We start from the raw sequence: 72,089 nt of genomic DNA on the forward strand, positions 1-72,089 counted from the left end.
AGAACATAACATGAGGGACTAGCTGGTTATGTACAAGCGCGGCCGAGGAGTTGAACTCGGGGCAGCCGAGAAACAACTCAAGCAGGATATCGGTCAGAGCGGGACTGGAACCCGGAACCTCCGGATTACATCCGGTCTCAATCCCTAAAGTTTCGTCATAAAGTATCTGACTAGATTTCGAGATAATCGACAATGTTTCAAATGAGAGGCTATGCGCTACCGTTGCTATGGCAATAGCTGTTGCTTGGAAACCGATGGAAAAATTAGCTTTGATCATATGTTGAAATGATGATGTAGTATGAAGGAGATCGAAGGTTATCTTCTATGCGAGATTGTAATTTCAAATCTTTCACCCTAAGTCCAGAAAAACTGCTGCGAGCCTCCTTACGGCAATTTCTCAGCGTCAAGAAAATAATTAAGACGATAAAACAAGTCCAACTTTGCAATCAGTCGTTGTATCTTTGCTTCTCCTACTTCCTTACTACTACACGTTTAGTCAGTCGAAAAACATGTGAAAACTCTTGAAAATGAGTGACCCAGTTTCAAGAGCTTCCAAACATCTTTCGCCCTCCACAATCTTCTTCTGCCATATTAGGCCTTTGCTTGGGGATACACTTGTTTCGCAGCGTAGATTAAAAAGTTTGCTAACAGCAAAGTGTTCATAACGCACACGCAATTTTTATAATCTAAACGAAAGCACAACTCGATGCAATTATCCATGCATGAAAGAGAAGTGGGAGTTAGCTTTTCCCTTTCAGCAGTGCCAAAATACTCAGCTCTTGAGCCAAGACTGAAACATCGAAGCTACCTTCATTTTGTAACTTGCTAACCCAAAGAGCAAAAACACAATAGGCAGGCAAGGTGGGAAGCCTTTTACTGGCGCAATTTTCCTGCCAATCTCCAAGCATTTCTGTGCTTTTCTAAACATTTTCGTCATCATGACGAAAATGTTTGGAAAAGCAAAGAAATGCTTGATTCTATAAAGCCAAGCGAGATAGCATTTCGACAGAAATTCAGGCCGAAGCTGAAGTGAAGCGCTGGTCTGTTCAATATTCTTCTCGGCATTGTTCATCAAGTCTTCTGACCGTTCCAGCTTATTTCTCAAACCCAACGCGGCACTCTTCTAGAAGAAAATGATAATTTCACGAGCTGGATCACCATCGGCTTTAACCAAAAGTTCTTTGGCAAAACTTTTAAATTCAGCCCATCTACCATAAAATAATAGTGGATGTAAAGTAGTATACACAACAGTTGAGTATCTGCAGTGCTTCCTGAAAGTTGTAACTAAAATTCTCTAAAGAAACTTCATTCAACGTTGCGTCTCACGGTTAAATCTTCACCCGAGCTTGGTGTGGTATATCATGAGTTGCATCCATATCTCTTCCTGTGCTTCCGATCACCTCGCTTCTTCGTTAAATTGTCAGTCTGCCTCGGTACAATAATTCCTTTCACCGTGTACTCATCCGCGATTAGGTCGCTCACTTTTTCCAACCGCAAAAAACTTTCGTATCGCTGCCGACTTCTCTTCATTGGCTAACCTTTCTCAGTCTGCTGAATCATCAATAAGCAATGGAAGTGTTCCGCAAGTCAGATAAAGATTAGCATAAAACCTGTTACGAGAACTGGAGAGAGCGTGTTTTGGAGCAAAACTCCGAACGCGACAAATCACAACTAAACACGTTTGGGCAGCACAAGTAAGCTCGCGGAGCTCTCAGTACAGAAACACTCACATCCCCGATTCATTTTCTCTCCCGGCTCTCCTATTGAAATTCTCGATTGCCATAACAGCTGCCTCGATACAATTGTTTTCGTTTTCTACTGTAAGACGGGGAAGCACCTTAAATCGACGTTAAAAAGCCATGATGGTTCTATAAGTGCTTGGGTCACGCCACCACAGGAAATAAGTAAAAACTCGTGCTAAACTCCAATGCTTACGAGCAATGGTCATGAGTTCGACTCGTGTTAAGGCAGAATTTCTGGACGATACTCGGTTTGAAATCACGGAGGATAAGCCGATTTTTTTTTTTCAGGATTCATTTTCACAACTCCCCAAGTTGTTTACGTCACAAAGGTAGTCTTGCAACTACTTAAATCTTACATCCGAAGTTCAAATGTAAGATATTTCATATATTTACCCTAATTTATTTATCCTCCATGAACTCACAAAATTACCAGCTTACAATTGACCTGATAGCTCAGTTGGTAGAGCACTGCACTGCTATCACAGAGGACCTGGGTTCGATTTTCGGTCAATCTTGAATTTTTTCAGGCTCTCTTTTCGTAGCAGCTCAAGCTGTGAACGTCACTGCGATATTCCCCTATAAATTTGGATCTTATCTTCCATCCGCAGTTCCAATATATCATATGCTATTTAATATATTTACTCTCAGTCAAAAGACAGCTACATGTAAAATGTGAATGTTCATTTCTGATTCAGGAATCTTGCAGACCTTTTGTACATTGTGTGGTAGTGGTGAGAAATTCTTGGTAACTAGTGAATTTTGTGGCATGTATTCTTTACACTTCCACGAAAGTGAGACAACTCCTGGGATATTAATGATAAAAAATTACCGACTCAGAGCAAATAGTTTTTCGGAACGAAATATTTCAATGCTATCTCAACCTCTTCTTCAGTCGTTTGATCTTGTTAATCGGTCACGTGATTATCCATCACGTGACCATTGTATAGCGTCGTATACAGGTGCTAGGTCCAGGCCGCCATCCCTGTTCAATGTTGGATTTAGTTTTTTGATCAGCATTGCCCCCTGGGATATTGTCTGAAAAAAGGCTCTATCACCCAAGAAAACTGGTATTTATACTGCAGTTGAAGTCCATTGCTTAGGCTACTGCTAGCTGGTGATAACCTGCATTTTACAATTTTTACTGATTTTATTTTCATCACCTATCTAATACTATAATATGTGAAAAGCGATAGTGGAAATAGCCTGCATGTAGACGTCCCTTATTTGCACGAAGGAGCTTTAGCAACGACGACGGCCCGGCGACGGCAGCGAAAACGTTAATGAGTTCGCGTTTTCTCAAACGTCCTCGCGATTATTCGAACTCGCTAGCTATAAATGTCAAATGTAGGTGAAATTTCCTGGAGTTGAATTCTTGGAGACGGTAGCCAAGTTTAGAAAGAAAAACAAAAATTCGTCGTCTTGTGTTGACGTCCACCATAAAACGTACCATCAAGAAATTTCACGTCGTAGTCGTGCAGTGACGGTAAGGAAATGTACTAAAAAGTGTAATACACGTGCAGAGTTGTTGTTTTGGTTATTGAGCATATTGCTTTTTGATGTTCTCGTTGCTGTCGCCGTCGTTGTTGCTAGTGAAGAGCTCTCTATTGAGTGGAAAGGTGAGACGAAGTCTCTTTTTTTTCCACTCAAAGGAAATTGGAAACATCTGCACGCAGGCTATATATATTAGGAAAGAATGTCCGAATTTTACCATGTTCATCTTCCTTTGCACACTCGGTGAACATATCCCCAGAAGTCGGTCTTGAGCTGTTTCTGTCTCTGTGAAAATAATGTGACTGGAAAAACTTTGTCCAAAAGTCTTTCTCTTGCATCTGGAAAACAAACAAACAAAAATGTCGGTGACTATGAGACAGTCAAGAGGTTAGGCTCAGTCAAAAATGTCAGTTTGTGCACAGCTCCTAATACAGAGATATTTTAGCGCAGTTTATGACTTTGGGAAAAGCAGATCTTAGCAAGGGATATTAGTGAAAATTGGGGGGTAGACATGCATATTTCAGAGATAATTAAGCAACAATAATTCTGAAAAACTTTGAAATACAAAGCAATGTCTTTGTAGGCTGACAGAAGGTTACGTGACAGCTGTTCAGGGGAACTAGTTATTTTCTCGATTAATTTTCCATCCCTGTCCTTGAATGCATATGTTATGTAGCACTTATAAAATCATCAATATAGCCCGCATAGGAAGCGTTTCAGCAACCTCGTTCCCAGGGTCTCTCCTCTTAACGCTCCCTGGGACGTGAAAAGGAGAGACCCTGGAAACGAGGTTGGCGTTTGAGTGGGTTTCGTGCCTTTTTCGCTTTTTGACTGCACGGATATTAAGACGAGAGCATTTTCTCTCTCCCTTCTCAATGTCCGTGCGTTCAAACAACGCAAGACGAACAAAACCTTCCACGGAAATGCTTGTTACGCAGGCTGCCCTCAATAACATTTGCTAGTTCTCTTACCTCATGAGGTACTACCTCCTGGTGTTTTTTCTTCACTGCAAAAAAAAAAAGGGACATTATTGCATGTGATCCTGTTCAACCCAAATACCGTATTTCCTCAATTAAGCGTAGGGTGAATATTTAAAATTTTGGCCAAAAGGTGGGGGAGAGGGGAGGGGGGTACTTAATAAGTGTTTCTTTAAATGACATGGTTCAACTATATTTTGTCTAAATCTTCATGTGGAAAAAATCCACGACATTATCTTGGTAAATGCAAGCATGTGGAGATAAAAATATCTGGAAGTGAGTTAAAAAAGAAACTGTTGTCCTATGTTTACGCGGGTAAAGTTGAAGTTTAAAAAATTGTAAAAGTGACAATAGAAATCAGCCTTCCTTGTGATGTCCTTACTATTTTAGAAAGTGAGGGGGGGAGGGAAGGGGCAGGGCCATTATTAGAGTGAGGGCACTAATTCAAGGAAATATGGTAAGTTGAAAGTTCCCTTTCAGGGGATCTAAAAGAAAAAATACAAAATTAGCTACACATGCTTCTGCATAAATTTGAAGGTAAATAAAGTTGATGATGATGATGATGATGATGAACTGAATTCAGAGTCTTATTACAGTTATTACGGTATCATGTATCTACTAACTGGAAAATTACCTGCAGGATACGTCTTAAATATTGCCTCGATAGTGTCAACATTTAAATTGTACTTCACTTCATTACAGCCAGAACTTTCAGGCTGCATGTCTGCCTGCATAGAAACAAAAAAATCACACACACTGAATTTTGTGCAAAGAAAATATATTATTCACTAAATATTATTTTTAGGCACTTGGGATCTTGATAGCTGAGCAGTATATTTCTACTTTACATGTATAAACACATCAATAAAGTATGAAATTAACATACAAGTAACGCTGATGACAATCCAATAGCCTGGTCGGACTGCACAGCTTGGGTATCCTGTGTTACAAGGCCAGAAAAAGAGACAAATCAACATCATTCTACATTCCTTTGAGTTTCAAGTTCAGTCCATTTCTTAATCCAAATGTTAAAACATTCTGGTCAATTATAAATAATATTTAATCTCTTTAGAGACATGTTACACAGCTAATTAACAAATCAATGGCAGTTTTCTATGGTCTGTTCCCTCTCGACTTAGAAACCATAAAATGATGTCATAAAAAGTTCAAAAATCAAGTGGTTTAACTGCCACATTTCGAATGTTTTATGGCATCATTTTATGGTGTGTAAGAGTATAGACCATAGAACACTGCCATCAGTTTGTTTTTTATAATAACATGGAAAACGTATGAGTGGAATTGGCTTTATTCTCTGTTGAGAAAGTGACACATCTGACGTCATTTTTATTGTCTGTACTCTTATAGTCAATAGCTATGAGCCAATTAGTGCACGGGAATTTTGACAGTTATTGTAAAATGATCATTCTTCCTCTTATGTATGCTATACATGATTTCATTAAACATGAGTGCACACCTTTCCTCTATTTGCCCAGAACTCCTCAGCAGTAATAACTCCACTGACCACCAAATCTTTATACAGCTGATACAACTCTGGATTATCTTTCAGCATTCTGATAATTGAAAAGTGACAAATCAGTGTCAGTACCAGCATCAACATACAAATTGCAAAGTAAACAGCTACATGGTGTCTTTACACTCAGATCTTAAATGCATGTGTGCTAACTACAATTATAGTGTCGCTAGATTTCATTAACTATGTGTCTGGTTTTTTGTACTAACATCTTTCCATGCCTTGGGAAGCCTGAAATTGCTCCTGCACATGTGAGGATCTCACTAAAGGCTAAAAGGAATCAACTGAAAGGCTGAGGCAATGAGCAAAGAAGCCACGAGAAAAAAAACCTAACGGCCAGACTGCAACAATTTACCATTCTTATTGAACTTTGATCTTTCCTCTCATATTTAATTTAAACCAATCATAGCAGTGACATATCTCCTACAGTGATTGCAGGTCAAAAACAATCAGAGACTTGATTGGAATCAGAACCACGGAAAAGAAGCCTCTGGCATCCACCATAATCTTCGCATGGTCCCAAATCATGTACTTTGTCAGAAGTCTTTGGGGATCTTAATAAACTGTCCTTAAGGTCTTCTTGGGTTCCAGGACAAAAAATCTAACAATAATAATAATTGAGCACTGAGGTGCTAATAATATTAGGGACACTATAAATAACGGAAACAAAAAATGCAAACTTAAATTAGAATAAATATCTTTACAAATCCCAACTTCCAGGGAGGTTTACCAGTTGACTATTTACAAAGTGTGGCCGAGGATTTAAAACACTGGGGACTACTATGAAACATATCCTGCCACTGGTCAGAGAGGGAACTTGAATCTGGGACCTCCGGATTATTAGTCCCCGTCTCTGACCACACGGTCACTCTTCCTCCTTCCAAGAAGAAAAAAACAATGTAATTGACCTGGAAAAGTTGAAGTCAAAAAAGGAGTAGGTTGGAATAAGATGGCCTGAACGTAATGTTTGGTACCTGTTTTTTTCTTCCAGTTCTTTGTTTGCTTTTTTCCTGTGTGCAGGAATAAGTTGTGCCAGGAGATCCTTCACATTATCTCTCTCCTTCTTAGCATTTGCCTGTGGCTCACTCGTGAACTGAAAAGTGAGCGAGTTTCCATCATGAAGAACAAGCTGAATCTGTATTTTGGAACTTCCTTCAGGACTTATCCGCTGAACTGTCAATACAAATTAATAATATTCAAAGAGATCAATCCCCAACTCTTCATTTGTTGCAGACCATAATATTATTTTGCTCTCTTTCAAAGTCTTGGTAAAGAGTTATGGTGTCAAGTTACATGAGATTGTAAGTTGTCCTACGGAAGAGGGATTTCAAGTTTTCCTTACATGTAGTCAGACTTTTGGGACCTCCCTTCCCTTATTTTAAAAGCCTTTTACTGGATGCACAAGGATATCTTTTAGAACAGCACATCACCCCTCTCAACTTTCTTATAGTACACTGTAGTACGTGGCATAACAGGAATAGTAGGCAAAAATAGCTGAAACCAGAGGGGTCTTGGGGAAGAATTAGTTAAACGGTAAATCATTGTTTACTGGCAGCAAAATCACCAGCTGTTGGTATTTTGTTGAGAGGAGCTGGCACATTGCTGCCTTTGGAGGGTCTTTACTTTTGGAAGGTCTCATGTTTATATGTTGCTACTTTCGAAGATAATTTCGTTTTTACTTGGAACTCTTTGTTCCCTTTCAGACTGAATGTTAATGTTCTTTATACTTCAATATGTGCTTATTTAATATTATTTTACTTATTTGATATTCTTAACACTCCCCAGTAGCTGCCTGGGCCCAGATGTTCAAAGTATGATTAAGCTAACCCAGGGTTAGTGTGAATTTTGCACGGGGGAGGGGGGGGAGTACTCCCCGGAATTCTCAGTAGGGGTGTGCCGCCCGGTTCTCCAAATCCTGACCCTAATTCAGACCAAAACATGCCATTTGCCACACCTGTTTTCAGACCTAGCTTATGGCGTAATTAAGCTTCGCATCAGTGCTGAAGTCAAGAATTGGTAAAATTCAGCACGAATGATATATTTTGGATACTTCTCTTTGTATACTATTAATTTGGAGTTGAAAAGACAAAATTGATATGTTTATACAGTTGAACCTCCCGTAAGCGACCACCTATAATGTCAAGGATATGTGGTCGCTTATGAGAGGTGGTCGCTTACCAGAGGTCAGACCACAGGGGGTCTAAATTTCGGGTAATATACATATGGTAATTGCGGAGACCTAACCCTTTCGCCAGTGCTTTTCGAAACCCATAGTAATAACTTTTCTTTGCTACAAGTATATTAAGACTGGTTCAAAATTATTCTAGGCAAAAAATGTTAGGGTCTATGGTGATTATAGTTTGTATCTCACAAATTACTTAATACAGCGATTGAGACAATATTATTGTGCAAGAAACTTGACTCTTTTATTACTTTAGGTCTAGGTGGCGCTGTCTAAATTTTTCAGGGAACGGAACATAAGCAAAAAGATAAGAAAGATAAAAGATAAGAGAATTTTTTCCTACAAGGGATTCAAATCTGATTAAATTTTATTTCAGTGTGAAGTATACACTTCCAGTAGCTCCGACTGTGAGATTTACGACATCCGCTGTAATGATGTAGCCAATGTGTTACAGCGATACATTTTTCAATTTCAATTTGAGAGATACAGCCGATTGTATGTCAAATGGTCGCCTAAGGGAGGTTAAAAACAATCATTAAACAATCATCTCTAAAAGTGGTGGCTTACGAGAGGTGGTCGCCTACGAGAGGTTCCATCTATAGTGATTTGACTTGAAAACTTTTGGTATTTTGGAAAAGTGGTCGCTAATGAGAGGTGGTCGCTTATGAGAGGTGGTCGCAAAGAGAGGTTTGACTATAGGTTCTAGTGGTTCCCTTGAAAACCAAACCCGATTGAAGACCATAATGGTCAAACCCTATACCCGTTTTCAGACCAAAACGGCTCAAAAACAATACCCTTTGGGGCGGCACATACACGTACAGGTCTATATAGCTTATATAGGCGTGTACCCCCCTTCCCCCTTGGAATTTTGATTCCAGCTTACTTACAAATCAATACAGTGTACACTGAACTTTTCCTTAAAGATTTTTACCCTTCAATTTTGAATGAGACTTTTCTTTACCTTTAGCTTAGAAATAAATTATTAGCTTTTTTGAAACATTTTCAACGAGGGAGAGCAAAACGTCAGTCGACTTTCAATCGTGGATTTGCGTTAATTGGCTTTCGAACAACCGCGACCTGAGCTGTTAAAAATTAGAAGTATCCAAGACCCAGCTGAACCTATCCTTAGACCTCGGTGATCTCAAAGATTTGTACTCGTCTACTTGATAATGTTAAGGAGGATAATCGATTGCGAGAAGATGCAGGCTTATCCTCATTATTATTATTATTACTTTTAATCCGTTTGACACCTAAGTATCCTTGCGTCTTCAATATTTATCTAAGTTCAGTCTTTATTTTCCGTAATCTTATGCATGCATGGAAGATCATAAGAAGGCCGGTCACACGTGATAAAATATTAACTGACAATGTAAGAGAATTTTACCTTTGATTTCAGAGTACGCGCACGATAGCTTCGGATTATCTGAACCATGAGGAATCCAAAACAAACTGTTCGAGAGGAGGCGCAAAACTCCAGTATTCTTTTTGTGCTTTGTGTTAATCACTTCGAGAAGAACTGACTCCCGGTCCGCCATCTTGGATGGCAAGTGGGAATTACCGCTGACCCAGCCTCGTTCCCAGGGTCTTCAGCACCCAATCTCGTACCCAGAGTCTTCAGGCTTTTTGGTCAGCGGGGCAACGCCGGGAAGACTCTGGGGACATCGAATTTTATTATACCGCAGGATTTCTGCGGTAAAACAATGGAAACCGTTACGGAACAGCCAATCAAAAAAATTGAATTTTTTCGATATCCCCAGAGTCTCCCCGGCGTTGCCCCGCTGAACAAAAAGCCTGAAGACTCTGGGTACGAGATTGTTCAGCACCGAAAAGTTCATGTGTTGCGTGTCGAGCTGTGTGGCACTTGTACAAACAAAACCGAGTATCTCTAGGTGATAGAAAATCCCCGGGGGGGGGGGGGGTGTACTCCAAAAAAAATTGAGTAGGGGTGTGCGGCCCGCTTCCCAAAACCCTTACCCTATTTATGACCAAAATCTGCGATTTTCCCTACCCTGTTATGACCTGGAGTAGCTTCTTCTAAAAAAAAATCGAACCCAGGACGGGAGTGCAAAAATCTATACCCTATTTATTACCAAAATGGCGGCAAAATGGCTAAAAGCGATAAAAAAATATATTACGTTGTGTCAGCTTTGCAGTAGTCTTTGGACTTCTCATCGTCTAAAAGCGATACCCTATTTATGACCAAAACAGCCGAAAAATCATACCCTTTGGCGCTGCACATACCTATATAGCCCATATAAGGGAGTACCCCCCCCCCCGGGAGAAAATCAAAGTGTCAATTGCAAATAATGCATCAACACAAGTTAGTTCCACTAAAGAAGGGCTAGACACGAAACGTATGGATTTTTCTTCAATCATTATTTGGCACTTTGATTTTCTATCACCTAGAGATACTGCTTTCTTTAGCACTAATTTCATTGACAGGATTTGACTGAGCTTATTGGCAACTTAAATTTTTATTGACAGCCGGTTGTTTGAAAGCCGGTTAACCGAGGTCTTCAATTCTGTCGTTAAAAATGTTTTTAAAAGCTAATTTTAAGCTAGTGGTACGCCAAAACCGAGGGACAATTCTCTTTCGGAAAAAATCTTTATTGATTAGCCTGAGCGATTAAAGTTGAATCAAGGTTGACGTTAACCCAGAATCTTCTTCTTCCAAATGAATAAATAAATAAATAAATAAATAAATAAATAAATAAATTGGCTTACAATATGCAAATTACAAATAGATAAACAAGTAAATAAATAAATATATAAATAGATAACTAACACACACAAACGGATGCGGTCATGAAACTAGTGCTTTTTTGAAAGAGTCCAAGTTCGGCAGGGTGGCAATATCTTCGGGTAACGAGCTCCATTCCCTTATTGTGCGTGGGGAAAACGAGTGCTTGTGATAGTTAGCTCAAGTTAATCGGGCTTTGAACAACTGGACCACCTGATAGATAACTCGAGGCAGAGCTAGCATGCGTATGCAACTCTTTAGAAACCTGTATATCACACAGTTAAAACTACGAGCGCTCATTCGTCAATTTCTTTCACCTCATTATCGGCTAATCAAAGGATTCGCTCTGACAAAGGGCTAACACTCGAAACTTCAGCACTCGAATCTCTTTACGATGGCCAAATTACTGACCTTATCAACTCTTTTGATAAAACCAAACATTCGTGACCAAACTATTTAGTTTGCTAAACAAATTAAAATTGGCTATGCGCCATAACTATACGCTCAAACCACTGGCAGTTAAAACGCTGCCACCCTCGGGGACCGAGCCTTCGCTACTGCGGCTCCTCGATTGTGGAATGGACTACCTCTAGAACTCAGGAAGGAACACAGTCTTAACATTTTTAAACGGAAACTTAAGACTCTCCTTTTTAAAAGAGCATATCTCGATTAGTCCTTTAGAATAACTTTTATACGATTTTTAATTTTTAACAGAATTAGTTAGCATGATGTTTATGATCTAATTTTTATGCTTTTACAGTTTACTTTTTAACACTATATATATTGTTTAATTAATACCATTTGTAAAGCGCATTTGAAAACTTCAGTTGAATTTGCGCTTAGGAAATGATTATTATTATTATTATTATTATTATTATTATTATTATTATTATTATTGTTAGCTACACTAGCTAACCCCCTTGGATATTCCACGCAGCCAGTACTCTAGCTATAATTCTAATTAGCTATTTAAATACTACAAAGACGTTTCGGTCATTGACCTTCATCAGTTGCAGTTGTGTGCTGAGAAAATCAGTTATTGTAAGACAAGAGTGCAAATAAATTAAAGTTGTTGTTCTCGTTGTTGCCACGTTAGTTTAACGGGTCTGACCTAAGTGCAAGCCGACTAAGCGGAATCGATTTGCAAATGTCAGTTTGCAGGTCCGCAAGGCAGTGGAAACTCTCGTCCTTAGAGCGCTGGAGCCCGCTTTCCTTTTGGTCAACGACCACAAACACGTCTTTGGTGCTGAGCACAAGAAAAAAAAAGCGGGCTCTAGGGCGAGAGTACAGTTTCAATAATGGAGGAGCATGGTCACTAGTCTTACCATTTCAGTAGCATAAATTCAGCATATGCCATATAAGATCGCTAAATTTGAAGGCACAATTTCCAGGGCCTGATTTTCCTGTTTCAGTTTCTTTTTATTTTGTTGGTGTTTTTTGTTTTGGAGGGGCTACGTGCCTCGGGCTTCACTACTTATCCCAAATTAAGGAGGTTTTCGGAGCCGCTTAACCCAGGCTCACAATATATGTTTCCTCAAAGGCAAAATATACGGATTTTATTGTGATACAATTCGACGATTATCAGGGTCAGTTGTATTAATGTTGATATACGAGACTAGGGAAATAGAATTTTGCCGTGCATGTAAAATGGTGAAATTACAAATATAATAAACTAACCCGTGTGGATGAATTCAGGTAACGAGGGTGGAGGGGAAGGTAAAGTAACATGACAGCGTTATATCAGGTGGACGTAGATGGCAAAATTATTTTAAAATCAGCCAATCAATTCCAGCAGTGCCACACTCCTCCCTTCCCCCGCCTCCACCCCCTCCCTCGTAGTTAGCTTGGCGGTTTTCAACATTGTCCGTCCCATCCGTCCCAGTGGTCGGGATTTTTCACAATACTGTCGCTTCGTTTCATCGAAAAGTTCATGACCATTAGTGCGAATAAAGCTTATTCATTCATACCAACAGCACATGTTTAATTAAGCCAGATTTAACAAAATGAAAATTGGTAACAGAAAGTTCAACCATTGGCTTTTACATCAGGGGATGCAGTTATGCTTTCATTTGTGCTAAATCTGTAAGACCTCCTGTAGTCGCCGACTGAAAACTCCGGAAGCAGCTTTTATGAAAGAAACAATTTTAAACTGCGTTTAACTAAACAGCTTTTAAACGTGTTTAGGCCTCGGTGAACGTGGGTTATTTTTTACGCTGTCAATTTTTCAGAGGCTGATGTTACAAACTAAGCCATTCCTTACAGAATAAGGGAATTGCTTCCGAGTTAACTATATGCAAATTTTCAGGCGAAAGACGGTGAGCTTATTCGAGGAGACCAAAGAAGACGGTCATGTAGTTCAGTGGGGTAACTTTGAAGCTAGATATTTTCTCTTTTTCATCCTAGCTAAACGTATAAAATATTTCCGGCCACGAGAATATGCTGTGTCACTGACTAAAAACAATCACATCATTTATTCATCAGGCCTTGAAACATCACAATTTTTTCACATATACCACTCATCGACATTCAAAACCTAACAATATGTGGGATGTTTTTCGGCATGAACCTTAATGGCCTTGTCTCACGACGGTCCTGCAGCTAACTAACAGTGCCGGGTACAGTATGCGAACTAGTTGTCTGAAAGTCTTAGGTTCGACTCCTGTTGTCGGATTTTCCGAGTATGCCTGTGTCACTAACTGAATAATACTATTCATCAGCGAGAATAGCATATTTTCAGTAAAAAAAACTTATAAAAGGACCATTAATTTCAGGTTTCCGTGGGTGCAAATGTTTTCTTTGTTGGTTTTTAAAAGTCTGAAAGAATGGCTAATTGCCATCATTAAGAATAATACCCCTAAAAGCCGCCCGAGGGCGGGTTTCTACGAGAGCAGTTTTCAGCAAAATGACGACTCTACTAAAGAAGCAATGTAGCCCCCTTAAAGTAGAGTGACAAAAATTTGACAGTTGCTAGAAAAGTATTGTCCACAGATCAAACCTGACCGCAGCATCCAAGAGGTGGTAGGAGAGGGAAAATGCTGTGTATAGTTTGTACTCACGGTAAACTGATAGAAACGGACTGTCTTAGCAGCCTATAAATTGGACGCACACGACCCCTAGAAGCTGGGATTTAGATCATAGATAGATTTCAAAGCAGTTGTTTTTCCTCTCTCTCTCTCTCTATTAAAGCTCACGGAAGAAGAAGCGAATTATCATTAGGCACGAAATCGCGAGGGGCCGGATTTGGTCAAACATGTCCTCACTCGCTCCAGACCCTTCAAGACCGCGCGATTCCGATTTACATACGCTTGTACGCAGTTAGGACAGCAAAACGAACTGTTTTATGTACCGTGAATTCCTAAGATAATTTCCACGAAAATAAGCCACCTAATTTTCTGGCGCTAAACTCCTTCCAAAAAATAGACCGCCCTCCAATATAAACCTACGGACTCTCACATCTTAACATATTAGAATTGCAACTTTTCCTCAAACAATAATTCCTCCTCGCAAAATGAGCTCAAGTTTGCCGGTTCGAGTTGCCGTAAAATGCCCGAATTGACCTTATAAAAATGTATAGTTATACCTCAGAAAAAAAACGATTAAAAATTAAAACGACTTTGTAATATCTTGGTCTAGATTTTTTATTTGTAGTTGTCGCCTTTTTTATTCGTAAATCCATTATATCAGGCTATAGAGAACCATACGCAAGGGCCGTTTTCATGACAGATGAAAATGGTACGAGCCCCTTGCATTGAAAAGTGGTACGGTACTCATAAATTTTGTAAAGAAATACCCGTGCTGTTTTGGGTCCATAGGGAGATTGACTCCTGAATGTCTACTGCGTTTGGTAAAAAAAAAAAAAGAATTGTTTCTCGCTTTTGCAAGCAATTGTTGACCATTATGTTGGCTGACTGTGAGCTGATACTCATACTAACGGGATTTCTTCTTGTTTAAATAATAAAACCGATGACTGATAGGTATTTAAATATCCCGAAAAACATTGCAAAAAACACATTTACAATGTAAGGCATTCTTGTTTTTTAATTCTCGATTAGTACGTGACGCGTGCGTGCGTTTTGTCGTCAGTTTATAAAATTTGTGGCGATAATTACCCGGCAATAGGCTTATTGAAAACCAAACGACTTTCGTGCCAAACAATTTCGTTGTGAAAATAGAGTCCATATCGACGAATTTAGATTTCCTTCAATATTGTAACAGCAATTAAAACGCTCTTGAGTTGGTTTAACCGGTGTCACTAAAGTAAAGCGAGACATCTGCCTCCAGTTTACCCAAAGGGGTTTCAATTTGCTTCAGTTGGCGAAAGACACATAACATTTTGATTAAGGAAACACCATCCAATTCTTCATATGTAAACAATAAGTTAAATGTCTTTAGCTTTTCCGTATTGGTGGGTTTGAACTGGGAGGAAATACAAGGCGCGATCGATTATCTTCCGCGAAAAAAACATTGATCGTTGTTTGTTTCTCAAAATAGCCGCGAACCAATCAAAATCGATTGGAAGACAATGAAACGTGATTGACATATCCCGGATAATGAGGCTTACCACGAGCTAAAGTTTAAGATTTGTCCTGAAGTTCGCGCCGTTGAGAAAGGATGCCCGAATTCCGAGCAGTTTGGCAGGATTTTAGTTTTTGTGGACCATACTGGTAGCAGAGGTGTTAAAAATTTTATTTGGCCATGGCTGGTTGTGAGATTCGATCTGTGGGACCTTATATTCTCGAACAAACTCTTGGACGAGGGCAGACCGGTACGACTTGATCGATAATTTTCTATCTGTATATTCACCATTCAGAATAAAATTATGAATTTCGTTTCGTTTCTACAGGGCTGGTGAAGCTTGGAGTGAACTGTGTCACGAAGAAGAAAGTTGCAGTTAAAATAATCGACCGGACGAAGCTGAGCGAGCAAGTTTTGAGCAAGGTAAATTTCTCCCAAATAGTTAGTTCGTTTACGAAAACTTCTGCACTGAAATAGAAAGATTCTCGAATATTCCGAACATGTAAACATGCAATTTGCATCTGATTTAGCGATGAAAATAACAAACGGCTGCCAGTACAGCATTCACCTTCAATTTGTCCTTAAACGGCCTTGTCTTAGTGCGACATAAGTCAATATCCTCGAACAACAAAGGATTTAAATTTTGTTTTCGATCCAAGCAGTGCGCTGTATTTATCTACGTTTAGCTGAATCGTCCTGCTTGTAAACACTTGATTTCTGCTAAATTTTTTGTCATAACTTCCCCGTTTGAAATATTTATGAGTTTCAGGCTTGCTTTGTTTCCCTTAGATATATTGCACGTAGTTTTCTGTTGGTGTCTGTTTATTGATGTTAAGAGCCGAAAAAATCAACGATGCATTCAGGACACGGTTCGCGCCTTGTCTTTCGTGACAGATTTAGTTTCCGCCAAGTACATGACGGATGACGGTAATTTTGATGTAAAGCAAAATTCAAAACAAACATTCGCCTTTTTATTTTATTTAAAGAAAAAAAAAAACGTTTCTATTTGAAGAAAAACGTAAAGCCTGTACAAGATTTCAGCGTTATCAGTTTCACTGGAAAAATTTTTGGGTCGAAAGTACACAGTAAAATTGAAGTCGCAGTTTACGTTCTCAAAAATTTTGAGAAATTACTTCCGTTAATTTTCGTGCCGAGTTTTCGTTCTATTACATTTTTTTCTGGCAATAGACCGATTTTCATAGGTAGTTAGCTTATAAGGTAATTCACTATGTGGGTGTAAGCTTAACTTACGCTTATTATAAACTGTATAAGGTTACATTTTTTGCTTGTCAATTCCGTATATTGAACATTTCCTGCGGCAGACTTTTCTAAATGAGCTTTCGCTCTCCACAAGTAGTATAAAGAACCATCCTGAATGAGTTTGACCCGTACAACACGCAATTGTTTTCCCCCGAAAGCTGAGGTTAATACAATTCACCTTTTTCGTTCAAGAGTACAAATTTACTAAATATGTTGATGTAAGCTTATGTTTTATTTAAAAAAAAAAAAGGTTATAAATAGATCGGAATTAAGCTTACATCGGATAGATATAGATTTAGTTAAAAAAAAATGTGCTTTGAACTTATGGATCTTAAATCCCCGCGCACCTTGCAAAAGTTTGTAGTTATCTTTTCGTCAGATGTTAATTTCTTGTCGATTTCATTACTAACAAATTAGTCGGTCACACAACTGCAGGATTATGTGATATTTGTACGCTATTACATTGCGCATGTAAAAAATTGTGCCCCAATGAACAGCTTTTTAGCGTAAGATAGGTGAATAGTCTACCAGTTCTCTCTTCTGAATATAATAGAAGACGTTTGTTAAGAGAAGGGAGTATACATTTTCATCTGACTGGAAATAGAAGCTGTTTCCACGCTGTTTTTACAACTGCTGTGATTGTTTCTCTGTGTTGCATGCATCCCACTGTTCTGCTTTTAGAGATCATAATTCATAATTTTCTGGAAACAGACTTGTGTTATTATGATTTGACTGCAACATTTTTTTTTCACACTAAAAATTTGACGGCTATAACAATATTGTGAAAATATGCGGCAGCTTATCTAGTGTGGACTTTGTGGTTGCAACAGAGAGAATTCTGTTCAATAAACTTTGGGACTAGTTTTTAAATTAATTCTTTTATCACTGCTATCAAGTTCAGCTTTAATTTCTGTGATATGCTGTATAATGGTGGCAGTCAAAACCATTTTGTCTCAAGACATGCATATTTAAAGGAAGTCACTAGGGCCAAATGTAGTTGTTGTATTTATAAAGGTTTGCAAGAAGCCAGCACATAAACAAAAGAAAGTTAGCGGGTATACAGGTGCTGTGTTTTAGTCATTTTCAAACTCTAAGTAGCTAATTTTCTTTAAACTAATTGTAAAGGTCAAGAAACCAACTTCATATAGGTCTTTAGCTGTATTTGCTCTACGTTTTGGCCGTCGCGGCCTTCCTCAGGAGCGTACACTAGTTTGACAACAACGGTAAGGGTTAGTTTTCTTTACTGTTAGTAGTTCCCAGCCACGATAGCCGGCTGCCAGCTATTTAGGAGAGCCGTATTAAAAAGTCAAGTGATGTGTAAAATGCACACTGGTTACTGTCAAGGTTTCTTAGATGACCAATGTTTCACAGATTTTTGTGGATCAAAATGGGTACATGTTTATGATTTCAGCCTGTAAGCCTTAAAATATTGCAAGAAGTGACTTGATCTTTCCTTGCTAAAATCTTGAAATCTAAAGGAAAGTAAGATGGAATACCTGCACACAGAAAGAATATTAGTTATGCATGTATATTACATTCTGTTTGGTTGCAATAGTGCCAAGCTTTGAATTAATTTAAATTTATACTTTACTTTTTTACACCTCGAATGATAAAGAACCTTTCTTTTCAGAAGCAATAAAAACATCAAATCTTAAAGATAAATATATGTGCATTTTGTATTCTGGAAGCTATATACATGAACATGTTTATATAAAATATATGTACCACTGCGTGCAATTGGCTGTTGTCCTGACAACAAGGGTTCCAAATATCTCAGAATATATAAGAATATATTAAAAATTGTTTCATTCAAAAATTGTATAAAACAATGTTATTTTCCTTGCTTTATCTTTTGTCTTTGGGTAAAGAGAGTCTTAACTGTATTGTAACTTAAGGTATTTCCTAAGATTTTGATTTCTTTGAAATTGCATGACTTTTAGGACAGATGCTGATATAAACATGGAAACCACTGATTTTTAATTTCCTGTACGATAATAAAAACATTTTGAAAATTTCATCTTTTTTTACAGTACATTATGAAGTGGTTTTCTTGTCTATTCATTTTCATGTTGTTGGTACTAAGGAAATAGATCATTATTTTAGGGATGAAATATTTTTTTTAAAGAATAATACACCAGGAAATGGAAAAAGGAGATTGTAATTTCATGACTAACGCTGATTTTTTTTTAATGCCAGTGATTTGCATTAAATGAAGTGAGAGATTTTGATTGTCCAGTGTCAAATAAGTTTTGGAAAGTGTTGATTAATTAAAATGTTTTAGAGGTTTTGATGCAAACCACGGCGTGGATCTGATAGGCTTTACAGATGAATTTCAGTGTAGATTTATTTTTCTAACTTGTAAAATGTTGCTTAATATTCTTGCTGTTTGAAACCAAAATTTTGTAGGCCAAATTTAATTATGTACTTACCCACTGGAATGCAACTTTTGATTTGAAAATGAAATGTAGAGTGTGACCATTCATTTGTGAGCTTTGTTTTTTTAACTTGGCAGTGTACACGTACATACTTTTCTGCGGTGCTTTTTGTTGTGCTTATTGTTGGAATCGGATCTATGGAGCTGAGCATTTATGATTCTGTTTATTGTACAATTAACAGTTTTCTAATACTTTGAATCTGTGATTTACATCTCTACGCATAACCATTCAATTGAAATCTATTAAGCAGCAGTTTCCAACAGTGCTGTTTAATCAAAGAAATGTTTTGTAGAAATACTCTATATCCCTACCAAGTGTTAAATGGTTTGAGATGTGCATGCCAAGAGTCTGTCTCCTGCAGTGTTAATTTTTGTTTTATATTTGGTTTGAAATAGGAATTGGTGTTGTTTTTAGTGGCAAATGCATATTTCAATTTTGGTTTATTTAGCCAAGAAAGAGCTGCACTGAGAAACCAGTAATCTGTGTTCTTGAAAATGCATGATGACACATTAACATTAGGCTGCAAAAATCTGTATTTTTCGCATTGGTTCATAACACAAATGTGTGCAACCTTCAAACCGAGTAAGAGAAGGAGATGTGAGACTAGAGAGGGCATGGGTGAGAATTGAAGCTTTTGGCACTTTGTGCCCCACAAGCTCATGCTTTTTACCTCTGTGAATTTTGAGAGAAAAACAATTACTATCTTGTTGTCTACACAAACACCTCTCTCGTTTTAGTTTATGTGTATATGTTGCGGTTCAACTTTATCCTTGGTGTAAATTTTATTTTCCATTGTTTCAAACTCATTATGATACATTACCATATCCAAGAACAATAGAAAAACAAATTTAATGAACCAAGGATAAATTTGAACTGTAACAAACATGTATGCCGTGCAGTCATGTTTGCAATAGACTTCTTTTGTGGTGTACAGTACATTTTATTTTGAAAGAAATTAATTAGCCTGTGGTTTCTTATGCTTAAATTTAGAGGGTAAGGAAATTGTTCAAGGAAAAAGTAAATAAAATATAATTCCAATTTTGAATTAGACTATTATCATTAACGTATTTTGTCAACATAACATGTTACAAAGCACGGAAGGGCAGTTCTCTTTCTGTAACAGCTTTCGTGGAGCCCAATTTAGCAGCAGTCCTATTTCCTTTAAAGTGTTTGTTTGGTTGCTTGCCCAAAAATCTATTTTTTTGGTTTTGTGTTCCCTGCGGGAGTGGTTTACCTGAGCAAAATGAAAATAAAGCCTGATCGCAGGTTTTATCATTCACCTGAAGTTAGTTCCCCTGATATCTGTTGTGTTTTTTTTTTTTAATTTTAACTTTAGTGGCTGGGCCTGTTTACTTGAGGGAGCTTAAGGGTACTTCCTACTTTTGAGGAACAAAAATTCGAAAACAAAAATTCTTCAACCAAAATAAAGTTTGGTATTTTAATCTCAAATTTTGGCATTGTTAAACTGTTAATTTGGGCATTGTTAATATTAAACATGTGAATCATGTACAGCAGTGACCTGGAATTGTACTGGAATGACCCAAGAGAGTACTGACAGACGTGACCTGGAATAGCTGTACCAGAAACAAACAGAGTAGCACCAGTTTGACCAAGAATAACCTTGGAGTATCTGTTTCATTCAAGTGTCATTGCAGTTCATTCTGATAATACAGTGTACTACGTATTTGGTTTTGTGTTCCCTGCGGGAATGGTTTACCTGAGCGAAATGAAAATAAAGCCTGCTCGCAGGTTACTATCATCTACCTGAAGTTAGTTGTATTTGGGGAAAAATATTAGGATTTCCAAACATGAGAAAAGAACTGAGAAAATTGTACATGTAGTTGGGTATTTCATGACTTTGTAGCAAATAGTATTAGAGGAATGTCCTGCACTAACAGAGCTGTTGGTGTGCTTATTTAAACTACTGTTCTGTGACATTCTCACTGCCGTCACCACTGTGCATGGTTGCTGAAGGTCCCTATTGGTTGGCTGAGCTGCCCAAATTTTACTATACTATGATTACAAAACATGTGACACAGTGCTGTTACTGCATTGTCATTGGCAGCAGGTGGCTGCCTGTGAGAGCTTGAAAATGACTAAAAGTAAACTCGTCTGACATTCAGGCGTGGGAGGTTTGCTTTTGTTTACTGGCTGCTTCCTAGTGGAGCTGGCTTCTCCAAACTTCTGGTAACAATTTTCTTTTTTCTTTTTTTCAGGTTGAAAGAGAAATTGCTATCATGAAGCTTATTGATCATCCACATGTGCTGGGACTCTATGACGTGTATGAAAGCAAGAAGCACCTGTGAGTATTGATGGTGCTGGCCAGCCAAGCATTATTAATAACTAGTTACAGTAAGCAATCATTGTTTTAGGGCTCTTAATTACATAACACATCTTTGTGATGAAGGTCTGTTCCACTTGCTACTTAGTTGGTGACTATGATGTCAGGAGCTTATCTACCACAGACCTGTTTATGGTTTCTGATGCCTTCTTAGTCGGTGGGCAAACATGGCTAAATCACAGTAAATGGATGGGATTTTGCCTTACTTTGACCCTTAGTAACTCCGCGACAAAAATGGCAGACTTTAATCCTTAATCTAGACTGGGGAGGGGGGGGGGGGAGGTTCTGCCTGCAGTGACTTTGAACCTGAATAACTTGTTTAATATTTGAGAACTTCCCAGAAACTTCAGGACTTTTTCAGAGATTTATCTGGGAAAAATTTAATGTGGTTGGGTAGTGTGTTTTGGGAAAATCCAGAAATCCAAGATGGTGCATCCAACATGATGCACCATTTGGCAATCATGATCTAATTACCACGTCATATGATGTCATCACTTTGCAATGCAGACCTCAAAGGAGACATCTTTGGTCACGTACTACTTGTACATGTATATATGCTGCAAGTCTCACTATCATAGCCTTTATACTTGCGATGTAATGGAGGTGGGTGGGGGGGGAGGTGGAATTTGGAAATTAGTCAACAACTTGCTTTTATTTGATACATCAAAATTTGTGACACTCCCAGATGGATTTGCTGTATAAGATTATTAAATAACCATTTCAAGAATTTTTTTCTTGTTTGTTTTTCAGCTTTCTAGTATTGGAACATGTGTCTGGTGGAGAGCTTTTTGATTACCTTGTAAAAAGAGGAAGGCTTCCACTGGGAGAGGTAATTACATGTACATTGTCTGTAAGAACTGGAGTGTCATTAAGGATTGGGCAGTGCGAAAGTTGAGTGGATGTCAATGTCATTTTGCCTGGAATTGTTGGGCATTGTTACAAAATACAATGTAATATTAAACAGGTGAATCATGTACTGCAGTGACTTGGAATTGTTCTGGAATGACCCAGGAAAGTACTGAATGATTAGAAATGATCTGGAATGGCTGTACCAGAAAGGAACAGAGTAGCACCAGTTTGACCAAGGATGACTTTGGAATATCTGTTTCATTCTAGTGTCACTCCAGTTCATTGTGATAATACAGTATTCCTCATGTACATGTATGTATTCTTTTTCATGTACATGTATTCCAATCTGTTCACAATGCCTGGCTGCTTTGTCAAGCAAATCAACACGTGATGGAACATGTAGATCTAGATGCATTTTTTCATGTTGTCGCTGTTGTAAAATGTGTATAATAATTAATTATGTGTGGTTCAAAATTTTTTGTGTTTTAAAAATTTGCAAATCAGCTTGATTTTTATTTCCCTTTGTCTCAGATTATGGTAATAAATACCGCACAAAGGAAAATTACAATTAACTGGTTTGAAAAATTTTAAACCAAAAAAAATTAACTATTAAATAAAAATAAGCCACAGGTCCACAGGATATATGACTCAATTTAGAATGATTTTTTTTTTGTTCCACCTCTTGAAGGCAAGAAGATTTTTTGCACAGATGATCTCTGCTGTTGATTTCTGTCACAAGCACTGTGTGTGGTGAGCCCAAAGTCTCTTTTCAATATAATCATTCATCTGTTTTCTTGTATATAACAAGAGAGGGAGGAATGGCTTGCTCTTGTTACTTGCTGTCTTCAATTAAATTATATGTATGATAATTATTGTCTGAGGTGCATAAACTGTTAATGAAATTCAATGAAATTGGGAACCATTTTGATTGTAAAGCATCACTGTGTTTTTGGAAGTGTCATTTTTTAAATCTCCTATCATTATTTTCATATATTTGAAACAAACTGCAATTTAAGTTGTGAGAAAAACAAACAATACAGAACAAAACAAAACAAAACAGGTGTTCTTCACCATATTTTAACCTATGTATGCAAGCCATGATCAACAGTAAAATGCTGCCAATCGAATAATTGCTGAAAGGCATGCATTAAAGCCCATGCAAGTGGGAAGATGGCATTCATTTTTCTTGTATTCTGCCATTAATAATTAAAATATGTATTTACAAAAAAGCCTAGCTCAAATGGTTGATTGTTCTTCCTGAAGTGACAATTAATCTTCCAGATAGTGGTAAATACATGTTGCAAAATAACATAAAATGTATGTCCGTTTTATGTCAGTGAATGCTTAAAATGAGATCATTATTTATGTACCTTACATACATGTACAGTACATAAGCCACCAAAGTTCCCTTTGCAAATTGCATATTCCGTTATTGTAATATGTTATTTAACAGGCACATGCAATATTCTGTGTTGACTTTGTTGTTTGTTTCTTTTTGTTATAAGCCACCGAGACTTAAAACCAGAAAATCTGCTTCTTGACAAAAAGATGAACATTAAAGTTGCTGATTTTGGAATGGCCTCCTTACAGGTGATTTGTAACCCTGATTAATAATCAATTATTAATAATAAAAAACTATGTAATGAGCTACAGTGTAGTAACTATAAAATTGTCATTTTTGATAACAATTTAATAAATAATAATTTAGTAAGAATCTAGTAAACTGTTAAAACCTGGACCACTGAATGATGCAATTCCAGATTTTTGTTATAGACTGAACTTTGATTACTTCACAAATCTTAAAATCTTTAATTTTGTTTTGTCTAGGTTGGAGATAATGCTATGCTTGAAACAAGCTGTGGGTATGAACTGCAATGTTTATATTTTTGATAAATATAATAAATATGCCTAAGGCTGACCAATATTTACCAGCAATCCAGTTAAAAAGCCTTCACTGAAATGTTTCTGCTTTGTGAGCATACTGCTCATTACAATTTTATTTATTTATTGCTGTGTTTTGACACATAAAACTTGTTGTGTCTTTAACAGCAAACCGTTATCTGCAAAGAAGCTGGTCAAATAAAAATATAACTAGATAGTTTAATATTCTTACCAAATTACACTTTTACATTTAGCAGTGAGAGTAGTTTTTTAAAGTTTATACTTATTGTTCAGTATAACAATTTATTGTTTCATCTGATGGTGTGTAGAGAAGCGTGTTTTCACATGGCTCCTTATGTTTGATATAATTTATTACATCAAATTTTGATGTAATTTATATCAAACACAAGGAAGATTGTTTCATCCAATTCCCAAACACAGAGGAGCGGTTTGAAAAACAAGGTGCAGCTGAGTTTTTAAACAAACTTTGAGGTGCTTGTAAATTGGATTAACACTCTTTCTAGTGTTTGATGTAGTTTCTCAGACCATAAAATACTTTTTAGAGAAATTCAAAGCAAAATTCACCAAATCTTACGATACATGTGATTTTAAGGACGGTGCCTACTATTGTTACTGCGCATACGTTCTGCGCATCTCGAGATACTCGGGTTTCCTATGAGTGGTGCCTACTTGTACAGGAATATTTTTGCGCAGTTTAAAACTATACGGAGAAAGCAGAATTTAGCAAATGCTTTTGGTATCTCATAAGAAAATTGGGGGTAGCCATGCATTTTTCAGAGATAATTTAGCTTCGATTTAGGAAAAAATCCCATGCATTTCTTTATATTTTGGCGGTTTTTAGAGATATTATTGCTTAGTTATTTCTGAAAAATGCATGGTTACCCCCAATTTTCCTTTTGGATTTCAATAGCCCTTGCTAAGATCTGCTTTACCCGCATAGTCGTAAACCACACAAAAATACTTCGGTATTAGTAGGCACCGTCCTTAAGATCTCTTTTCCAACCTCCTTCACTGCAGTGATTTCCTTTCAGGCTTTCTCTTCATGGATTATTTAAGAGTTTGAGCAGTAACTGTACAACTTTGTGTATAAAGATTATAATGTATGAACATGCTGCTTTGCTTTTATTTCCTAGGTCACCGCATTATGCTTGTCCAGAAGTTATAAGGGTATGTTCTATTTTTAGCTCAAAAATTGTTAATTGTTAACTTACACATAAATGAAAACCATGAACACTAGAAATATTTTTGGCATGTTTATTGTGATCAGAAAGAAAACCAATCAGATAGAAGAGGGAAAACCCACAAGCTGTAATGGTAAATAATTATTATTTTTTGAGGTTTGTGGTTTTATCTTGTGGTTTGACTCTCCCTCTGACTGGTCACAGAATAAGAAACATTCCAGTTACAATTCTTTGTGTTCCCAGTTTTCTTCATTTACAGTAATACTTTTATATTCTTGAAATTCCAAGTACATGTATATTTTCAATTTGTGAGCTCTTTGAACCAACGTAACTTTGGCTTTTACGTCATTTTCTCAATTTTCCTTTTACAGGGAGAAAAATATGATGGCCGGAAAGCAGATGTTTGGAGCTGTGGTGTTATTCTGTATGCGCTATTAGTGGTACGTTGTATATACACTTTGCTATTATTGTATCTACCATTAATTTTATTGAACAATAGCAGCCACAATACACTGTATGTGGATAGTTGTTGTAGTAAACATGATATTTGACTGGTGTATTATTGCATGAAAGAAGTTAATGCTGAAATACTGTTGTCTTTATTTGTCTTGATAGGGCGCTCTTCCCTTTGATGATGAAAATCTAAGAAATCTGTTGGAAAAAGTAAGTTCTTTTCATATGCACCTATGCACTGGAATTGTATCCTAGCCATGTTGTAGGCGGCTGCCCTGTGGCCTCATGTCCCACCTAGGACACAGAAAATTGATCTCAGATTTAGGCAACAGCTTTGTACGGTGTATATTGCCCAGTCTGTGCTATATTCACATGCTGTGTTCAGAATGCTTTTTTTAACTTTCAGGTGAAGAGGGGACATTTCATCATCCCAGTCTTCATTCCAACAGATGTTCAAGAAATGATTAGAGGCATGATCACTGTGGATCCTGAAAAGAGAATTACAGTTGAGTAGCTACATGTATGTTCAGCTGTACCATCAAACAAGTTGCTGGTTTGTTCAGTTTAAGATGAGACTGCATGTATCAGTCTATAAGCTATGGACGATGGATCAGAGAAGTAACTCTTCAGTGTATATTGAAGTGCTAAAATGACCCAATGAATTTCCCACTGAGCGTTAGCCCTAGTAAGGAAATTGGAGATCGCACCAGGCCAAAAAAAAAAAAAATCTTGTACCTCAGTGGGAATTGAACCCATGACCTCCAGATTTGATTGTTTGCTGCTCTACCGACTGAGCTACAGTGTACGAGGCCAGATGGGAGCAATCTTGTGTGATTATGGTGGTTATTGAGGCAATGTGACTGGAATGGTACAAGTGTATAAAGCTTGTGCAGTCTCCCATTTCCTTACTAGGGCTAATGATGAGATGGAAATTCATGCATTCACTCATTAGGCACTTTAACATACACTGTAGAGTTTATTCTCTGATCTATCATTTTTGTCCGGAGTGCTAGCGGCACAACATTCATTTATAAGCTACAGGCCCCAGGGGATACTCGGTGATGTGTGAAGCATAAAAATTTTATGAAAGTGGCACATACTCATTGATGATTTGAAAGGAACCCCTATTAAATGCTACCAGTATCTTGGTTTCTGGGTGTGGCTAAATACATTTTCATTCCTATAAAGAGATGCTAATTTCTGACAAAGTAGTAAAATGCCCCTTCAAACCATGATTATGATCCCACAGCCATTACTTGTACACATTACAAGTATGATTGGCTTTAAATCTCTTCAAAGTCAGTGAACATGTTCAGAATAAATGGATGCCAGTACCTTGGTTCTGGGTTCTATAAAACCTCTGCCCATCTTCCTCACCTCACCCCGCCTTCCTTTTTCCTTCTTTTTGCATACGCATATACTGTTGTGATTGATCATGGAAATGTTTTTTATGTTGCAGATGGAAGAAGTGAAAAAGCATTCTTTTCTTAACAGGTAGGAATTGAACTTACAAACATTTTACTCATGGCTAGGTACATTGTACATTGTACATTGTACATTTACAAAGCTTTGCCGACAGGATACTGACACTTATCACGACACACAGGCCGTTTGAACCTGTGAAAGAAAGAAAAATTCTGTTTCTTGAGTTGTTTTTCTTGATATCATTGACTGCAGTAGAGTGTGGAACTGGCTTTTTCTACAAGTACTGGTCAGGAGTATAATGCACAACTTATTTCCTTTGTTTGTACAGTTTGGAATTTTGATAAAAGGATTGGAGAGTTTGTTCTAGTCTCTGAGATTGTTCGTCTGTGAAAGCAGATCAACACCTTTTCCGGATTTTGAAAATGGACTCTGCTCTTCCAGGCTACTGGCATCTTGGAGGAGGAGTTTGCATTAAAGATGCAGTAAAATTATCTTACTCTTGATCTGTATTAATTTCAGTTTCAAAGACGAACTTGCCCCTGAGCCTCATGTTGTTGACCTTGTGAAGGTACAATTGAAATGTAATTTTACAATCTACTTTGAATTCATACATCTCAATATTTTGATAATTCCCAAACAGGAATAGCCAGTTAAATGGATGTACACTTTGTTGTTGTTGTTATTTTGGAGTACTGGTATTTTAGGCAGGTTTACAATACTTTCATAAATGCAAAAACGTGTGTCTTTATTACAAAGCTCTTTATGTCCAAGGGAGGAACAAGGAGAAGTTTCTGCAGTGAAGTTAATTACGATTGTTTTTCCTGGCAGACAGAAGTTATCCCAAATAAAGATGAGATTGATCCTGATGTGTTGAACAGCATGTCATCCTTGGGTTGCTTCAAGAACCGGGAAAAGCTTATACGTAATCTCCTAAAACAGGAGTAAGTCTATCTTAGCCAAAGGATTGGGTACATCTTTACCCTGGGGCATTTTACAGACTTGTGATTTTGACGTCGCTTTAAAGTGATTTTTGCAGTGATAATTTGTTTAACAAAGACAAAAACTCTGTGGCAGGCATTATCAGATAACACATCTAGAGGAGGATAGTCTTACTAGAAAAATAATGAGAAGTATTAGTAGAGCCAGACGTAATGTTATGGGACCATATCAGCTATTTTTAGTTACACCCTTTGTAAAGCCAAAAGTCACGCTTACGTTGATGGAAAACTAAATATTATTGTCCCATTCGGGCGACCTGCACCGTTTACAACGTCTTACATAGTTGGTCGAGAGGACAAAAAGAATGAACAACAGAACAATGCTCCCAAGCGTAGAAAAACAATGCAGCTGCAGGTGACCAGGGTCCAGTGAAAATAGAGCTTTTGAAAGGTGCAGGTCTACTGTCCCATTCTACAAACGGTTACTTTACTAGTACACTGAAACTACTTGTAAGTATCGTTATTTTTCTAATTGGCCAAGGATGGCGAGGATGGAAATGCAACTTGAGAAAGTTCGCCAATTTCTTCAAGTACTCTCCTCGTGTTTTGGAAAAATCCAAAAAACTGACTATGGTTTACTCTGCCATTTTTCCCCTTCAGAAAGACGATCGAGAAAGTTATCTACTTCATGCTGTTGGAGAGAAAAGAGCGATCGCCCACACATGAAGACAAAGCAGTGGCAACCATAAAGAACATTAAAGATATCCGTACGGTTTTGTTTTTGAATATTGTGCAAATAGTAATCTAAAGGGTTCGCATGTCTTGAAGATCCTGGGATTTCTGGGAATTTTGCTATGGCATTTTCCAGGGCTGGAATCTCTTGAAAAATTTAGTGGTTATGTAGCAGGTCTTGTAGAGTGCTGGAAATCTGGCATACACTTTACACTCGTGCAAGTGATTAAATCCCCGTCCGCAGTAATCCTGATAAATTTGAAAACGAATCTTTTTCTCTGGTTTGGCTTATTTTCGACGCAAACGGAGCTTTTTGTCACAACGGTAATGTGCGCTTGTGCGGTCCTGGGGGAACGTGTAAGTATAGGCGACAAATACGATACATTTTCGGGACGAAAACGTCGTTTTCAAATTTGTCTGGAATCTAAAGTTATTCCGTGCGTCAGAGAGTCCAGTTGTTTGTGGGAGTCTCGGAGCTTTTACGTAATTATGTGAGGGCACTTTCCCGGTTAGTCAAAAGACCATTGGATAACACCTTGCTTTGTTTGTTCTCTTATTTTAGTGGAGGATGCCCCGAGAAAACGAGTAGACTCTTGTGGATCCCCAAGACTGCAAAGACCAAGGTAGAGTTTTCTGTCTTTACTGTCGTAACACAGACAGAATTGAATCCAACCAAGTTCAAGTTCAAGTTTATTAAGTTTTCCAAAAAGTTGCTTACAATGAACAACGCCTGCAAATAGCGAGCTGATCTAGGCAGGCAGGCAACCTAAATTTCGTTTCATGTTTCGTGGCCTATTGGGCAGTCATAATCCAATTTCTAGAATAAACCTTGGATGAACTTCATCTCTATACCCGCAGTGAGTTTGATGATAAACAAAACTCAATTAATGGCGTGATCTTAGAAGTTTTCTGTGTGTGTAGTCACGTCATTTATGCGTCATTTGGTTTTGTAGGAAAACGTCTCTGACGGCATCACCACCGGCTACGCCACGAACAAGGGCAGAAACGTACTCTGGAGCTGGAACAAGGTATTGCGGCAAGTTATTAGTGTCGTGAAGCTTGGTTAGATAAATAAGGTTAAAAAATGGTTCACAGCTAACCAGTTAGCTATAAGGAGTGGCAGATTAACCGTGGAGCATCTGTGGTACATGCCCCAGCGCCCCTAGCTCCTAAGGGCCCTAGTCAAGCTTTGAAATGCAAAAATATTAGACTGAAATTTGAACGGTGGATTGAATGAGAAGGTTAAACGAAAATCTGTGGCATGGAAAAATGTCAATCTTTTGATATGCAAGAGTTGTAGCCAAGTTTAATACCTTGTAGACATGTACTAAGACTTGCCACAAGTCGACTTCTTTAAGCGGAGAAGTCGAGAAAGGGAGCGACGAATTCGCGACAGCGAGCGACGAACCGAGAAGTCGACCTTTCCAGCGAGGAACCAAAACCAACTTAACATAAAGAGTGAAGGAAAATGAAAGAGCTTTTAGAAAGTCTAACATGCACTGATTTGAAGAAAGACTGACTGCACTGTTAGTCTCCAGCTTTTCACTGTCAATGTTTCAAGTTGTTAGTACTTGTAAAGGTGCGCATTCACATTAGGAGGACAACTTGCATTATGTCAAGACTTTCATAATTCAATATGGCATCAATGAAGGGAAGCAGTGATGGTATAAAAGCTAGGATTTCTTAGAGGGGCAGATTCTTACCAACACGGAACTCTGTCTGCTATTTTCTCACTGCTTTGTATTTCAATGTTTGCAGTCCTCTGGTACCTGCGAGTCCGAAACATCAGCCTTGCCTCAATACACAACAAGAAAGTCCCTTGTCTAGCCCCCCTGAGTCACCTTCGCACCACGCTACGACACCCCCAGGGAGCCCCTGGCGATCAAGGCTTGCCACCTTCAAGCAAGCTATCGTTGGCTCGCCGAGATTCCACAGGAAGAAGTTAACAACGAGTAGGTTTTGAGATCGATTGTTGTTTTTATGAGGGTTTGTTTCGGTGTAAGAACCTGAGAGGTTTTTTCTTTGTGTTGTATGTTATTGTTTTCCTTCCCTGTACTGTTTTGACGTTTTTGTTTCCGTTGTTTCACATCAGCTCTGAGTTTTACAGGTTCTTACACCGAAGTAACGCCTGTTATTAAATTCTCAGCCTCGGATATTGCATTTCTAGCGTTCTGATTGGTTCACTAAATCCCGGTTATCAGCTCATATACCGTAGTTTGACCTTATATGGAAAACGAATGCCCCAGGTGTCGCTAAGCTAAATTTTTTCGGAGGGAAGCGAAAGTTTCTTCGGAAATATGTAGAAAAAAAAGAAAAGGAAGAAATACCAAACAATGCAATCTCAATATAACGACAATAAAAGCCACAAAGTTTGGTACGACAATATTTAATGGTACGTATCTCTGAAGTTTCCTTTAAAATCAGAAAAATTGCACGATTTTACGACTTAGATCACATAAACTTAACAACAACAACAATAACAACCGGTTACCTTCAAAAATTTCAGGATGGCTTGCAAATCCTGGCGGTAAGAGGTTAAAACCGATCGAAGAAATTTCTCAAGAAGAGCTTAATGCCTGCCTTTATGTTTCTACGCATTTACGAGGACTCCAGTTACAAAACTAATCGTCTATGAAATCCGTAGGAGCGGCGGCCATAATGTTCGTTTTCGTCGCTTGGCACTACTCAGCAAAACATTTGCACAAACGTGCACAGCTCTTACGCTTCTCGATAAGCTTGAAGTTTAAAAACTTGCACTGAATGCTTGTCTCAGTGAGGTTGTACCTCGTTCACTTGGACTTGCCTCAAGTGTTTTAAAACGTCTGCGAGGAATTCAGTTCAGCGTAAAAAAAAGCCGTCCTTGATCCCTTCCTTCGCTCGGCACCACACAGCAAAACATTTGCTCAAATGTGCAGAACTATTACGCTTCTCGATGAGCTGGAACTTCAAAAGCACTTGAATGCTTGTCTCATGATCAGAAAGGTGGTAACTCGTACATTTAAACGTTTCTTGAATTGAGATGCCCGACTGTGTCCGATCTTCCTCGGCTAGATTTTTCATTCATCTCCGTTTGCAAAGAGCTGCGTGTGTCATGTGATCATTAAGTTTCGCGCGCTTTGGTCGGAAGTTGCCTCAACATCTGGTCGTTTTAATTTGAAAGAAATTTTTACTTAAAATAAAATTCAGTAAACTTCAAAAGCAATACCCAAACGCGGAGAATTTCATAAAACAATTATCCCATTCGCGCTTGTTGGATATGAGATTGGTTATAGCCAACTCGGCGCTTCGCGCCTCGTTGGCTATTTGCCATCTCATATCCAACGCGCGCTCATGGAATAATTGTTAATTATGAACTTAGAAAGAGTAACCTTCGAGCTTTATTCTTCTCGAGGGAAGGAGAGAAACGTTTTTCTCCGAGTAAAAGCTTTGTTTTTCTACCGTGTAAGCTGGCTCGTTTTGTTAGGTTTTCGCAGGAGTCTCTTGCCGGTAGACCTGCTATATACGGGGGACGGGGGGGGGGGGGGGGGAGCGGGGAGAACAGGGATTTGTGCAGTGGCCTTCCATCAGTGCGATATCCAGGTCGATTCCCGGAGTTCACGCCATATGTGGGTTGAGTTTGTTGTTGGTTCTCGTCCCTGCTCCGAGGGTTTCCTTCGGGTTCTCTCTTCTTCCACCCTCCACAAAAACCAACCGACTTCCAAATTCTTATTCGACAAGATAACAGTCTCTCCGATTAGTAGGACAGTCGTGCCCAACATTCAGATACGAGACTCAATTTATTTGTTTTAATTTAATTTAATTTTATTTTATGTATTTGTGTACTACCATTGTAGATATCGATCTACAAAATCTTCATGTCTTCACTCCTGACGTCGAGTATTATTTTTCCTTCAGATTTTTCGGAAAACAGTACAGTCTCCGCCTCGCCTGATTCATCACCTGAGTGAGTTTTAGTCTTTTTGTTTTCTGTTAATGTAAAGCTTGTGTTACACCACATGTAAGTACGTTCCTTCAACTTATCTCGCCGTTTTGTTGCGATAGAAGTTGCACCAAATGTTGCGTGAAAATGAACAAATCTTGCATCGTTTTTGTTGCAGCCAGTGTTGCTCGAAATAGAACTTTATTCTACTTCGTACAACATTGTCCGTCTTTGTTCAAGCGTCTCAGTGTAAAATTTTCAGACTTAACGAAACTATATCTTCGCTGTTTTAAAAAACAAGACTGTCAAACTTGGCCATTTAACTAATATTACGATGCTCCTTCCGGCGGTGCCAATGGTTTTTCGTTCCTTGGTGTTCATCAAAATTCTAAAATACCACGATAAAGGTGAATACTTTGATTAGATTAGAAGGCTCCCCGAATTAATTTAACCTTTTCTTTTTATGCAGCGTCGCAAAGCGGTCGTGGTTCGGCCACCTGATGTTAGGACACAACTCACACTCTAAACACGAGGTAGGATAGAGATTATCACAGTGTTGCACGCCACAATCTTTTCACATGATAAACTATGTCATGTAATATCCCGGGTTGGCACTGTCAGGGAAAAGTCACGGAAAAACAGTTTTTTCAAGGTCAGGAAAAAGTCAGGGAATTTAATTTTTGGCTAGCTGCTCGGTTTGCAGAAAGTGTTTCCTAGTCGGCAAAGGTAATGTCCTATTTGCAAGGAGTTGATTCATGAGGCTTCATCTATCGATGGATTTTTTGCCAAAGGATTTGTCAGTCAAAAGCCAGGGAAAAGTCAATGAATAATGAATGTTTGGTTTTATCAACAGTTTATAAGGTAATTTGGCCACTGTGAAGATATTTGAATGCTGACTTCTCGAGCGCTAGCCCTTCTGGATTCGCTCTGATGAAGGGGCAACGCTCAAAACGTCAGTACTCGAATCTCTTTACAGTGGTCAAATTTACCCCATCAAGTCTGTTGATAAACTAAGTATTCGCTTCTGCTCCCCAGCGATACAACATCACAGTTTCTTTGCAAACTAACCACCTTATCTATACTGTAATAACATTTAGTCAAGGTTCACGTTTGCTTGAAGGGACTAATACAGACTATGTCGGCTATTTTAGTAACACTTTTAAAAACAAAAAGTCACACTTAGACCAGTGGAGACCTGAAAATAACAGTCGAGTTTTGTTAAACGGTCTTGTACTGATGCAGTGAAACTATTTATAAGTGTCTTTGGCCACGGATGGTGAGGATGGACATGACTTGAACAAAATGAGCCACCAACGAGTTCATTTGAACCGCGTTATGAAAGCGAGGCTTCGTGCAAAGCCTTTGATTCGAAAAACAGTTTTGTTGGCATATGAATGCAATCTCTGTACTTGGTGGAAAAATTGTACGTGGATATTTCTAGTCAAGGTAACTTTTCTTCTAATCCTCTTTCTAGCCATTCTTCATCATCACGAGAGAGAAACCCTTCAGCACTGTCAAGGCAGACGTCGTTCATGCATTTTTATCAGTAAGTGATTAGATCAGAATTCCGACGTAGATTTGGTATTTACTTTTGGAGTCAAATAGCCGAGAACACTAATTTAACTTCGATGTGTCAGTTTTCTTGCTAAGCATTGAATAAGAGTCCCTCTCTCTATTTTCTCTTGGAAAGTTTAATGATACTTTTCATGTTTTTTTTTTTTTGTGTGTGTAAAAAGATGTGACGAGGAACAAGTAGGTCGAACTTCGCATATAGGCCACACCGCTGAACGGAGCAAGCTAGTCGCCGAAGTGAAAATCCACACTTACCTTCTTTAAACGTAATTACCGTATTTAAACATGTCTCAGGAATCCTCTGCACGGACTGTTGATGGTGAACATTTTTTATAAAACATAATATTATCTGAAAAATTGTTAATTATTTTGCCGACATCGTTGCAAGAAACCACGAAAAGTTTTCTTTCCCTGCTACCTGGCAGTCGCGAGGAAGTGATCATTAAAAAAACAACCGCACATATACTTTTGCAGGTTAGTCACTTAACGCATTCAGTCCTGTCACAAAACGGCTTCAAAGCAGAATACAAAAAACCCGGAGGTAGGATATTTTAACGTTGATTTAAAAAACCTCTTGATTATAATCAGTACCTGTACGATATCCAAGAAATTTGGGGCGCTCTCCATTTGTTGTCAGAATGGTCAGCTTGTTATTCCTTTTCTTCTGAATTCTTGGTACGGTACATCCGGCTGAAAGTTGTTTTGCGCCATTATGAAGTGGCTTCAAGCAATGGAGACAAACCAGTCCTTCAAACTGATGCGTTTGTCCCGCCAGTTCTGAAAGAATGGAAATCGCCCTTCGGACTTTCGATGTGGCGGTCGGAAGATCAGAGGATCGGTGGTTCGTTTGTTGATCTCTACATTGCTGTATTGTTTCTTTAGACAAGAAACTTTTCTCTACATTGTCTCTCTTCACCCAGGTGTATACATGGGTACCAGCGACATACTGCTGGGGGTAACCCTGCGATGGACTAGCATCCCATCCAGGGGGGAGTAGTAATACTCCTATTTGCTTCATGCTGGGTATCCTATGATGGACCAGCATCTCATCGGGGGGGGGGGGGGAGGGGTAGTAATACTCCTATTTGCTTCCTATCTTGTCCCCATTCTTTTCTTATATAAGTACTGGGGAGAAGTTTTTACAATATCAAGAAAATTCACCGTAGGTGATGATATCCTTAATTCTCATGACCTTAGGGGTTGAATGAACATTAATATTACAAAGAGAAATTTGATGCTGATCACATTATTGGTTAAGGACTTCAAGGGTTAACTCTAGTCGTGTTGTAATATTACTGCCCTCTGTAATTAGCTGAAGTTCATCAGTTTTTATTTCAATAATCGTATTAATCACTGCTGATTCCTACGTCTCAAACAAATACACGGATAATCTTGCATATCTCAGACAGTTATTGTGATTGTCATCTTTTCAGGAAAGACAATGTTCAAGAAAGCTGTCCGCATTTCAGTGGATATTTCCCCAACTGACCAAAGCAAGCAAGAACAAAATTCAGTCCACACTATATCCATTGTTCTTGAGTCAGGTAGGTGCTAGTTTGCTTTTGGTTTGCAGTTATCCAAGTTATGCATTGGGCCATTGCGATTGTTCATCTTATCTCTCGGTTACAGCTGTCTACTTGAAGGCCGATGGAGTGTCCTTCAGTTCTCGTGCACAAAACATTTTACATTCAAAAGTCTAAAAATGTATGTTCATATTCACCTTTGCTGCCTAAATTGGTGCGAGATGTTACTCTGTTAATGAAATTTTAAAAAGTATAGGGGGAAACGAGTGACTCAGGCATGCATTGTAGTTACGCTATACGTGAAAAAATATGCAAGGTTGCTCAAGGAGCGTTCGTGTTTCAGGGCCTGTGCATCGCTTCAAGAAGCTCTGTGAGAAGCTTCAGCTTATTCTTCTGTCCAACCAGAGACGAAGCACAAGCAGTTGTCGAGCAGACGAAGAAACCAACGAGAAACAATGCGCGGATGACGAGAAAAAATCCGCTTCTCAGAACTCTAAACTACGGCTTGCTCACCTGTCCGATACAGAGAGTGAAGGGGAAGTGTTGGCCGATAGCCCCAAGGTACCCAAGAAACCTTTGGCTTCTCAGATGAATGGAAAGGAAGCTGTGAATCACTCATGAAAAGAAAACAACGTGAGGAAGCAGGGATGATTTCTATAAACAGTGACCAGAGCAGAATCAGATCCCAGTGAAAAAATAACGCTTTGGAAAGAATTATCCAGAACAAAGTGATCATGGCTTCAGAAGAGGAAGAGATCTGTCAACCAACCAATACATCTGATGACGTCTTGGTATTCCTTACTGAATTCCTTTCCTTCAACTTCCCTCTGGAATGCTGAGTTTTAGTTGCTGCTGTCGTCGACAAAGTAATACAACTTAAATAGTGTGATGACAGGTAGGGAACTGGTCATAACAAGTTTGTTCGAAGAGGTCCCACCTTGTTTGGGGTGGGGTGGGGGGGGGGTTATCGAAGACATCGCCTATCTCATGAACATTACCGACAAATGGTCATTGGCTTTAAAATTTGAGTTGACACAGAAATATTCAGCTAACAAGAGTCAGCGTTGCTAGATAAACAAGAAAAGTGAGGTTTGAATCTCGTTGTCATATTTTACTGCTAGATAGAGGGGGAGGGGGAGGGGATGTGCGATAAAGACACCAGCATCTTTTGAGGTTGAGGATGGCGGCTGCAGGCAGAGTCCACCATCTATTTTGTAGTTTGGTGGGTCCTTTTCGAGTATAGAAGTTTTGACCACTTCCCTTAAACGTAATATTTATTATCCTTAATTCCTGTTGAACGCCAAAATCCAAAGCGCAGTATTTATTAAAAGTCGAATCAGAAATTGATACAACAGTTCTCTAAACGAGAACTAATGAAATGGAAATTGTTCAAAATCTTTGAATTGTTTGAATAAATCAGACAGGAATTTGGAAGCTGAGAAAGTAGCTTCGATCGTCCCTGTGGGATGAATATATTACATAAATTACAGTTGGTAGGTTAACGGCCTGATAAGGAGACGCTGGTAGTTGTTATCATTGTTGTGACATGATTGGTTTCGAGATGATTAAACAGGGACTCGCACAATAAAAGGAATAGGTTTTCCCAGTTTTGTCACACAGTCACCGCTTCAACGTCACATTAGGGATGGCGAACATAGCGAGCTAGTAGGAAGTAAGGCTTAACGTTGTGAAATCGGTATTTCAAGAAATAAAGCCGAACGCGTCTTGAAACAGTAACCTAAGCTGTTAAAAGAATGTTTTGCACAAACTATATTGTAATTGAGCTGCAAAAACAAATAAGCAAATCTCTTTAGCTTAATTCACGTTGCAAATACGCATACGAATTTCAAATTTATTCTGTCAATATTCTATTGTATCTTGCCGCACGGAGTCTGCGATGTTCACAGCTCAGTGTCTACAATGAAATGACTGGCGGCTCGGCCAGGGCAAGGTTCCTTTTATAGTGCGGGTCCGTGTTTAAGCTTGGTGATTTGTGAGGAAATGATGGATACGATTGGTGGTGATGGGAGGTGAGAGGTAGTGATGGCGACCACGACGATGATGACATTGATTATGATGATGGTGACGAAAAAGATGGCGATGATTATGACGACGAGGAGAATATATTTCGTGACCAATTCTGCATTTGAAGAAAATGTTGATTTTAATGATGATGATAACGATGATTTTTATGATCTGACAATTATACAATCTGATTATAAGTCGATGACTTGTGAGAACAGTGTTAAGGACAGATCTGATGATGATGATTTTAATGATGACGGCGATGACAATAAGGATCTCAAGCAGCGATGACGACTTAGGCAACGAGAACGTCATAAAAAAAAAATAATTTTAATTAGGAAACATTGGTTCTACACGTCCATTATACACTTTAGTACATTTCTTTGCGATCCTCTGCAAACAAGAACGTGAAATGACCAAATTCAAGGTTTTATGGAGAACGCGAACACGTGATGATTAATTTTCCTTTTTCGTTCTTAACTTTAAAGCCGCCCCTAAGACGTTAGCTTCCGGATGGTTCGGCCACATTACACAAACTGAATGAGAACAAATTATGGCAAAAATTTATTCAGAAAACGCGAATGTAATTTTTAAGTTCCGTTTTCGTTGGCGTTGTCGTGGTCATTGCTTAAGGTTCCTAATAACAATAACGATGATGACGATGATGTAATGTAACACTGGCGACAGTGGTACCGTAAATGTTCGTTACGATTGTGATTGCAAAACAGCAGGAATGCTTTTAAGAGCAACTGTTTTTGACAATCAATTATTTTCCTGGCGACAAAAAATAGCATTTATTTTCCACTGATTGTGACGATCATGAAGATATTTATGACATGAATATAGAAAGTGCATGGAGTGATCGTAGGCGAATCCCTTGTATTTTACCCTCTAAGCCCCACATTCCTTACTGTTCTATATACATTTCTCATGGCACTAGTTGGGACATCTCATCTCTGGTGATCGTTTTCTTTATTTTCATGAACTGTAGGTTTGATCAAGTAGAGTTAGTATAAATTATACCAAGTCAGTGGCTAGTGCTTTTCGCGTGCTCCGATTTGCGGCTTCTCAACCTTCAGATAATATTTGCCGTTCACCTTCCGGCAATAGAAAGATTTAGAATCGCGTTTACGGCAAGCGACAAACGGGAGATTCGCGTTTTTGTTTTCTCGACAAAATGAGTACATAGATGAAAGTAGTGCACGACATTTCTGGCTTTTGATGCTAACGCAAAAGTACTACAATTTTACTGAGAAACTGAAAACAGCAAGCGGCAGATGTAGGGTAAACATGGTCACGTAGTCATTTTTGTCGGTTGCCGTTAACGTAATTCTAAATCTCTTTAATGATTCAGTGTTCAAACTGTTTGAGCTTGCTTGAGTGTTCGTGTTGGTGTATGACTGTTTTCAAACGAGATTGTGAGCGAACCATCGTGATTGATGAGATGCACAAAAATCTGAAAGCACTCAAAGTTGGACTCAAAGTTGGACCTCGGTCCAGAAAAGTGAAACGTTTTTACTCTCTTAACTCTCGTTAACTTTGACCTTAGGTTTCCAGCTGGTAATTAGCCACGATTAATAATACTCCCATACATTTGTGTACATTAGAAACGAATATTCCAAACTTCTTTTTAAAGCGGAAGAGTTAGATGAAGGTCTGCCACAGTAGTGATAGCACTCATCTCCCACCAGTGTGTCCTGTGTTCGAATACTGGACTCGGCGTCAACTCTGGATTGACTTTAGAACTGGTTATTGACTCGAGCTTCAATTTCCAAATAAACCTCACAGTTGCTGAGCCATTGTGCGAAGACTGACTTTTTCAATTCGTAAAATTCCTCACATTGGACACTGACCTAATCCTTGCGACACTTTTCCGATCTCCTTTCTACTGTTTATAAAGTCACATTTTCGTTTAATTAACACCTTTGACTGAAAACTCAGTACTAACTGACTTGACAGAAATGAGGTCATACTTTTTATAATCTTCCTCTTTAACGCCCACAGTCCTGAAATATTTTCTACAGTTTCGTGTTTGTTTTCAGAGAATACAGTATCACTGGCATACTTTCCTGACGCTCTATTCTTACCTACAAAGGTTATCTAGACTAACTAATCGAATAGTGATTTTGTACTAATCGCTTGTCACTGTAGCACTTACGTAGATTTCCGGGGTTCTCTTGGCTCCTGGCTTTTTTTCAAGGGCGTTTTCTATTCAACCAAAAACTTTTCCCATATATCTTGGATGAGGAATCGAATGGAACTGAATTTTTTCGGAAAAAAAAACTGGGCATACTTCGCGAGATTATCCCAACTTTCCGGAAAATTTCGTTCCATTTGCCCATTCCTTTGGGGGTCCAGATTTTCCGGCGTAAATCGATTACGTTTTATTTCGGTTTGGACAGGAAATTTGGAAATGGAGTTGGTTTGCATTTGTCCCAAATCTCAAACTGGGACGTTTGACCGAATGGAAAGCGCCTCTGGAAGGGGGGAGGGGGGTTAAAAGCTACACAGTTTAGTCTACAGTTTGACTCCAGGTTCAAAGTCTAAAGGGTACTATAGGTGGTTCGCATTGCCGTCATGTTGGTGGACAAAACAAAAGAAAATTTGTTCACAAAGTTTGCATAAGAATGGCAGTGAACTCCCAGAGGAGAAAAATCTTATTGTTCCTGTCCACCAACATGGCCGCCATGACGTTACATGAAAACCATCAATTAAAGAACGTTACTGACTAGTAATTTCCTGTGGTACTTTTCGATTGAAATGAAATTTGTAACTATTTAATAAAGGATGATTTCCAACGAAAACTTGATTGAGGAAATTTTTGTCACGTTTGAAATGACACTACAGAGCGATTTAGAATCGCGTTTACGGCAAACGGCAGAAATGATCACGTGACCATGTATCCTATATTTGCCGCTCGCTGTTTTCAGTTTCTTGCTAAAATTGAGTAGTTTTGGGTTAGCATCAAATACCAAAATTATTTTGCGATATTATCATGTCCGTACTCATTTTTTCAAGTAAACATAAACGCGAGTTTGCCGTAAACGCGATTCTAAATCTCTCTTACGGGGCTATGAATCGTAGGTGTGTGTATGTGTTTTTTTAAGCCAATTGAAAGTCCGGCGGCCTGATCTCCGGCCTAGTTCCCAGTAGGCTTTGGCGCGGGGCCGAATGTACGTCACCCGTTGAGATGATCGGAAAGGTCGTGCTCGGTTCCAAGCCTCAGACATTCAGCTCGGCTCGCTCAGTAAGCGCGTTTACTCCTGGGAACGAGGCTGAGTTTCATCAAGTCAGGCCTATACTCACCATGTCAATCAAAACTCAAAATCAGATTCGTGCTCCAATACTGTGGGGCAGACGAATCGGGGGTGTAGACTGGCATAGATGGGTTCACATTAAAGATTCAAATGCACTTGAGGGTCAGGTGTACTTGAAATGCACTTAGGTTTTCGTCAAAAACAAGGGATTCACACTTGGCAGTTCAAGTGCACTTGCGGCAGCATCCGAGTGGTGAGGTTGAAAGGAATAAACTGCACTTGCCGCAAGGCAAAAAGTGCTGCGAAGGAGTATTTCTTTGAGGAATCCACAAGGTATCACCAAGCTCCTCAGAGCGTCCGAACTAGTAATCGTAAGATCATAGGTTCAACTCCCTTTGGGAGAACTTGGATTTCTTTTTACCGAGTCTGCTGGTGTCAGTGACAGAATACATCACTATCAAATATGTTTAAATATCAAACTCTCTAATAGCTATACACCGCTAATTGTGGGCACTGTAACAAAATAGAATTAAAGAAAATATGAGTGCAATAGTCTTTGAATTTCATTTTGAAAGTTTTGCACGAAGCCTCACTGTCAAGCAACGTTAGCAAGCGGTGCAAACAAACAAAAAAGTCCATTTTTAATTTTACCAATTTTATTACGTACGATACTCGGAGGATACCAGCTGGGTCTAGCCGTTTAAGTCTGGTTGAATTTCTGGACTGCAAAACGGCCATTTTTCTGTTGAATATCCTGGAGGGAGTCGCGAATCGCCGAAAGGGTGAATTCTTCACGCTTCAAGGGTCACTGCACGCTGTTCGCTCAAGGCTTTTCGTTACGCGAAGAACACAGTTTCCGATCGACGGGTACTCCAGATTTCAAGTGACGGGGATGATCGAATGGGGGCAAAAATCAAAACCCCCCCAAAACAACAAAACCAAAAAATATCCCTGGACCAGCAAACAGGTGAAAAACAAGTTTGGTTGTACTTTATTCGCAGAACTACACGGCCGGGATACGTAAGCACTACCACGAATCTTCAGATTGTTTTGAATGCCCAAAAATATCCCTTCTTAAATCAAGCCACCCAAAAAATACTTGCCAAATTTTCCTACCCAAAAAATCCCGGAATCGAAAATTTCAAACCCAAAACAATCCTTCGATCATCCCCGCCATTTGAAATCTGGAGTACACTGTACTCTCAGTATACATGGTTTATACAACCGACTACTTACTTTGAACAATAAATGGGCAAACATTTTTTTCGGCGAGGCTCAATTTTGGTTATTATTTTAGTTTTCATGACATTGAGGGGAGGTGGACTTCCGCTGTACTGGTCTGTACAAATCGAGAATACTGGAAAGCGTTATGCGTTATACTGTTGCGTGACTTCTTGTTGCGGTTTTTATCAGCAATTTGAAAATGGCCGACAGAGCACCACAGTTTCAGCGCGCTCGACGCTATGTGCAATTTTTGACGTTAGTAACAGTCTTAACTTACAATGTATTAACGAGACAGCTACGTTCGCCAGCAAGAGGTTATTTGTCTTGCCGTGAACTAGGAAGAAATGTGGATTCCATGGTGAAAGAGCGAACGATGTAAAAATGTCATTTGAAGGTAGAGGTTAACCTTCACTGGTGAGAAGGAAATCGTAGCAGTACATTGTTCAGATGGAAGGAATACGAGGGTTTCCCTGTTCAGAGTTCATCAAATTATCCCAGGTTGGTAGTCGTAAGTAATCAGCTAGCCTATTTTTGTTATTTGCGTGGTAAAATGACATATTGATCAGCATTTCCACGAAGAAACTAGCCTGCAATGCAGGCGTATTTTTGGAGCGGGAGCGCTGAATAATCCTTCGTTGCTGTCACCTTGGGCGAGGAAGCGCGAGAGGGCTGGAGCGAGTCAAAAGTGACCCTAAGGGAGAGGACCCCCCTCCCCCTCCCCCTCCCCCCCCTCCCCCTCAGCCTCCTTCAAATACGCGAACTAAATTTATTACTCAGCGCTCGCCCATGAAAAACGCCTGCACTGCAGGCTACGAAGAAACACGTTACTCGTGTTGGAGTATAGAAATTCGCCCTTGGGCAGTTGGGCGTACTCAATTTATTCCAAACACTCCATTTTACGTAGAAAAATCATTGGCCCAGTTGGGATTTACATTTAGATGGATATCGCTTAAAGAATGACAAGCAATCGCGATGCCATCGCCCTGAAAGCCCTGAAATAGAACACTTAGAGGCCAAATCGAAGAAGGCTGTTATAAACACTCGCTCGGCGCGCGAGATTTGGCGGAAGTGGATCCCTTTCCCCTCCCCGCTAAGTGGAGCGGGAGGCCGTGGAGGGGGTAGGGGTAGGAAACCTAAATAGCGGAAGTGAATGCATGCATGTTTCGTTTCATGTAAGGTACTCTAGAATGTATACATATGTTTTTCACCGGCCGGGAGGTCCGTATAGGGAACAACTGTGCCTCGGTCTTGAGTACGGCCCTCAACCGCTGAATTTTTCGTTTGTTTAACGACGTTTAGTGAGTGAAACATTTCACTTCAAGAGGAAAAATCCAACGTTTCGTCGCGCCGGATCGGAGTAAGATGATTTCACTTCAAGATTCTACTAAGATTTCACTAAGCGATCGTCAACAAAAGTGCGTAGTTAATGGTGAGCTGTCTGGTGCGCGTGCTGTTACCTGTGGTGTCCCACAGGGAAGCCTCATTGGTCCCCTTCTTTTCCTGATCTATATTAACGACTTGCCGAACTGTCTAAGTAAGGCGTTACCACGAATGTACGCCGACGATACAAGTATAAGCATTGCCGCCAGCAGCTTACCAGAGCTTGAATCAGTACTTAACACTGAACTAGCTAACCTTCATGAATGGCTCAATGTAAATAAGCTCAGCCTGAATATTGCCAAAACTGAATTAACGTTAATAGGCTCACGGCAGAGACTTGCTACTACAATTGGCCATTCACTTACTGTACAAATTGAAGGTCACGAAATTGATAGAGTGCCCCACACCAAATCCATAGGAGTTTACATCGATCAAAATCTTTCGTGGTCCAAACATGTTAATGAGACTGCCAAGATTATCTCCTCTGGCATAGGTGCACTTAAAAGATTGAGGCCGTTCATTTGCAAAGATACAGCAATATTACTATATAGAGCCCTTATTGAACCATATTTTGATTATTGCTGTCCTGTGTGGGACGGTCTCAGCAACGAGTTAGCTGACAAATTTCAAAAACTACAAAATCGCGCAATTCGGGTCATAACAAAGTCTGATTACTATTCTAGCGCTACCGCCCTCCGCGGTAAGCTGGGATTGGATAATCTCTGTACCAGAAGGAAAAAGCAAAAATTGAAATTGATGTTTAAAACTTTTAAGTGATTCCGGAGTACCTGAAAGGCCTATTTAAGCCCTTCAGCACGGACTATGGACTTGGGAATAGTGATAATAAATTGGCTCTGCCTAAGCCTCGTACTGATTTTTTGAAACGTAGTTTCTGCTACAGTGGGGCACATTTGTGGAACAGCCTTCCATCTAACGTCAGAGCCATTAGATCTTTTACTAATTTTAGAAATGAGATAGATCGCCAATTGCCCTCCTCGTACTCCCACACGGCAAACATGTAAATCAGTTTTAATTTTAAATTTTTATCTTGTAACTGATGTTTTTACCGTGTCTAAATAAAGTGTATGTACGGATTCCTGTTACCGTGACCGTAGTCGGAGATAAGAAAATTCTACCCGCTCCGGGAGCCAATCAGATTGTAGGATTTTCAGGATACCGCCCCCTCACGAACAGGGAAAAAATAAATTCCGTTATCAAGTTCTTGTATGCTGCCGCATTGCACTCGGAAAGACGCCGTCCTAAGGTACTCAATCTTTGGTATATTTATTATTAGCCTAAACAGTGTTTCTATTATGTAAGTTAAAGCCTTGTTCACTCAACTTTATTGAACGTTATTGAACTTTATTGAACTGTGAAGGTTAAAGTATTTACCATTTCATTAGCATTATTTAGGTAATGCTTTAACAAAGGATAACTTAAAGAACTGAGCTGGAATTCGTACTAGACTCATTCTCAGTGTTAATGTCCAAAGGGCCAGGTTATCGGTGAACGCTTTTGGTTGCTAAAGGCGACTTTATCATACTTTATTCTTTCTTGACTCAGGCCAGAACTAATTTGTACATCGACAGACTTATTTGTCAGAGCCGTTTCATTCCAACAGTAATACGTTTGTAACTAGAGTTCATAGATGTGTTTCTGATTTTCTTGAACAATTGCTTTTGAGTCTAAAGAGTGACCCGCCGTGCCGTTCCGTGATTAGGGAACTTAAGCACAGACGTTTTTGAGCCTCAGACGGCAACCGAAAATTGAATTTTTCCCTTCTTGAAGCGCTTTCACGCCATCGCGTTTGTAACGTCAAGCCACAGTCAACAACAATAGCTTTTCCTGTCCATTGTAAGGAGCAAAACCACGCCAAAAAAGGAAACATTCGACTTCCGGTTGCCGTCCGTGGTTCAGGAACGTCTGTGCTTAAAGGGGCAGCATCATGGGAGATCGATGGGAGATATCATGATATTTGGCCAAAATTCACTAAATTTAAACTTTGAACACTGTGTTGATTAATTAGCAATCGCTAGTTTAAAGAAATATTAACAGTGATTCTAAGACGAAGGGTTGAACCAAAATATAGTACATCCGGCGATTTTTAGTTCGTTACAACACAGCTCACCAAAGCGTATGTGACACAGATTACCATGCAAAGCGTAATTTAAGAGTTTGTATGGAGTTAACATTAAATCGAAATTTAGACAACAATTTCCCCTAAAAAACCCACAAAAAATATACTTAAGTCTGAAAAAGCTAACCCGGTGTGTTTTGCTGTGTTTTCGATGCTCTTCAGTGCTTCCAAACGCTGTTTTGAGCGGTTTATCTCTCAGCAGCTGGTCCACGTGCACCACTGTATTATGTTAATGGAAGGTAGGAAACTTCAAGTCGAATTTCAATGAAATTTGGCCCGTCATTTAAGGAGAGCACTTCGTAAACCTCGCTAAAAATTGCTCGAAACTTAAGCTCTCGCTTACCTGCCTCACCATATGGCAAGAAAGATGATGTGCGGTCCCTCCTGGGTAGCTCATTTACGGAGGAGTTCATTTATTTAGACACAGGCCTTCGTTGAAAACAAAGTTCATTTCAAATTGGGTGCCATTTTTGCCGCCGACCGAGCCGTGCCCCTGGAATGTTGGAACAAACTCACGGTCAAACCTAGGCACGAGTACTAAAATGTGCCCAGCCGGGGAAATCCAGGGGAAACCTTTGGCACGTAACAAACCACACACTCCCCCTCCCGGCTAAGTGCAGTTCTGTACCAGGCAGCCGTGCTTGGCGTGACAGCAAGAAACGTCTCTTGAGAATATGAATTGACTTTTTGTATTATTATTATTTTTTTTATTATAAATTGACTTCGCATTTTTCCAACTCGTTAACTTACGAGTTGGCTTTTATTGAATAAAATCTGACTGAAAGAAACTGAAAATTTGTCTTTGTATACACGCTCTCCAAAAATCCTTGAATTTCGCAACAAAGTTGTTGTTTTGCCGAGAACGGCAACACTTTTTAAAAAACGTGTAAGGCCAATGTTTTGTAAACCTTTTGTATTTCGAAGTTCTCATTACCGGTTTATTCCTTGCGAGCAGGAGGGCAGGAAGAAAAAATAATCTAAGTCGTTTGACAAGATCTGGCGATGAGTGTTTAGTCGTTTTCGGTAGGTCACAGTCAATACAACCAAATTTTGGTACGAAGTTACATCCGCTGCAAGATGTAGTCACTTTCGTGGATGAGCAAATATGTCGAGGTAATTCAGTATAAGTTGTATATTTCTTTATATTCTCTTGTCACGTTAATGCATCAGTCAATTCCAGCAGTGCCCATCCCCCCCGGGCAACCCCGGGACATTTTCTCACGTTGTCAGTCCCGGCGGTGGGGCATTCGTAATTTTATCGCGGCCCGGGGGCTGGGCATTTGCGTACCCCGGGGCGACCCCCGGGCATTTGACACACGTGTTTTCGAAAGTGCCATGGAGGAATTGTTGAAGATTGGCTAGTCCGTCAGGGACTAGACAAACTTGTGGATGTTTTTAAAGGTATGTTTTCTCAATTTTAGATATTTCTTCATTAATTGTAAGCATATAAATATAAAAAGCATCAACGTGAACTATATTTTGTTTACCACATATCGAGAGATCGGAAACAATCAACGTGAATACGACTGCAGCTGTATGTCGCATTCAAAACTAGTTAAATTCACGAAAGTCAACCTGGAGTGCACTTTAAGGTTTGCGAATGATGCGATCTTCAAGACAGATCTTGCGAGCTTAAAATGCAATGCATCATAAAACGTAGCCTGCGAATACAGGCCCCTATCATCGCTCGTGAAAATTTTCCAAAAAGCTCCCTAACATGTCCTGTTGTCCGTGAAGTCTTAATACCGTTGCATTATTTTAGAACACTGAAAAGTAGAACGTTTTATTCACTGATTAATGAAAAAACTGTAGTGGTGTTGGAAGGCGACGATCCCGGTGGCGGGGCATTTGGCCTTTTCCTTCGTCCCCACCCCGGGGCATTTAGACAGCTTATGTGTCCCCACCCCGGGGAATTTGCCCATTTTAGTTTTTAAAAAAATGCTAATGCCCGGGGGTTAGCCCGGGGGGGGGATGGGCACTGCTGGAATTGACTGATGCATATTGCGAACCTAGCTCAGTTATACCATCTTACAGGCTAACTGATGAACAAAAAAATGTTATACACGTTACTGAAAAAGGCCTCAACAAGGTCGGCTGGTACAGAACTGCACCTAGCCGGGAGAGGGTGTGTGTGGTTTGTTACATGCCAAAGGCTTTCCATGGATTTCCCCGGCTGGGCACATTTTAGTACTCGTGCCTAGGTTTGACCGTGAGTTTGTTCCAACATTCCAGGGGCACGGCTCGGTCGGCGGCAAAAATGGCACCCAATTTGAAATGAACTTTGTTTTCAACGAAGGCCTGTGTCTAAATAAATGAACTCCTCCGTAAATGAGCTACCCAGGAGGGACCGCACATCATCTTTCTTGCCATATGGTGAGGCAGGTAAGCGAGAGCTTAAGTTTCGAGCAATTTTTAGCGAGGTTTACGAAGTGCTCTCCTTAAATGACGGGCCAAATTTCATTGAAATTCGACTTGAAGTTTCCTACCTTCCATTAACATAATACAGTGGTGCACGTGGACCAGCTGCTGAGAGATAAACCGCTCAAAACAGCGTTTGGAAGCACTGAAGAGCATTGAAAACACGGCAAAACACACCGGGTAAGCTTTTTTAGACTTAAGTATATTTTTTGTGGGATTTTTAGGGAAAATTGTTGTCTAAATTTCGATTTAATGTTAACTCCATACAAACTCTTAAATTACGCTTTGCATGGTAACCTGTGTCACATACGCTTTGGTGACCTGTGGTGATAAGAACGAACGCACGCACGAACGAACGAGCGAAAGAACGAACGAATGAAAGAACGAAAGAACGAACGAAAGAACGAACGAATGAATGAAAACTTTATTGTGTGGTAGCATCTAGCGTACTAGAATGTACGCTTATTGGGGACACCTAACTACTTTACATTATAAAGTATACATAATGATCGACCAATACTAATTACAAAAACTTCTAAAAACGAGTAAACACGGAATTAGTTGTTGCAGAGAAAACAGTCTCTACAAGTATTGTCAATCGGTTGAGATAAATCAGTGTTTCTTGAAGATGCGTACAGATTCAGAAGATTTGATGAAGTGATTAAGTTTTGACCAAATAAAACGACCTAAGTAGCTTATGCTGTGTTTGCCATATGCAACTGTTCGAAACCTTGGTAAGACAAATTCTGAATTTCTGAGAGTATACCGAGCTCTCGTGTAGTCGCGCTTGGGGCGTCATGTCAAAGTCATGGTGTTCCTTGGATCCCAGTCAGCCATAACTTGTTATTGTTTATACTTTATATGCCAGAATTAATGTGTGATTAGTTTGAAATCAATTAATCAAGTTACGCGTGATGCGCACGTGTAAAAAAGTCCAAACTATTATTTAACAAATAGATTCCATTTTTCGTTACTCTGATAACGCACAGATGACGTCAAAGTGCGGTAAGAACAAAGAAGTACGCCACGAGCCGCAGGCGAGTAGCGTGACTGATGTTCTTACCACGTTTTGACGTCCTTTGTGCGTTATCAGAGTACAGACCCACGGGGAAATGGAACTATTTGTTTTATACAATAACTAAGACATTTGACCATATTTCGTGAGCGAGCTGAGTCAAAAACTAGGCTTTCAAGGAAACTTCAAGACTACTACTACACACTAACAATAATAATAATAATAATAATAATAATAATAATAATAATAATAATAATAATAATAATAATAATAATAATAATAATAATAATAATTAATATTTGTAGGGAGCAAATTAGCATGTGCATATGATCAAATGCGCCTAACAAATTGTATATGTAAAAAATAAAAAAAAGCAATCACACGCAATTGTGATGCTCTAAATTAGAGCATAATCCGAAAAAATTTCACCAACAATGTTTTCAAAGCGAACCTTTATTCCAGAAGGAATTTCTGACTCCAAACTATTATAGCATGTCAGTCGCTTCACCGCCACTTGTGATCGATTACTCGCCATTAACGGATTTCTATCGGCGACATATTTGGACACATATTTCCTTCCTTTTAACATCACAACAAAGTTGTTTTTTTAATCTGGTTGAGGTCAGTTGCAACTGCTGTCCACTGTTTCATCGGACAATTTTCTGCGAAAATTTGCCTATGTTTGTCCGTTACTCGCCAAAACAGTTTGCAAACCTTGTTAACCAGTCAAAACTCTGGCTGGACTCTAGACTCACCACCAGCCGATCACACCACTCGATAACGTCATTCGTGCATCTATACTGTAATCACAAACTCCGCTACACCAATCAAAACGCAAGTTTTACACTGTTCATTTGTGTCTACAGCCTCCTCTGCAATCTCGTACGTACCCAGAGTCCTTTGGCCAGTAGGTGGACGCTGGAAGGGACTCTGGGGGACTGGCATTTTATTACCGCAGGATCTCTGCGGTAAAAAAAAATGCAAGCCATTACGGAGCAGCCAATCAAAAAATTCAATTTGTTTCGATTTCCCCAGAGTCTCTCCTGGCGACCAACCGCTGGCCAAAGAGCCTGCGACTCTGGGTACGAGATTGCTTCCTCTGCATAAAGAGAAAACCGGAGCGTTTAAAAGTTCATTCGGGCCATTGTTTTTCTTTTGACACGAAAGGTAGCGAGCTGACAAGGAAGTTTAAAATTTGGCGTAAAACTACTATATACACAACCAGCGCAAACACATTCCTCGAAATTTTAGATTGAATATTTGTCAGAAAGTTGCGCATAGTTTAGCCTATGTGTGCATTGCACAGCAGCAATTGGGGAAAAGGGTTAGAAAGTAGTTGTAGACTTTTTAAAAATAGAAATAAAAATAAAAAATGAGGTAATTTGGGTTTTTGAATAGATTTGGTCTCCTGCCACCAAATGACGCACGGCCCTAATAAAGAAGAAGACTGCTCTTTTTTTAATTATACCCAATCTGATAATCTAAACATTTGAAGCATTAAAGACGAAATTTGCTTCTAATTGCAGCAATTAATCACGTTAAACTGTATCCATTCCAGCAGAATAAGATTAGTGAGAGATTAGACAGAGTCAAAAATTAGCAAACAGCTAACTCAGTATCATGGGAGATCGATGGGAGATATCATGATTTTGGGCCAAAATTCACTAAATTTAAACTTTGAACACTGTGTTAATTAATTTTTCAATCGCTACTTTAAAGACTGAAATATTAATAGTGATTCTATGACGAAAGGTTGAACCAAAATATAGTACAACCGGCGATTTTTAGTGCGTTACAACAACGAAATTTAAACCCTCTCTACCTTGGTCATCTGCCGGCGAAAATATCCGTGGATAGTTTCTTTGCATTCTGATAGTCTTTTAATGGACTTTTGGCATTATATCTTGGCTGCTATCAACCGAGTAGCGTCTTTCCGATTTCCAATGAGTTACTAAAAATAGCGTGATACTGTCCCTTTAAGGTCGGTGCCTCCTAATACGTTTTTTTTTTTTTTGAGCAGTTTATGACTTTGCGGGAAAAGTAAATCTTAGTAAGGGCTATTGAAATCCAAGAAGAGAATTTGGGGGTAACCACGCATTCTTCAGAGATAACAAAGGAACAATAATTCTAAAAAGCACCACAGTACGAAACAATGTATTGCATTTTTCCCCAATTGGAGCTTAATTATCTCGTTACCCCCAATTTTCTGTTTGGATTCCAATAACCCTTGGCAAGATCTGCTTTTCCCGCGTAGTTATAAAGCGCGCAAAAATATCTCTTTTAGCAGGCACAACTTTCTCGGGTCATCCCGAGATGCGTAGAACGTATGCGCAGTGGCAAAAGAGAGCATAGTGCTTACAATACCCTTAAAGCAAATGCCAATAATTTCGTGCCGGTTTGTGACACTTCAGAATCCCACTAGTATTTTTGAAGAACGTCTCGTACCTTCGACTCTGTTTGTTAGCCCTGTAGGCATAATCACTGAAGCAAGAAAACTTTACAATTCAACGATGGCGTGTAAACGCTTTAACAATGAAATATACAGGCAAGATGAGTCGAACACCAATATCTATTTCTTTTGGGGGTGGTGGGTAGATGGAGAGTAGATGGGGATTTTGAAAAATGACAAAAACGAGTAAATGTATAAATAAATTTAGTTTTGAAAATTCCGACAAAGTTTATCTTCGTAAAAAATGATTCATGACTCATTAATGATCAGCACCTAAGGTTAAACATTTCGAATTAACTTTTGTGTCACCCACGCAATAAAATGTGTGGAATAAAAGAGCAGCAAGTTCTGGAAATAGTTTTTGTTTTCGAACCATGGGAACCTCTCAAATATTGCTTGAACTGCATCGGCGATTGATGTAAATCAATGAACCAAACCAAGTAGCTAAGGTTACTAGATATATATACATTTTTTTTATTTTTAAGCTGACCAATTCTGCAGTGGGTTATTAATGCGCCAGCTGAACATTTTGGCTCGTCACTAGGTAAGTAGTTTTTCACGATTTTATCAGTTTTGCCTCGTGAGTTATCTAAAAGGAACATTTTAACTAGCGAAAAGTGCGTTTAAGAAAGATTCATGGATTAGTGACTCAGAGTTGCCTTGCAGCTACTAGCAAATAAAAAGCGGTTACTGTTCGGTACACCACCTTTTTTCTCGACCGTCAGAGGCAACAAGCTATTACTTAAGAAAGTGTCGTAAGTTGTTTAAATCTTCAACGTTAATTCTTCTACTTCCCAAAATATGAAGTTTGGTTCTAAATTTTGCGTCGGTAGATGAAATCTTCCGTGCTGCGGACGTTTGCTCGGTGCTGTTCGTTTCCTGACATTTCTTGCCTTGATCTTTGGCTCTCTTGCTTTAATTTTTAGTGCTTCTTCTAGTAACAGAATTAGTTTGTCAAACAACAACACCACAACACCTTGCAATTGATGATAAATGACGCTGTCGATCTGACGTTGGTATGGGAGGGGTGGGATGGCGTCTCCCTATGCGCTCCTGCAAAGGGGAAGCTTTCGAGCTATTTTACTTTGCCAAAAGGTTAAAGACAATCGCGAATTTATTTTGACACTTGTTATTTGTTAGTAGGTCCATATCAGCCTTTGCATTGGCTTCCATTTAAATGTCTTTAACCTACCTATCAAATAAAGAATGTATGCATGTACTGTTTTATTTTATTTATTTTTTTTGCCAAGTTTAAGGTCGCGAATATTACATGTTTGTCATATTTTATCAGATTCTCTGCACCGTATTTATCAAATGTTTCCTAAACTGTGTGTACCTTTTACTAACTTAAACTGCAGTATGTGGTTTGGTGTGATGGCAAACTGTCAAAACTGGCCGTGGAACAAATTGTATTGATCTATCTCGGTGATTCCGGTTTTTGAAGGAGCAATAGCACGGAATGCGGAGGATTCTTTAAAAAATAATAGTATTCAGCGCTCAAGAAAATTTTTGTTTTCGATTATTTGACCATAACTCTCCACCAAATTTTATTTTCCAAACCTCCGAATCCTCTCGAAGAGTAGCAAGTCTCTAACTATGCCAGTTTATCACGACAGCCGTTAGCCGAGTGCAGACCTCGATGGATGACGTAAAGTCCAAGATATGCAGCCAATTACGCCTACACAAAGTTTAGTCCTCGAAAGATTTAAAACTGAAAACCAGCTTACTTGCTTAGTTCAATACTTTACTGATGGGTAGTTTATGTTATAGGATGAGGCATGTCGTGAAAACAATTCTCGAAACGGCCTCTTTCTCCTCTTTTCTCTCCTGTTTCTCGATGTAATTTAAATTACTTTTCTTCAATGAACTAGATATTTTGCCTTTAGGCCATTACGGCTCCCCTATTAAAAGCATTCTATTCCTTGGAGAGAAGTTTTATTTTTAAATTCTGCTCTTACAATGAACTACAACAGATCTTTTGTCCGTTTGTTTGTTTCCACGCCCGGCGGATCATGCAATTAACAGATCATTGTCAGTATCAATGCCGTAACTATAGTTTAGTTGGTTTCTCTTTTCTTCTACATCCTTCAAAATCTAAGGGCCGGTTACTTGATACTAAGGCATATAGCTACACTACAGTGAATAAACGTAAAAAGAAAACATACAATTCACGCTTTCGGGACGACCCGCTTATATTATGCTATTGATTTTCGTAAATTAGACTTCGTAAACATGAGCAAAAACGGGCCCTAACTTTCGACATATTCTTTTTCAAACAGTCATTTCTTTCGAGGTTGAATATCATTTCTGCACTATCTCAGCGAGCTAAAGAAATACTGTAAAATAAGAAGGACAAGGACAGTACCAGTAAAGGTCGTTAATAACAAGATGCCTGCTACACTGGCATTACGCGTGATGCTGGGGCTGATTCATTTATTCCAACTGTATGCTTCGCCGATTGATAAAACTATCCTTGCTAATGGAATAGTTTGAGTCACGACGATCGCGTTACGTTGTTTACCTTGTGTTACGCGACTCAGACTATTACCGGAAATGTGTGAAATTCCATTACGATAATGTAAGCTTTTCAATGACCTCTCTTTAGTCTCGCGTCGTGGTCTAAGACTGTCAAACAAAGCACGATTCCTTCGCCAGGAACTCACCAATTTCCACCGTTTTAAATGTCGGGTGCTTCTTAGAAGTTATTCTTTCGATTCACCGCTTCAAAATGGTGAAATTTCCGTTTGAAAACGGCACACTTGAGTCCAGAACATGTTAACAATATGGCGCGACAATTTAATCCGTCCTTAATAAATATATCAAATGATGCGTTGACGTCACACCGGTAGGGTTGAGTGGGTCCCCTCCCTCGCGATTAAAGCGACAAGAATGGATGTTGATTGGCCTGCCGTTGTTGAAGACAATCAGAATATTACATCCCGAGTAGGAGAGGGGTGAGTTTAATGAATAAATTAATGTACCGATTTGTAGCTACGAGGAAGAAAAAAAAAAAAAAACAAGATGCCTGCTATACTGGCATTACGCGTGATGCTGGGGCTGATTCATTTATTCCAACTGTATGCCTCGCCGATTGATAAAACTATCCTTGCTAATGGAATAGTTTGAGTCACGACGATCGCGTTACGTTGTTTTCCGTGTGTTACGCGACTCAGACTATCAGCGGAAATTTGTCAAATTCCATTACGATAACGTAAGGTTCTCAATGACCTCTTTTCTGTCTCGCGTCGTGGCCTAAGACTGTCAAACAAAGCACGATTCCTTCACTAAGAAGTCACCAATTTCCACCGTTTTACGTGTCGGGTGCTTCTTAGAAGTTATTCTTTCGATTTACCGCTTCAAAATGGTGAAATTTCCCTTTGAAAACGGAACACTTGAGTCCAGAACATGTTAAAACAATATGGCGCGACTTAATCCGTCTTTAATAAATATATCAAATGATGCATTGACGTCACACAGGTAGGGGTGAGTGGGTCCCCTCCCTCGCAATATAAGCGACCAGAATGGATTTTGATTGGCCTGCTGTTGTTGAAGACAATCAGAACAATACATCTCGAGTAGGAGAGGGGAGAGTTTAATGAATAAATTAATGTACCGATTTGTAGCTACGAGGAAGAAAAAAAAAAACAAGATGCCTGCTACACTGGCATTACGCGTGATGCTGGGGCTGATTCATTTATTCCAACTGTATGCCTCGCCGATTGATAAAACTATCCTTGCTAATGGAATAGTTTGATCACGACGATCGCGTTACGTTGTTTTCCGTGTGTTACGCGACCCAGACTTTCACTGGAAATTTTTGAAATTCCATTACGATAACATAAGCTTCTCAATGACCTCTTTTCAGTCTCGCGTCGTGGCCTAAGACTGTCAAACAAAGCACGATTCCTTCGCCAGGAACTCACCAATTTCCACCGTTTTAAATGTCGGGTGCTTCTCAGAAGTTATTCTTTCGATTCACCGCTTCAAAATGGTGAAATTTCCGTTTGAAAACGGCACACTTGAGTCCAGAACATGTTAACAATATGGCGCGACAATTTAATCCGTCCTTAATAAATATATCAAATGATGCGTTGACGTCACACCGGTAGGGTTGAGTGGGTCCCCTCCCTCGCGATTAAAGCGACAAGAATGGATGTTGATTGGCCTGCCGTTGTTGAAGACAATCAGAATATTACATCCCGAGTAGGAGAGGGGTGAGTTTAATGAATAAATTAATGTACCGATTTGTAGCTACGAGGAAGAAAAAAAAAAAAAGAAAAAAAAAAAAAAAGAAATCGACCCGTTTTTAGACACGGTATGCCCCCTAAGGGCATCCCGCGTAAAAAAAAAAAGAAATCGACCCGTTTTTAGACACGGTATGCCCCTTCAGGGCATCCCGCGTAAAAAGCCTAGTGGCGAAGAAATCCTTTTAGGTGCGGTTAATTGTACGAAGAGCGTGAATGACGCAAGCGACTAATTTCTAGAATCGCCGTTAAGCATCAATAGCGTCAATGGCAAGTAGGGTTTCATTTTTATTGTGTTATGTCACTAGAGTGCATGACGAGTTTTTAGTAACTCTTTTTTCTTTTTGGCCTTTTTATTTTATATTTTTCCATATAGGAGGAAAGTAGTGTCTAACTGATACATATTAAATATTGTCTACAGAACTTAAGCTGTGTAATTATTTGATATTATTTGCCTTATATGTTTGCATAGTTATTTGTCTGCTTGTTTATCTTTTATTACGTGCTTAAAGCCTTTAAGTCTTTACAAGTGTCCTTTAGAAAGGATAATAGAATAAAAACAGTCCTCCAATAAAACAACTTGGTGAGACCCAAACGAACATGACGTCATCTCTGTCTTTATAGAGGGGACATTGGCGTTTTAGGTTTTGCGATTTCCGACAGCCATTTTTAAGTTGTAGCGGGTGATAGGTTTTTCGCTTCTTGCTCTTGCAATTTTAGGTTTTCGGTCTTGGTATTCTTAGCGGTTTTCGGGTTTTTCGTTTATGAACATTCAGTTTGCGGTTTTTGTGGAAAAGAAAACCGAGTTTTTCGGGTTCGTAACAGAGGCCCATCCTTTGAGACGAAGACAGTGGTAGAAGTACGTTCCTTCGTTAGGGATTGTAACAATGTCATTCAAGATAACGAATTGATTATCACATACCAAAATTAGCTGCCTTATCAGAGCCATCTACAACTTGGTGAAAAGTTTGCCAACCATCGAATTTTCCCGATTTTTCCTTAAAAGGTGCAATTTGAAAGTCTCAAATTAGCAACGTGACTGAACGTCCATAAATTATTTTAATGAGTCGGATTTGATCGTTAACGTCTGCGGTTTTTTGGTTTTTATCCCTTGTTATTGCGGTTTTAGTCGAATTCTTGTGGTTGTGTGGTTTCCAATAGCCCCCAACCACCCCCCCCCCCCCTTCCTTCCACCCCCCACCTTCAGAGCGGAAAAATGTTCTGCGCAATTTTTCTGCTTTTATCCCTTAGCGAGCTCAAGTGATCCGTGAATGAGCTGAAATTAAATCGATGCCGTTCGAATCTTGGGCCCGTTTCTCGAAAGTCCCGGTAACTTATTGGGCCCGATAAGTGTCTTTGTTGATAAATGTTTCTTAACAGAAGTCAATTTTTGTTAGCTTTGAATACTAAATTTTAAAGTCTTATAATTCTATGAAAACATTAGCCAAGTACCAAGTCTGTAATCACTGTGTAATCGGCGAAAAAACATTTCAAAATATATTTATTGAGCCCGGTAAGTTACCGGGACTTTCGAGAAACGGGCCCCTGCTGACGTTGTTATCAAGTCGGATCGGGTATTTTACCAACACCATGTAAGGATAAGAACGAAGATACAGGTTCCGGTGCATGACTAACACAGCAAAGGGGCCCTTCTGATATCTGCGCTAGGCAACACTGCTGCACAGAGCACCTTTAAATTAGTTGTGACTTTTGTATGCAAGTTGTATCTTCGCATTTATTTTCTAGATATTTTGTTATTTTACTTGTTATGACTGCGGTGCTAATGATGTGCTTAATGGTTTTATATCTGCTATCTTACCGTCGGATGAAAACCTCCCCCACCACCCTTCCCACAGTGATTAAAATCCCAAAACAATTAAAAACACACTGTGATACCATGAGATGTCGTCCGCGATTGACCCAGATTTTGCCGTTCTTAAGGAAAACGATAGCCAGCCAGCCAGTTCGCGCTATTCAGTTTTAGTAGAAGTAAAGTAAAAGTATTTTTTTTCCTGTCAATAACACGAGGAGTGCTTGCGCAATCTCCCGTGTCAGATGCTCATGATAAAGAACTTGACAATAATCCAGATCGAAATTAAAATTTGAAAACGTTGGTTTTTGAGGAGAGGGGAAACCGGAGTACCCGGAGAAAAACATGTCGGAGCAAGGACGAGTACCAACCAACCGAGACGATATATATATCGTTGGCTTTTTACAAGCTCGTATCACTGACTTGTGAACAGCGATAGTTTTGTTATTGATTTTTGTTTTGTGATAACAATTACATTCCCCGACGATATTTAATTAGTGTTCCTCTATGTTTCAGACTCTAGCTCTCCTTTCTATTAAAGCTAAGTTATTTTACTTCGACTTCGAACCCTACACGATGATTAACGAAGAAAACGGGCGAATGGCGTCAGCGTTTTAACAGAAACTTGCTAAAATCGTTAAAATGAACTGATAGTAGCCTAAAGGGTTATTTGTTTCCTCTGAATGTTTTTCTTCACTTGATAAATTAACTACCTTTTTATTTCTTTGTTTTTGCAGTAAAGTCAAGCGTTCGGCAAGGATTATATTGACTCTTATGAAGACATCATCGACTCAAAGGAATCTCAGGTATTTTTTTCATTTTTAAACGAAATTTTTTTTTCTTGTTCAATGAAGATTATTGGCTCAAGTGCCATTAGTCTTTAAGTCCATAATTGGAATCTACAATATTAGTACACTGAGTCGATGAGTAACTCAGTAGTGTTGAGGATTTTAATTTAAGCTACAATGAAACAGATATCGTGCCATGACAAATTCGGTTAAGAAAGCATGTAATGCTGCGAAGCGAAATCACATCAATGATCTGGCTGACAATGAACTTGTGGCAAATAATAATCCCAAGCCGTTTTGGAATTTCGTGAAATCTATGCCGCGCAAAGGTCTAACAACCTCGTTCCTCTTAATGTTGTTGGTGTCACTATATCGAACGATCTAAGCATTGTTGAAAGTATGAATGACTTTTTCTTGTCTGTGTTTACATCGGAGGACTTAAAAAATTTTCCCGAATTCAATCACGATACTCGTCATAAACTTTCTAATATCCTTTGTAGTGCAATGAAGTAGAAAAGCATTCAAAAATTAAATGCGCATTAAAGAATTAAAATGCGTACAAGTCGCCCTGACCTGACGGCCTATCACCACGTATTCTGAAGGAATGTGCGTCTGTTTTGTCAGAGCCTTTGTGCTTTTTTTTATCAACAAATCATTATCAACAGGTAAACTACCGCATGCATGGAAACTTGCTAACCTGCCGGTAGTGTTTCATGCAAAAATAACTTCAGGGCTGTTTACGAAGAGGGAGGAAGATCCTAGAAGGCGGCTGACTTTAGCGCCATATGTTTTGACGCTAGGAACTTTCTAGCGATAGGATCTTCCTAGCTGAGAGATAGGAAGATCCTAGCACCATGTAAACAACCTTCGCTCTGACGTTCCTACTACTAGAGACAAAAAAAGTAATAAATAAATAAATAAAAATAACAAACATGGTGGCGACCGGGCGTTCAGCTGTTAAAGGCCGACAATTTTTCGTCTTTTCCTTCTCCACTTGGTAAACACACCCACTCAGCATGTATGCCAAACGAAAAGTTGTTTCGCCTTCTAGGATCTTCCTATTGCTAGGATCTAAACAGGCCATTCGAAAGGTTTGCCTATGGAATAGGCCGTTTTTGAGGAATAAACTCTCCCATATTGATCGTTTTGTTGGCATTTGAATACAGCTCTCTGTCCGCAATCTTTTTCATGCACTTATTACAGTTACATCACGTGCATTAATGTTTCACTAAATTTTAGCTGTTTTTTGTTTGCCGTTATAAAAATGTGTGGAAAACAAATCAAAATTGCATTCCAGAAATTGAAAGAAAGCGAAGAAAAGACGACAGGTTTTAAGAATTCATTTAACTGAAGTTTTCACTAACATATCATCGTTCTAATTCACAACTGACACTGAGATACCTGGCAAAACAGAATTTAATTCTTTCAAGCGACTTTTTCAGCCATATGTTACCCCTAGATTAACGAATAGCCCGCTGGCTCTTTCGGCTTCTCAATTTTGGCTAGGGGTTTCCCATGCACCAAAACCTTGGGAAACCCTGGGGCTCCGGAGAGATGTAGACTTCAAATCTACGACGGCGTTTTTTAATTTGCTTTTTAGAAAATGACACCACGTAGCGATTATTTTCTAAAAACAGAGAAGTTTTAATTTTTGTGTCTACTTAATTTCTACGTGATCAAAAATAGAGATGTCAACATTTGAAGCAATTTTCACAGCTGGAAGAGGAACATGAAACAAAATATCCATGAGTGATAACCACCAAATTTCTTGAGTACCATCCACACTAACGCGTTTTCAAAAGTCTCCGTTTACATCTCGTCCACATAAGCGTTTGTTATTCACCTGTACTGTCCACATTAAAATGCACGAAAACGATTCAAACGTCAGCTAATGCCAATACCCACGGCACGTAATGGAGGCTGATTTTTCCGAATCAATTCTTGTTTATTGCATATCTATTATTTAGCATGATAGATGTCATATTAGCAAACATTATGGAACTCCATACTGCAAACATATTAGAAAACATTATGGAACTCCACACTGACTGGCTCATTGATGTACTTCCTTTTCCAGTTTTTGCGTGTGCACTTCCCCTTGTTTATTGTTATTTTTGTGTGTGCGTGTGTGTGCGAATGGTAAATCGTGTCCTTAGTTCTATGTTAATGTAGGGTATTTGCAAATTTTTCCGCCGCTTGGCCCAGCCACTTAGCTCGATTAGCTTGCTATTTCTAAGTGGCTGTGCTCTCTTCCTTAGTAATTTTTCTTTTTTGCATTTATGTTAACACTATATAATTTCTGGGCACGAATAAAGATTGTTGTTGTTGTTGTTGCTCCATAATGTTATTTATCTCGCGACATGATGCCCGCGTGATAACCCGTTGAGGTTATCGTTGCTAGGTACCAAGATTACGTTAAGTCCAACCAATGAGGTGTTAGAGCGGTTCCGACTAGGTTTATAGTCAAGATTCCTTGTTAATTGCGGCGTCCTTCCTTCCCTTCCCATCAGAGTGTTCATGATCTTATTTATACTCTGCGCTCCTCGGTTGCGTGTCCATGGGACCTACCATGTAATTTACTACAGAGGTCACGTTTGACATTAGGCTGGTCTAACAGGCAGATGTCGCGATATAAAAGACTCTTATCCAGAAGTTGTTTGTTGAGACCTTGCAACCTATCCATGGACCTTTTTTTTATTAGATTAATGCAAAAATCAACATAAACTTCCTGTCGTGGGCGCCTTCTTCTCAGCATAAATTTATTTCACCACAGTTTTGACTGAGTATTCGTGAATTTTGAATCTTCCTCCAGTCCTAACAAACTGGTAAGTTGATGTTATTTTTTGCGTTTTGTCTATTACATTTGTAAAATAACATGCCTTGCATTTCTCCTGCTTTGAGTGTTTAATTCTGAGATACGATTGCAAATATGAATCGAAGTCTGACTGCAAAAATCGAAGAACGGCAAAAATTAAGTGTCGAAAGTTCTACAAGCGAAGTGCAAGCCAGGGTATGTTGTGCTCTATTGTTTTCCAGCTGTGATCTTTCGTTTAGAGCTAGTACCTATGGCTGCAAACGTTTTGTTCTATCAAAGAATTTTCGAGATTTCTTTGAAAACGTGTACGGCTCGGCCAGGTGATGGACGGAATCTTATTGTTAATCGATGCTTCATGCATGTGTAATATATACATATTATTGCCGATAACTGTTAACACTGGTGTTCAATTGAAGTCTTAACATTTGCGTTCTTGAAGGAATTTGATGAATACGTGGTTATGACTCATTCTTTCTTATAATAAAGGCTGAAGCTGCGAAAGGCAAGAGAAATGCCCGGGGCTTTTATTTAGTTCTACTTATTTAGAAACTTAGACGTATCAAAACAAAACTAAAAATTAGCGATTTATATCTTTACGACTAAAGAAGTTCAGATCATTAACGTTTTATCGACAACAATTTAGAGATTTGGACACCAGAGGCATTCAGTTTGATTTAAAACGCCTCGCTTTCAAAGTTAGGAAAAGTATAAGATTGTTTATTGAAAAAAATTCAAATCAAAATGAAAGTCAAATATATGAAATGATGTCATATATTAGGACTTGAGTACTGTTTTACCCAAACGGTAAAGTGCCAGTTATACTTTAATGCCTTACAATCTACTCTAATAAAGGTTTATTCCGCGTACATAAAAACATATACCTGATCTCGCCAGTCCTGAGTCACATTTCCGACGCATCTAGCGCATTTCTATTACATGCATAAGCTCTAATTTCCGACGCATCTGGCGCATTTTTATTCCATGCATAAGATATAATTACTCAAAAGCGCGCCGTATGTCGGACCGTTGAGCCTAACCTATGACGTGCGGTCCAATGTTTGAATCAGACATTTTATTTATTACCCAATATAAAAATTAAATGTGCAAAACCTTGGTGTAAAAGCTAGAGTAAAGTTGATATTGAGCGTGACTTTTAAGTTACCACACTTAGCTTCTCATCAGGGAGACTCCTCGATAATGACAGAAACAATAAAAGACCTGCAGTTGTTAAAATTATGTACACAGTAGAACCCCGCAAACTCGAAGTCCCAGGGGAAACCAAAATAGTTCATTTTATTTTATTTTGCTGCGCCTACAGGCATAGGAAAATGTTCAAGTTAGCGAGGGTTTGAATTTTGTATTGAATTTTAAGTATCCTGTTAAAAAATATCGTAGTTTTATCGTTCTTTTACAATTACGAGTCACTTTGGTGCAATAAGTTTTATGGAATTTAAGCCAATATTTTTAAAAACGTATTAAGGACAATAACAAGGCTGAGATCGCCATTTCCATACATGACTTTCGTCATCAGAAAAGATTTAAGATTTCAACAAGTCGATCACTAGACAGCTGTGTTCTGGCATTTTTAGGTTTACTGACCGATGTTTTTAAAATTGAGTTCTAGTTAACCATGTTGAAGTTAGGTGATAGTAAATGACTGAAAAAAGGGGCTCAATCCAGGGAAAATTGGACTTTGTTCGACTTAGCGGGAACTTTGAGTTAACCGAGTTGAAGTTAGCTGATAGTAAATAACTGAAAAAATAGGCTCAAATGCAGGGAAAATTGGACTTTGTTCGACGTAGCGGGGACTTCAAGTTAACCGAGTTCGAGTTAGCGGGCGTCTACTGAAAGCGGAACATCAAAGCAGTATGAGGAAAGTAATAAGTTCTACTCCTATCGGGGGATCAAAATGTTTATTTGATATGAATCCCACCCTTGATTACTTATGTTCTCTAACCGGTCATTTCCTATGTGGAACATTTATTATACAGTCTGCTTCACGACCAACTTACATGATTCGCCGACATCAAACATGGTCCAAACCCTACTCTAAATACTGAAAGAAGGCAATTCTTTCTCTCTAAGGTATTCATGGTCAGTTTGAATTAAAAAGAGAACAATGTAGTCTTCTATTGATGGAAAGACACTGTGTTTTGTTCACGCAAATCTTGTGGAGAATGGAAGCTTTAACTGACCGCTGGTTAGATTTATTGTTAATGTTTAACAAGAAACGTTTCCCCAAGCGTCGCTTTCACTGTGTTGTTTTTTCCTTGACAATTGACACTCTCAAGTGTTCTTGATTCCTTTCAAGAGGTTATTCAGTTGCTGCTCTTTAATTCCAGGGCCGGTTTTTCATCGTTTGCTTCATTCTGTATGAGTTCAAAAAATGAATTATTAGAAAATGAATATTAATTAACTAAAGGACATATTATCTAGCTTCCAACTTTATTTTCAGAAACAACCAAATGTGGTTTTTCCTGTGTTCTCCTTTTCTTAACGTTCATTAAGAGACTAAAATTACTTCTGATGGAGCAATATTCACAGAGTTAAGAATTTTCAAAGTTTTATTCATTCGAGCCGTCAAATCGCACGCATGAAAGAAATGGTTATTTATAGCAAATGGAGCGAAGTCGCAAGTGTTTTTTCAAAGAAAGGTATTATCGTAAGAAAGGATCAATATTTTTTTCTTATCAGTTCTACGTGTCTCTAGCTTTACACAGATTTATCGTTTCCGTAACATAAATATTGGTGGAGAAAATAATTTTTGAAAGTTTTATTTCCGAGCGGCGAAATTATTCCTACCGCACGGTTTTGAACGTTCAAATATTTTCCGGAACAACCAAATGTTATTTTTCCTGTATTCTCGTCGTCCCAGTAACGTATTTTGAGAGGTTAGAATTATTTCTGTAGCAGCAATATTCACAGAGTTAGAAATTGTTCTGTCAAATTACAAGCAGATAGTCCCATTGAACTGACCTCCGAGATCTGAACTTGGATTGTACTCGTAAGCAGTGTAATTTCAAGAATTCCGACAAAACCTTCACCTCTTTTCTTCAGCCTTTCTCCTGTGCCCAATCTCGTACCCAAAGTCCTCAGGCTCTTTGGCCAGCTGGTGGCAAAACCGCCACTACATCTTTCCGCCGTTTACAAGGTTACAACGTTCTCGTATTTTCTTTCACTGACACGTACAGCCTCCTCGGTCAAGCAACGCGACCACTTATTATGTCGGGAATCTTCTTTCCGTTCTCTCAGAGAACGAAAAAAAAAAAAAAAAAAAAAACCCGTGTCCCCCTCCCTCGCGCGCCTCGCTCTTTCTAGCGCCCAAGATTTTCCATGCGACAGCTTCGAAGACTAAGCAAGTAATTCCCTTTATGTGCCTCATTTTGCTCAATTTTTAGTTGAATGAACTTTGCAGCCAAATGTCTTTAAATTTTATGTTAAAGTCTTGAATTCCAACGTAAGCAAATGCGAGATGTCAATTATATTGCACGTCGACCTCCATCGCCCTTTCTATAAACCGTCCAAAGAAAAACAAAGAAAAACAAAGAAATAGTTCGGAGTGAAATGTGAAGAATTTAAGTGCAAACAAAACGTTCTAATGCAAAGCAATTAAAGTGATTGCGGTTTTTTTTATATGGCTTTTATTCTTCGTATCAGTGATCAGTTTTAAACAATACGATGTTTGTTTTTAGATGAAATCTATACATAATAATAAAACAAAAACATTTTACCAAGTTTATCTATTTTTGTTCAGTTTGCGTGAATTTTCGATGGCCTGTCTCTATGTTCATGAATGAGAGTGTAATGGAGGCGGACAAAGTCCGGACGCGACCGGAAATCGGTAACCAAACTGAGCAAAAGTTGATCGGTTATTGCACAAGATCGTGATGTTTTTAATTTCTTTGGTATTAATATGTTTTCGGTGGATCATATTATTATTAATACCGGCTGGTTGCACGGCTAGTATCTTCATACAAACAATGTCTTATGCCTTTGCAGCCTTTGTATGCTTAATGACTTTGAATGACCTTGGAAAGAAATTGTAAATGCACGAGTCAATTATGGTAAGGACAAGTGGGACAAAGGAAATTGACACGAAACACAGCAGTTCATAGCTGCACGTCTCAAGCAAATTTATTATGGGTTATTTCCCATCCTCTTATACACTACAGCGTTTTAAAAACGTGCATAGCAGAGAATGGCGATAAACAACTGAAAGACCATTTAAACTACTAAGCCGGACAATTTTTTCAATTATTGGCAAAAGAAACGACAAATTTTAAACAACAACTACTGACCTAAAATGACTTGAATAATAAATTTACGCCACAAATACAACATCAATATGCTTTCCTTTGTAATCTGTGTAATTATATTGTATCTGTCATTTCTCGTTCATGTCTACCCAGTTAATAATGTTTTTGATGTAGTATTTATTACGTGTTGCAAATTTGTAAATATGTACTGACAAGTTAACTATATTTTTAAATTTGATGTGTATTTAGTTTCTTTTGTTTCAATGTAATTTATTAGTGGCGAAATAAAAAATAACAAAATTAAAAGACTCGCAGGAAAATTTAAACTATTTAACCGCTTTCGATCGGCTCTGTTCCATAACTTCCGTTAGAATTCGGCCATTTTGTTCGCAAGGCATTAAATTTCAAAACCGTCGATTTGTCGATCTCGGCTTGACTTTGATATTCCCCCAGGTCAGTCTGAAGGCAAAGAAACCCATCACCATTGTCCAAAGTCGAGTTCAACCGTAAATTAATCAGTTGTACATGTGTTTACTTTGAAGACTTACGCCTGGTTACATGGTTGAAATTTAGTTCCAAGGCACGGTTCTGAAATATTTTAAGGACGGTGCCTACTTTTGTTACTGCGTATACGTTCTGCGCATCTCAAAATACTCGGGTTTCCTATGGGTGGTGCCTACTAATACAGGGACATTTTTGCGCGGTTTAAAACTATGCAGAGAAAGCAGAACTTAGCAAGTGCTCTTGGTATCCATAAAGAAAATTGGGCAAAAATACTTCGGTATGAGCAGGCACCGTCCTTAACAACAACTTTTCCCTTTATTTACATTACCATATCAATGCTTTGCTCCAGATTAGTTTCAATGTAAGTCATCCAGACAATTGCGTGAGATTCGAGCGCTATTCGTGCATAGCGCTTTGCAGTTCTTTAATGGTTAACTGATTAGAGGGCTCCATGGATCACGTCCAATTCGAGAGTTGGCCTTGGGCATGCCGGCTTACAATCAATCATAAATACGCAATTCAGCCTTCGGGCTGCAATGTATTGATCATTAAACTATCTATCATCATCTATCAAGAATGGATGTGAATTCAAAAGACATTAGTATATATGCCAAGGCAGATTTATTAATGATAAGGCAGAAAACAGCTAAATATACATCACTCGATATTTACATACAATCAATTACTCCGGGAGGCAGCGTAGTCGAGTGCTTAGGGCGTGCGACTCGTAACGCGGACGTCCCGTGTTCAAGTCCCGCTCTGGCCACAAGCTGGAGTTGTTTCTCGGTAGCTCTGAGTTCAACTCCTCGGCCGCGCTTGTAAATAGCCAGCTGGTCTGCCTCCTGCCAGTTGGGATTTTTAACCATGTTATGTTGTATCAGAAATACTTGTTTCTTCCTACTTGTTTCATTATCTCTGAAAATTAAGCTCCTTTTGGCGAAGGAGAGGATAATTAAGTATATTATTGGCATATTATCAAGAATGAGAAAACAACTTCATAAATAAATAGACTTATTTTTCTTATTGTTTTTCAATTCCATCTTACCCCTCTTAAAACAACTCACAAGCGATAAAAAAAAAAAATCAATCAATTCATTAATTTGTTTATATATATAGCTTTGCCAAACCACAGTTTTTGCAAAAATGTGATCATGAAAAGTGTTAATTATAAGTATGACTGTTGTTGATAAATAATAAACAAAAAAATGATAAAGCAAATCAAGACTGTGATAGCTATTGTCTTCGTCGCTTTAATAATTAGAACTTTTTTTTACAGTTGTTGCTTTTTTGCCAGCTTTGTCACTGTGCGTGTTTGTTGGATTTCTGGTGAAATGCACTTTCTCGTATTTGACAGAGGCGAATGAATTCATTTAAGAAGGGAATGCAAAAGCTGCTAAACTAAAAGGTTAAGTGTCTATCCCGTCCTGATTTTCAAAGGCATTTTTTTAAGAACGAAAGACAGAAACTTTCATGCCTTACATCTAACTTACTGTCGTACAAATATTAAGAAATTTTCTGTGTTTTTCCAAAGACCCCTTGACCATGAATGACACGTATTTTTCTGGCTTATTACTTTTATCTATTGAACATCCTTACGCCATGTAACTAACTGAATAATTTGTAGTCAACTTATTTTAATCGGGGAGGCCGAATCACGTATAAGCTTTCTAGTTTCTTTTCGGTCTCCTCGCCACTTTTTCTTTGTAGCTTAATGTAAATTACTTTGTTGTGTCTTGTTTGTAATTTCTTTGTGTGGCAAAATAATACTGAATAAAAAAAGAAAGACAAAATAAACGATAAAAAGAAATATATACGTGAAATATATATGGTCAAGACAATTTGTGGATTTCGTTCTTTTTACAAAAAAGAAGTTTCTATAGTTTATACTTAGCCGGTGGTTTTTCCTTATATTTTGTCAATGCTGTTGTTGGTTTTATAGAACACTTGTTCTGTCGTGAATTGTAATACCTGTCGTGAATTGTAATAACACTTATCGTGAATTGTAATACCTGTCGAGAATTGTAATAACAGTTGTCGTGAATTGTAATAACGTACCTATCGTGAATTGTAATAACCTGTTGTCGTAATTTGTAATAATCCGAGCTGTCGTGAATTGTAATACCACGTTGTCGTGATTTGTAATAAGAACAAACAATTATACAATGATGGTAAAATGACAGGCCAAACAAGGCTCCTATTGGTCAAGATAGGAAGAATATGACCTTCAAATTTGCTCTTACGAATACGCCGTCTTTCAAAGATCTCCCTTTTCTGTACGAAAGTAGGGAAGGGTCTTTGTAGATCTCTCTTAGCAGAGGCTGATTTTCTATCAAGTGCCATTAACTCATCTGAATGGTTTTTAGGTAAGGTACAGAAGGGCGATATTCCGCAACCAACGGCAAAATGTTTTTGCGCGTTTTTTGTTTGTTTTGTAGGGCCGACATTCTTTCGCTGATATTGACAGTCCGAGAGAGTTTTATCTTTAAGGTTATCGGGGTAACCTCTGTAGCGCGATCTCTGTTTGAATAGAGTAATGTTTTCTTCAAATGTTGTTTTTGAAGATTTTGTTCTGAGAAGTCTTCAAGGAACTGTTATTTACAACCGAGTGTAAAGTATGTACGCGTCTCTTTTACGTTGAGACAACAAGCTTGCAGAGCATTTTAAAAAGAATGAGACTTCCTTGTCCAAATGTATTCATTCACCGCTCAAGATCTCTTTCGTATTTTTAAAATACTTTATTATGAAAAAGCGTATTTTTGTCGTATTTTAGAAAAGTCACGCAGCTGAAATACGGTCAGTGGAATAATTTTGCCCAACCAAGGGTGCCTGACAAATTACACTGTTCGGGTGTTAAAAAGTTGTCTTGCTTCAATTTCAAAGCGTAAACAAATGTTACGAAAATAAGCTGGATTTTGTGTTTCAAATTTTTAAAAAATACACATGGATCAAAATAAAGGTTGGGTTTTTGCGTCATTTCTTATATTTTCTTTCGTAATTGTTTGTTCTTAAGACTTATTACAGGTCACGACAACGTGGTATTACAATTCACGACAGCTCGGATTATTACAAATTACGACAACAGGTTATTACAATTCACGACAGGTACGTTATTACAATTCACGACAACTGTTATTACAATTCACGACAGGTATTACAATTCACGACAAGTGTTATTACAATTCATGACAGGTATTACAATTCACGACGGTATTACAATTCACGACAGAACAAACACTCCCTCGTATTTGATGGAGCCTTTCGTTGGGTCAAATGAACACAATAGCAAGACGGCATACAAATTGTTAAGGTCAGTTGGGTTTTCCGCCTCATTTTCCCGTTCAAGTCTATTGACAGATAAATAATTATACAAGAAGTTCTTCCTTTACAAGAGTCGTATCAGAGACGTTTTCCGTCAAAGATGGTTAAATATTCATGGATGCGGCGATTTTAATGATATGGAAACAAGTATTTACCCGATTTTAATGATATGCGCCAGTGATCATCTGTTAGAAACAGGTGATGTTGAATTGCAACACCTCGGGTGTTAACATATGAGGTTGGCAAATACGACAATGCTTCAGAAAGGTAACCTTTATCGCTGATTTAAAAGGAAATAACTGTTTAAGTTTTAAGTTGCCATGCTAACATTTAATGACGCACAGACATTACGATAAACGATGAGTAGTCATATTGGAATGTATTACAAATTCCGTATTTTACGTACGAGCGCATAAGATTGCAGCTCGATGTTTCTAGGAAATTCAAGTGATCAGTAGGTTGATTAAGATCGCAAGTCACATCAACGATAAATCGTAAGGTATGGTCCATTTTTCATAATTAACCATCTTAATTTCTTGAACAAGTACGGATTAGATTTAGAAGTGGACATACTCTTGAAAAAATGTAGCGCAGAATACTTTACCTGCAGCATAGAGGTAATAATTATAATTAATGTGTTTTGATTCGAGAATACAGCAGCGTTGTATGTTCCTACGGTCAGCCTGTTTTTCACGCACCTTATAAGTTGAAACGTCACATATGGATCGAAACAAAATCTATTTATTGAATTTAAAGATATTGACTCCGGCTGCTAAACAACAAATCATACACACCGCATAATATTAATTCTGGTTAGTTCTATATGATAACTTATCCTGGGCGGCGAATATTTCGGGTAGCGGGTGAACCTCTTGCATGGCGTCTTGAAGAGCGCGTCACTTTAGATGTCTCGGTATCCACTGGTTCACTACCACGGTCACACAGGCTCGGAAAACAAATACTTTCGCACATCGTAAAAATAAAACTGAAGTACCATATGAAAATACCGCTTGCTAGTTTTCCGGTTTCAAGGTTATACTTTCCGCGGATTTTATGCGCAAAATTAAAATTTTCAGCCACGCAAACTTATCGACTGAAATTTGATTATGAGGGCAAACGAGGTAGTTTTAGTAGTATCTAGTTATTTTTACGTAGGATTTAAGCGGTTACTCGGTCGTTGGGAAAATGAACTTTGTAGGCACTAAGGAAATGTTTAAGATTCTGTCAAGCTACCATCACAATGCTACCTGCAGCTCGATTTTAAAACCTAATTCTATGATGTGGTTGGGCTGGCCGATTAGTGAGCCGGCTCGCTAAAGTTTCGATCTGATGTTCGGTACGTTCGACTCACTTTAGGCAGTCAATATGTTTCAAGAAGCCAAATTTTCTCCCCCCTGCTGGTTGGGATTTGTAAATCGAAAGTTTCAACGTGTTTCATTTGCAATATTGTATTTTTTTTATTTATATCAGTACACGAGGTAAATGCGTTGTTCACAGCAAAAATACAAGTTCCTTAGCAATGAATTTTGCGCAAGAAAACTAGAGGTACTTTATATTTTCCTTGTTGCCCTCCACTGGCTCGGTGATCCAATTGGATTGTTACTCAACAGCCGGTGTTGTTGTGCATTTTTCTGTGATTTTGTGTTCACTCCGCATATCAGATGAAATGATGCGAAGCAAGAAATAAAAACATTTGTTAATAGCAGGGAAGGAAAATGGTTATTTTCGAGGTTCTGTTGGCGAAAGCTGGGATATTCGTTTTCCCTAAAATTTTTAAACTGTATCCTTTATTCCTAGAGTTGCCACGTCTGTTATCCGCGCAACTGGGATTACTTCATGCCTAAAACCAAGTTAATTAGCCGCTAGGCTTACACTTTTTGTGATTCTTATGCCTTGCATCCCTTAAATTATTTTTTAATTAACGCTTATCCCAAAAATCTCTAACAGATCCTTGTATACACTCACAAAGAGATAAAACAATTTGTATTTATTTGAAAATCTCTCCATCTGACCTGATGGCGTGCTGTTAGCATGTACCGGTATGCAGTCAAAACATATTATTGGCCTTTGATATTGATTGGATGTTAACGGTTGTGATGTATTGAATCATACTCCAGCAATATATATATACTGAAGTCAAGTTATGATAGATACTGACTCAAACTATATCCTGAATAATGCTCTGAACTGATATACAAGTGAGTCTCCAACAGCGGTAAAACAAACTAAACTTCACTGCAATATTTTTGTGTCGATAAACAAAATATCTTAAAATTTGTTTACATACCACAAAACAATACCGGCCATTACCACTTCACCTATTTGGTGATTATGCCCGCCAAGCTCTATGAAGCTGTTTAAGGCGATTCTGCAGAAAATGAAGCTCTATTAGCATCTCATGCTAACAGCGGCCCAGTTTAAAACAAGAGAAGAATCAATTTAGAGAAGAAAAAACAAACAAACAAACAAGAGAATAATTCTGCAATACACGTGTATTTATTACATGTTTTTTTCACTTCTCTTTAGCATTAGCCGTGGGCTACTTATTCAGTATTACTACATGAAGCATAACTGGTTATCGTGGGATTAACTCTGAACTGTCTTTTGTATTTCGGTGATTGGTGAACAAGCAAACAAAAAGGTCGCATTCGCCGCAAATTGTTGAAGAGAACACTTCAAATAGCCTTAAGTGTCCGGATTAAATTAGTGTCCGTATTTAGCGATTCGTATTAAGGCTACCG

The 72,089-nt window shown here is 38.7% G+C and overlaps 3 protein-coding genes across 3 annotated transcripts in view; 1 reads left to right on the top strand and 2 right to left on the bottom strand.

Annotated features, from left to right (window-relative positions):
- The window catches only part of LOC146479353 (general transcription factor IIH subunit 1-like), a 20,236-nt gene extending 10,766 nt beyond the window's left edge, over positions 1 to 9,470 (bottom strand). Inside the window, exons 1-7 of the mRNA XM_085110985.1 lie at positions 9,308 to 9,470; positions 6,716 to 6,914; positions 5,685 to 5,781; positions 5,097 to 5,150; positions 4,845 to 4,938; positions 4,205 to 4,239; positions 3,451 to 3,571 (exon numbers count right to left, since the gene is read on the bottom strand). Of these exons, the coding sequence (XP_084967111.1) occupies positions 3,451 to 3,571; positions 4,205 to 4,239; positions 4,845 to 4,938; positions 5,097 to 5,150; positions 5,685 to 5,781; positions 6,716 to 6,914; positions 9,308 to 9,458 (751 nt within the window). The 5' untranslated portion in view covers positions 9,459 to 9,470. The remainder of the gene's footprint in view (positions 1 to 3,450; positions 3,572 to 4,204; positions 4,240 to 4,844; positions 4,939 to 5,096; positions 5,151 to 5,684; positions 5,782 to 6,715; positions 6,915 to 9,307) is intronic.
- Positions 360 to 1,376, bottom strand: LOC146479354 (uncharacterized). The gene is made up of 3 exons (XM_085110865.1): positions 1,341 to 1,376; positions 776 to 1,123; positions 360 to 673 (listed from the first exon to the last, which is right to left on the bottom strand). Exons 1-3 carry the CDS (start codon positions 1,374 to 1,376, stop codon positions 497 to 499), a joined length of 561 nt encoding a protein of 186 aa, XP_084966991.1. The 3' UTR covers positions 360 to 496.
- A 5,751-nt stretch (positions 9,471 to 15,221) lies between the features above and the next one.
- On the top strand, positions 15,222 to 38,667 carry LOC146479355 (serine/threonine-protein kinase BRSK2-like). Its single transcript, XM_085110988.1, has 24 exons — positions 15,222 to 15,428; positions 15,507 to 15,601; positions 21,090 to 21,175; positions 21,965 to 22,043; positions 22,752 to 22,813; positions 23,569 to 23,653; positions 23,891 to 23,925; positions 25,099 to 25,132; positions 25,518 to 25,586; positions 25,762 to 25,809; positions 26,006 to 26,104; positions 27,059 to 27,093; positions 27,544 to 27,592; positions 27,853 to 27,965; positions 28,623 to 28,729; positions 29,257 to 29,317; positions 29,648 to 29,722; positions 30,453 to 30,646; positions 32,589 to 32,637; positions 33,083 to 33,146; positions 34,088 to 34,159; positions 34,660 to 34,726; positions 35,619 to 35,729; positions 36,052 to 38,667. The coding sequence occupies exons 1-24, from the start codon at positions 15,359 to 15,361 to the stop codon at positions 36,327 to 36,329; spliced, it is 2,037 nt and encodes a 678-aa protein (XP_084967114.1). The 5' UTR covers positions 15,222 to 15,358; the 3' UTR covers positions 36,330 to 38,667.
- Positions 38,668 to 72,089: the final 33,422 nt, after the last annotated feature.

This window comes from Pavona decussata, unplaced genomic scaffold (assembly GCF_977016875.1).
Source record: "Pavona decussata unplaced genomic scaffold, jaPavDecu1.1 SCAFFOLD_59, whole genome shotgun sequence".
NCBI classification, from domain to species: domain Eukaryota; kingdom Metazoa; phylum Cnidaria; class Anthozoa; order Scleractinia; family Agariciidae; genus Pavona; species Pavona decussata.

Bases quoted from the DNA above. Each gene is read 5' to 3' on its own strand.
- LOC146479354 (XM_085110865.1), bottom strand. From the start codon at position 1,376: ATGGATGCAACTCATGATATACCACACCAAGCTCGG. The intron at 1,124-1,340 runs GTGAAGATTTAA...ATTTTCTTCTAG, and splicing joins ATATACCACACCAAGCTCGG to AAGAGTGCCGCGTTGGGTTT. The intron at 674-775 runs TGAGTATTTTGG...TTATAAAAATTG, and splicing joins TTCAGTCTTGGCTCAAGAGC to CGTGTGCGTTATGAACACTT.
- LOC146479355 (XM_085110988.1), top strand. From the start codon at position 15,359: ATGGCTGGTTGTGAGATTCGATCTGTGGGACCTTATATTCTCGAACAA. The intron at 21,176-21,964 runs GTGAGTATTGAT...TTTGTTTTTCAG, and splicing joins TATGAAAGCAAGAAGCACCT to CTTTCTAGTATTGGAACATG. The intron at 35,730-36,051 runs GTAGGTGCTAGT...TTCGTGTTTCAG, and splicing joins ATCCATTGTTCTTGAGTCAG to GGCCTGTGCATCGCTTCAAG.